The 71,824-nt window shown below is 44.0% G+C and overlaps 4 protein-coding genes and 1 pseudogene across 19 annotated transcripts; 2 read left to right on the forward strand and 3 right to left on the reverse strand.

Moving 5' to 3' along the window:
- Positions 1-10,515: 10,515 nt before the first annotated feature.
- LOC127321166 (23 kDa jasmonate-induced protein) lies at positions 10,516-12,329 on the reverse strand. Its single transcript, XM_051350205.2, has 3 exons — positions 12,098-12,329; positions 11,293-11,566; positions 10,516-10,976 (listed from the first exon to the last, which is right to left on the reverse strand). Exons 1-3 carry the CDS (start codon positions 12,265-12,267, stop codon positions 10,794-10,796), a joined length of 627 nt encoding a protein of 208 aa, XP_051206165.1. The 5' UTR covers positions 12,268-12,329; the 3' UTR covers positions 10,516-10,793.
- An 8,328-nt stretch (positions 12,330-20,657) lies between these two features.
- LOC127321159 (uncharacterized) lies at positions 20,658-26,216 on the forward strand. Its single transcript, XM_051350195.1, has 4 exons — positions 20,658-20,802; positions 23,879-24,423; positions 24,837-24,900; positions 25,534-26,216. The coding sequence occupies exons 1-4, from the start codon at positions 20,722-20,724 to the stop codon at positions 26,005-26,007; spliced, it is 1,164 nt and encodes a 387-aa protein (XP_051206155.1). The 5' UTR covers positions 20,658-20,721; the 3' UTR covers positions 26,008-26,216.
- An 8,950-nt stretch (positions 26,217-35,166) lies between these two features.
- On the reverse strand, positions 35,167-49,574 carry LOC127321156 (disease resistance protein RGA5). Of its 16 annotated transcripts, XM_051350185.2 has the most exons (8): positions 49,425-49,574; positions 43,559-43,685; positions 39,644-40,502; positions 37,474-39,510; positions 37,152-37,377; positions 36,900-37,047; positions 36,679-36,815; positions 35,167-35,748 (listed from the first exon to the last, which is right to left on the reverse strand). In XM_051350185.2, exons 3-8 carry the CDS (start codon positions 40,432-40,434, stop codon positions 35,266-35,268), a joined length of 3,822 nt encoding a protein of 1,273 aa, XP_051206145.1. In that variant the 5' UTR covers positions 40,435-40,502; positions 43,559-43,685; positions 49,425-49,574; the 3' UTR covers positions 35,167-35,265. The 16 variants fall into 16 exon arrangements, 11 of the variants coding, with proteins under 11 accessions (XP_051206145.1, XP_051206144.1, XP_051206142.1 ...); XM_051350184.2 differs by lacking the exons at positions 43,559-43,685; positions 49,425-49,574 and adding an exon at positions 41,490-41,861 and having other exon boundaries at positions 36,997-37,047; positions 37,192-37,370; XM_051350182.1 differs by lacking the exons at positions 43,559-43,685; positions 49,425-49,574 and adding an exon at positions 41,490-41,860 and having other exon boundaries at positions 36,900-37,043; positions 37,192-37,370.
- Positions 42,190-48,715, forward strand: LOC127321158 (disease resistance protein RGA4-like; annotated as a pseudogene).
- A 6,983-nt stretch (positions 49,575-56,557) lies between the features above and the next one.
- On the reverse strand, positions 56,558-58,133 carry LOC127341129 (putative glutamine amidotransferase GAT1_2.1). Its single transcript, XM_051366903.2, has one exon. The coding sequence runs from the start codon at positions 58,069-58,071 to the stop codon at positions 56,734-56,736; it is 1,338 nt and encodes a 445-aa protein (XP_051222863.2). The 5' UTR covers positions 58,072-58,133; the 3' UTR covers positions 56,558-56,733.
- Between the last annotated feature and the right edge of the window lie 13,691 nt (positions 58,134-71,824).

A 71,824-nucleotide genomic window follows, 5' to 3' on the forward strand; every position in this document is an offset into this window, starting at 1 on the left:
TGACTATCCTCCACATTTTCAGTCACAAGATCTTTAATTATTGCAACAGCAGGTTCAACTTTTATTTGTTCTTCAGGTTCTACAGGTTTCTTTTCACTTTTATGAACCGCACTATTTATAACAGAGTACTCCTTCATTTTAGCAGGGAAAGGAGTTTTTTCAATATAAGCTTCAGGAATAACATGATCAGCAGTTCCAACTACAACGCATTTATTAATAGATGAATCAATTTTATCTTTATACGGTTCATGATACTTATCAAAATTCTTCTTAGGCAATTCATAATGAGAGGCAAAAGCTTTATAAAGATTTGCAGCAAATTGAGAATCAAGACCATATGTAGCACTCATATTGCGAAATTTATCGGTATCCATAAAAGCTTCAATGCATTTATAATCATAAATTATACCTGATTCTCTATCCTTGTCGTTCTCCCAACCTTCAGTATTTTCTTGGATCCGATCAAGAAGGTCCCTTTTAAACTCTTCTTTGTTGTGTGTAAATGATCCAGAACAAGAAGTATCCAGCAAGGTCTTGTCTTGAAAAGAAAGTCTTGCATAGAAATTATCAATAATAACATTACCAGGAAGCTCATGAATGGGGCATTTGAGCATTAAAGACTTCAATCTCCCCCAAGCTTGGGCAATACTCTCTCCATCATGAGGCCAAAAATTATATATGCGGTTCCGATCCTTGTGAATTTCACTTGGAGGATAAAACTTAGAATAAACCGGGGCACAATATCATTCCATTCAAGAGAATCCCCATTATCCAGTAATTTATACCAATGCGCCGCCTTACCAGACAGCGATATAGAGAATAGTTTCTTCCTCACTTCATCCATAGCAATACCTGCACACTTGAATAAACCGCATAATTCATGCAAGAACAATAAATGATCTCCAGGGTGGACAGTTCCATCCCCTTCATAGCGGTTATCCATAACACGTTCAATAATTTTCATAGGTATTTTATATGGTATCACTTCCTCACCTGGCGCCTCATCCACTACCGTTGCAGTAGTAGTAGATTTCCCAAATAGAAATTGAAGAGAAGATCTCTCCATAATGACTTATAGCAGCAGGCAGAAATAAAATCAGCACAAAGAGTAAAGGTTTTCCTTACCAATTCCACTTACCAATAGCGCTTCACTCCCCGGCAACGGCGCCAGAAAATAGTCTTGATGACCCACAAGTATAGGGGGTGTATCGTAGTATTTTCGATAAGTAAGAATGTCGATCCCAACGAGGAGCAGAAGGTGTTGACAAGCAGTTTCGATGAAGGATTCACTGTATATGCTCACAAACAAGTATTCAGGGGGTTTTGATGTAACAGATGAATAAAGTACAAGTAAGTAAAATGCGAGAGAAATAATTGCAGCGAGTGGCCCAATCCTTTTTAGCACAAAGGACAAGCCGGTTTGATTACTTATAATGACCAAGCGTTCTCGAGGACACACGGGATTTTAGTCTAGTGCTTTCGCTACATATGGCTAATTAATCTTCATTGTTTTGATAAGTGTTGTGTGGGTGAACCTATGCTAATGTACCGCCCTTCCTAGGACTAATACATACTTGTGATTATACCCCTTGCAAGCATCCGCAACTACAAGAAAGTAATTAAGATAAATCTAACCACAGCCTTAAACTCTGAGATCCTGCGATCCCTCCTGCATCGATATACCAACGGGGGTTTAGGTTTCTGTCACTCCGGCAACCCCGCAATTGGCAAACGAGTACAAGATGCATTCCCCTAGGCCCATAAAGGTGAAGTGTCATGTAGTCGACGTTCACATGACACCACTAGAAGAATAACACCACAACTTAAATATCATACCATTGAATATTACTCAACCATAGTTCACTACTAACAGTTAGACTTCACCCATGTCCTCAAGAACTAAACGAACTACTCACGAGACATCATATGGAACATGATCAGAGGTGATATGATGATGAATAACAATCTGAACATAAATCTTGGTTCAACGGTTTCACTCAATAGCATCAATAACAAGTAGAAATCAACACCGGGAGAGTTTCGCCTATCAAACAATCAAGATCAAACCCAAATTGCTACAGCGGTGACGAGGTGCTGCGGTGGAGATGGCGATGATGATGATGAGGATGATGGTGATGGTGATGGAGATGATGTCCAGCTCGATGGCGGTGACGATGGCGTCGATTTCCCCCTCCGGGAGGGAATTTCCCCGGCGGATTCCTGCCCGCCGGAGAGCTCTTTTCTCTCTGGTGTTCTCCGCCCCGCAGAGGCGGCTGTAACTCTTCGTGAGGTACCCTCTGGAGCTTAGAATTTCGGGACGAAGGGTTTCGCGAAGAAAAGGAGGCGAAAGGGGCTGTGGGGCCCCCACACCACAAGGTGGCGCGGCCAGGCCATGGGCCGCGCCGGCCTGTGGTCTGGCCCCACCTTGGGCCTTCTCAGCTCCTCCTTCTGGCTTCCTTCGTCATCTTGAAAAATAGGATTTTTGGTATAATTTCCTTCCACAGTTGATCTTCCGAAATATTGCGTTCTGACGGTGCTTTTTCCAGCAGGATCCTGGCTTCGGTGCTTGATCCTCCAATAATGATGAAACATGCAAAATAGATCAAATAACATAAGTATTGTGTCCCAATATGAAATATATCAATGAATAACAGCAAATTATGATATAAAATAGTGATGCAAATTGGACGTATCAACCATTTAACCAATTACCAAACATATTAGTAATGTTAGATGGAGGTGGGAGGTCAAAAGCAAAAAACACCATCCGCCAAACTAATTTTGCAAACGGGCATGATATGAATAAGTTTTCAATAGATTCTTGAGCCCCACAAAAACAACACTTCGTACATCCCTTCCAATTCCTTTTCGCAAGATTATCTTTAGTTAGCAACACCTTACTATTTAGAAACCACATAAATATTTTTATCTTTAGGGGGATTTTAAGCTTCCATAAATATTTCCGCAAGAAAGGAGTATGATCATTCATCAAGTCTTCATACATAGATTTGACAGTGAAAAGTCCTGTGGTTGTTAGGTTCCAAACAAAGCTATCCGTTTGATCTTGAAGAGTAACATTCATGAGGCGTCGACATAAGTTCAACCAATCCATCCATTTATTCCCATGCAAACCCCTTCGAAATTGGATATTCAGAGGTACATGGGTTAACACATCGGCAACCAAGACATTTCTATGATGCGCTATATGATATAGAGATGGATATTGTTGTGCCAACGTTTTATCCCCCAACCAAACATCCTCCCAAAATCTAACCGTTGAACCATCACCTACCTTAAAGTGTCCACGTGCAAAGAAATCATCTTTCACTTGCATTAGCCCCTTCCAGAAAGGCGAATCGAATGGTTTAACTTGAACTTGAGAGAGAGTTTTTGGGATAGATATTTATTATGTAATAGCTCCTGCCAAACTCCTTCTTCATTCAACAATTTAAATAGCCATTTACTTAGAAGACATTTATTTTTTTTAATTCCAGTACTTCAATACCAAGGCCACCTTGATCTTTTGGTCTACATATAATATTCCATTTTGTTAATCTATATTTTCGTTTTTCCTCATCCCCTTGCCAAAAAAATCTAGATCGATAAAAATCAAGTCTCTTTAAAACCCCTTTCGGAATTTGAAGGAAAGACAACATAAACATTGGTAAACTTGTCAACACAGAATTGATCAACACAAGTCTATCTCCATAAGATAGGAGCTTGCCTTTCCAGCAACCCAAATTGCCCTCAAATCGAGTTTCTACCGGATACCAATCTGAATTTCGAAGTGTTTTGTAATGAATGTGAACTCCTAAATATTTAAAAGGTAAAGAGCCCATTTCACATCCAAAAATATGTTTATATTGATGTTCCTCTTTCTTGGGTTTTCCGAAGCAAAATAATTCACTCTTATGAAAATTTATTTTCAAACCCGATAATTGTTCAAATATGCAAAGAATAAGTTTCATATTTAGTGCCTTCTGTACGTCATGCTCCATAAACAAAATCGTATCGTCCGCATACTGTAATATGGAGATACCCCCATCAACAAGATGAGGAATTCGGCCTCCTACTTGGCCATCTGCCTTAGCTCGCTCAATCAAAATAGCCAACATATCCACAACTAATGTTGAAAAGAATAGGTGATAAAGGATCACCCTGTCTCAATCCCTTTCTTGTTTGAAAATAATGTCCAATATCATCATTGACCTTGACCGTGACGCTACCATCTTGGACAAAATCTTTGATGAACCGACACCATTCTGGCGCAAAACCTTTCATTCTCAACGTTTGTTGTAAAAATGACCATTTGACCTTGTCATAGGCCTTCTCGAAATCAATCTTAAATAAAACCCCATCCATTTTCTTAGTATGCATTTCGTGAATAGTTTCATGCAAAATAACCACTCCTTCCAAAATATGTCTACCTGGCATAAACGCCGTTTGCGTAGGTCTTATTACTTTGGACGCGATCCCCGTCACACGATTAGTACCAACTTTAGTGAAAACCTTGAAACTTACATTAAGCAAACAAATAGGTCTATATTGTTGGATCTGAACTGCATTTTCCTTTTTAGGTAGCAAAGTAATGATGCCATAGTTTAGTTTAAATAGAGACAATTCTCCATTATGCAACTGACTAAAAAGCGCCATTAGATCTTCTTTAATTACTTCCCAAATTTTTTGATAAAACTCAGCAGGGAACCCATCCGGGCCAGGGGCCTTATTATGCTCCATTTGAGAAATAGCTTCATGCACCTCCTTTTCAGTAAAAGGAGAAGTAAGAATATTATTTTCCAGCAAATTGAGCTTAGGTATATCCTGATTGTTGTCTTCAATTAGATCAACATTGGATGGAATTGGTTCCCCGAAAAGTTTTTTATAAAATTCCGAAATATATAATTTTAGATCTTCATCCCCAATAATAGTTCCTTCATCTTGTTCAAGTTGGTAGATTTTCTTTTTCCTTTTTTTACCATTCGCAATCAGGTGGAAATATTTAGTATTACCCCCCCTTGTTGGATATGTTTGACTTTGGCCCTCTGAGCCCACTTTGTCTCTTCATCCCTCCTTAGCTTAGTAATTTTTTCATTTGCATTTTTCAAAGTATCTCTTTCGGCTTGGGATAGGGGGATGGTTTCGGCCTTTTAATCCAACCTGTCTATAACATCAATTAATCTTTCTTTCTCTTTTCTATAATTTCCACTCATACTTTTAGCCCAACCTTTAAGGAAACGCCTCAAATGTCTAATCTTATTTTGCCATCGCTCAATAAGATTACAACCAGAATTAATAGAATTCCATTCCTTTTGTACCATTTCGTAAAAACCTTCTTGTCTGAACCAAAAAAGCTCAAAAGAGAATCTCGACTGATTCCCATTATGTGCTTTAATTCCAGAATCAATAAGGAGAGGTGTATGATCAGAACCAGACCCTGTTCTAGATAAAGCTCTTACTGATACTAGTGGAAATTTTTGTTCCCAATCAACCGTGGTTAATATTCGATCTAATTTTTCATAGGTTGGATTGTCTCTTCGACTGGCCCATGTGTATTGTCTCCCTGAGAGAGCAATTTCCCTTAAGTTTAGAGATTGAATTATGGAGTTAAAAATAAAAGGCTATCTAGCATTGAAATTATCATTATTCTTTTCCTCTCTTTTCCTAATAATATTAAAATCTCCACCTACCATCATAGGTAAATCTTGATTGTCATACATCCTCACTAATTCGGCCAAAAAATCAGGTTTTTGTGCGTCTTGGGCAGCCCCATAAACCGGCACAAAATTCCACTCAAAACCATCTCTCTTGCATTTCATGTGCATTCATACAGAAAAGTCCCCAGTGGTAACTTTGAGTACATCGATAGTGTCATAATTTACTCCTACTAATATGCCTCCAGACCTCCCTTGAGGAGGAAGACAAAACCAGGAATAATTAAAAGGGCCGGCTAGTTGGTTTAGAAATGGAATTGCAAAATTAGATCTCCCTGTCTCTAATAAAGCAATGAAATCAAGAGTATGTTCCCTAATAGATTCTTTAACAGACAGGTGTTTAGCCGTATCACCAAAGCCACCCACATTCCAAATCATACCTTTAATATTCTGCATTTTAGTATACTTTTTGTACTCTCTTTCTATTACTCCGACGAATATTAGATGAATCATACACCTTTCTATGCCTTATCTTTTTCTCTTTTACAGGTGGTAAAGGGTCTCCTATTAAATCATCTGCTTCACTAAAGTCCTTATTATCATCAATTAAATCTTCACAGAGAGCTGACACATTAGTCAGTACTAGATTAGAGGGACCATTATCCCCTTCGATGTAATAATTAATATTTTTTTGTAGGAATTGGATATTGCGGCTTTCTTCAACTTGTTTAATATTTTCTACCGTTTGCTTTGCCTCATTAAAATCTTTCCCTAAAGAAACCCCTAACCGAGACGCTAAGTCTATTATCTCCGAATTATCTTTATTAATGAAAGAGAGTTTGGAAGACTTATGTGTACCTGTCAACGGAGCAGATTGTTGCTGAAGTAAATTCATAGCCTTGGCCGTAGCTTCATCATCAGCATCATCCTTAGACTGCAGTCGTACACTCGCGCGAGCCGAAGGAGGAGCAATACCACCAAAAGCAATTACCTCCTCCTCGGATGGCAAAGATGATCTCTTCGGCATCTTGTTCAGAGCTTTATTGGCCACTCCATCAAGTGCCTGATCGTTGTTTTTATTAATCTCAATAACATCAGATGAAGAAAAACCAACGGAGTCATAAGCATAATTATAATTATGATCCGAGCGTACCATATCAAACTTTTTAATTTGGGCCGGAATGGATTCAGATATATCATCACGGATCTCCTCACATAACTGTTCATTCAAAATAACGAGATTAACCTCAAGATTTTTAATGGAAACAGAAGATTCATTTAAATTTCTTCTCAGATTTACCTCAGATGCAGCATTGACCACACCATTGTGTGGCTCAGACGATCCATTCGCCTGCGGCTGCAGAGGCTTCACAGATGATCCGGCCTCGATACCCGCCATGTCCCGCCTCGTGTCACCGAGAGACGGGTTCGCGGTCTCTACTGGGACAGCATCGAGCAGGCCATGCTGCATGGGAGACACGAGCGCCGCCGGCACTTGTCCCCCTGTGTCAGTTCCCATTGGCTCCGCACATCAGCCGAGGACGACGCTCTGGGTTTGATTGAGCTGCTCCCAATGATTGGCACAGGAACCGGTACAAAATCTTCCTCAAGATCAGCACCAGTTTTGTCATCTTGTGACTGAGATAAAACTTGATCCAGATTCATAATTTGACCTCTGTTTTGGCTCAAATTTTTTTCTGTCCTCTCTGAATTCATAGGCACACGAGGTGGAACAGCAAAAACACATGGCATGCTAACTTCGATGGGAGATGGAGGAAAAGTTCCAAAAGTCATCATCAAACTACTATGTTTAACATTTGTATTGTGTCTATTTTCTCCAACTCCACCCTGATTTGTCCCTGGATTCATTGTTTGCTCTACCTCCATATGAGTGACCTCATCTCTATTGTTTTCATTCCTTCTATCTTCTTCATTTCCCCCATTTTCATCCTTGTCATTTTCATCATTGTGGGCATCTTCAGCCATATCTATCTCAACATCTGAATTCTTATTTTCCACCTCAAAACCTAAGCGAAAAAAACCTCTAGATATATACACATCAGAGGTCTCTGGAATAAGTGATGCATCCCATACACCCAATCCTCATCCTTAGCACTTTATTCTTCCTTGTGAATGCCATGTCCACCTCCATAGTCTTCCCAAACAGAGATCCTAGAGCCCATAATGCAATGTAGTCATTTCTTACATCAGATGGAATTCCTGTGACTCTCACCCAAACCTCTGGTAGCATAAAAGTGGGCTCCTCCATTGCTGACCATTCATCAAATTCCATGTCTGTTGCACGGTTAGGCACTGGGTGTGTCTTAAATTTCTTCATTCTTTGCACCTCATTCTTGCTAGGGAATCTCACCTTGTAAATATTATTATGAAAGTGCATAACTTCCCACTGAAAATTATCTGAAGGCACTATCCACTTCAATTGCTCTATAATTTTTGAGATTGTCATTGCATCTCCCTGAATAGTCAGCTTAGCAAGTTTGGCATTTTCAACCTTTGGCTTATAAGTACCTCTAAATGGTATCTCAAAGAACATCAAAGCTTCATTGGCATACCCATACATTGCTACAGTCTGTTTTGGAGCATTAAGAAGATGACACGCAGTGGTAGCATGGTTAACAGACTCGCAAATATCACACATAGGTACCGTGCAATCATCAATAAAGTGTCCCGGTTGCTTGCAACGGAAACAGCTCTCCGTCTTCTTCTTCTTTGCCGCTGCGGCACCATCTTCTACCGCACCATTCCCAGCTTGTATTGTAACAGATTGCACCACAGTAGGATTCATCTGAGTCATGGCATTGGCTGTAGTAGCAGCCGGTACGGTCCCCTCCACCACTGGTTTGGATGCTGCTGTAACTGCTGCTACCACAGCCTGAACAGTTTGCTGGAGGAGGTCTTGATCGATTCCCCCCTCCCTACGAACTCCATCTGCCCCTGCTGCAAAATTATTGCGAGATTGCACAGCTCTGTACCCTCCGACATTCGTCTGATTACGTGGCTGATAGGTTCCCTGACGTTGAAAGTGATTGTAGTTCCGCCTGGCATTGAAACTATATCCCGAACCACGATGGAAATTTCCAAAGGCACCATTGCCAAAGCCCCCAGAATTCCCATATCCAGAACCATCAACGTTACCTTCTTGGAAACGGTCATCACCGTGGTTGTCCCACGCCGCCGATCCACTCGATTCCCCTTGCACGAAATTGCGTTGACGAGCAAAGGGGTTTGTTCCCGCAAACCTGCCGCCGCCTCGATTGATGTCGCCTATCTGGTACTGGCGTCCTCGCCCATCTCCCCCTCTGCCTGGCGCCCGACCGGAGCCGCCGGCACCGCGGTTCATCGCTGTCGACGGCACCTATGTGGCGACGGGAGCAACTAGGGTTTTGCGGCGCCAGGTATACCCCAACAAATGCCGAAACTCTCGTCCAGCAACGAGATTGGGCGTAGGGATAATCGTGACCTTCGACGGCTGATGTTTGCTCATGCGATCACGACAAGGTTTTGGGCTTGGCTCAGCAGCCAGGGGCCCACCTGCATTATGCATCTGCGGCCCGTAAGCCCGAACATTTGAAACTGCTGGTCGATCATGGATCTGGGGATCCCCATGTCCGGTGATCTCCGGAGCCTGTCCCCTTCTACGCACCGAAGTCCAGCCTCCCTTCCCATCATCTGGGAAAGAAGATGGTTCTAAGACTGGGCGACGAGAAATTTCTTTGTATGATTTGAGCTTTCTGTCATTTGCACTCAAACGGTCATCGTCTCCCTGAGTAGTCACCGGCGATGCGAAAGCAAGAGCCGCTTCCCGCTGCAAACACTGACGACGAGCACGCCTAGCCGCCCTCTGCGATATCCCATCGGAAACCTGCATGGATCTCCCACTGACCGGTGAAGGAGAACGACATACATACCTGAGAGAACAGCACGAGTTTGCCGACTCCTCGCCGTCCACCTCGCTCTCCGACCCTCCATCAGCAAGATCAGAGATCGCCCAGAACTTGCCCTTGCACAGGGACGCCGGATCTCCGATCTCGCCGACGGTCGCCGGGGCCGTGGGGGCGAGATCGCCGCCCGCGTCGCCTTCGGACGTGTTAACGGTCATTTTTTTCTTGCTAGGGCTCATACACCACCAAGGCAGCGGAGAGGACTTGGTCATCGCCTGCTTTGTGGCTTTGGACGCTTGCTGCAGAGAGCGGTATATGCCAGTTACCTAACCTATAAAAGCTAACAAATCGGTCAAATGTTCTTTTATGTGATTCAACTTAAAAATACTATGTTATTTTCTTATATTTATCTCTATACCATTCTATAGTTGGCTCATTATAAGACATGAATCTATTATTTCCTTATATTCGTATCCGCTCCGAATTGAGAAGATATCCGAGTCAAATTCGTATTCGGCAACATCCGTATCCACATCTATATTCGTTTTGAAAATATGGAAACGGATATGGGAAGGGCACTACCCGATCCGTTTCCACCCCTAGTGATACTACACTGTACTGATTAACAGGTCATACAAATTCTAGATGCTTTGTGTGTTAATGTATTCTCAGCTTCTCATTGGTCAGATCTAAAACAGTGTACCGAACCTTGCATTCATCAATGGAGCCTAATACACCACAACGATAGCAGCAAGAACACACACGCTGCCATGTTCGTAGGAATTAATTAAAAAACATGAATGCTGCCCTGTTTCGTATGAAATCTGAAACCGTTCATCTTTTCATCACATAATAGCGACGCGGCAAAGCGCGCCTAGCCATCTAGTATCCATAATCTACAAACCATTCGACAATTATATTATTGAAACTTCTGTTTCTGTCGAAAATTAATATACCATATATTTTCTAATAATAACTTTATTCATAGCAAGAAGGTCAAAACCTTCACATTAAGATTACATAGATTTAGATACAGGCATTGAAGAACTTCAAATTGGTACAAACTTGTGGGGCGAATCCATCACCCTTTTGTATGGTACTCCATTACCGAAGGTTGATTCCGCATCTAATTGTGATTTTTATTTTCCCAACGATGTTTTATTCTAGCATATATAGCTTTATTTTAGTTTCAGATTTTGTAGGAAAGACACTCAAAAGAGTGCCTTATTTCTGATATTTATTAATAGTAGGGAAGCTGAAAGACACCACGAACGTTTACTGTAGTGCCTTCACCGATCTCAGTCCTGGAAACATATCCATAACGGCCATCAGTGGAGCTGCGACTGGCATTTTCCACCTTCTTATTGTAGATATAATCCCAGTGCTTAGGGAAGTGCCCTTCCTCACGAATTTCAGTGTACACCTACAGACAGAAAATATAAGAATAAGAACTAGTAGAGTTTAAAATAGAGGCCATGTTTTTTAGTTGAAAAATATACAAAGTAAATTCAATTGGCTTTAAATTAGTTGTTTGTATGAGTTTATGTCAAATGAATTGAGATGCCAATACGAACATATACCCTTGTCCCTACATAAGATTCACACTGTAAAGTTCACCTTTCACTTTTTATTATAAAAATACATTTATATATGATTAATAGACTAGTCATTCTATCTCATAGTAATAATTAATAGGATCCTGAACGAAGAGAAATAAGTAACATTTTGAAAGTATTTACCCCGTTGTCACCAACGTACGGGATGCCCCAAGAGAACAACCAATCACACGAGCTGCCACCGGAGGGAACCTTGCTACGATACACAACGGCAGCAGATGAACCAGACGTGAAAGTTGGGTGGACGTGGAGAAATGCCCCCCATTGCCCATTCTGAATCTGTGATGGGTAGGGTGTATCATAGATATGGCCATGCCAATCCTTATAGGTAACGAAGCTCAAAGTGGTACCGGTGGCATTGTAGATGAGGCATTTTGCAGATATTCCATCACCGTACCTAGTTGTGTGTAGCCAAAAATGTTAGTATTTGCCCTTTCTCGAATTCAGTTGGCAATAATTTAAGTATCGTTAATCCCTAAATAAAAAGTCCTTAGGCTAGCACTATGGCTATCGTAAGGAGTATCATGCATGCGATCTTTAGCACAAATTTGATGTGGCACTATAATTAATGAGGAGAGATATGCTAGTGGTATCATAATATGATACTGTATCATAGCTCGTGAAACTAGAAAATTTAATATCAAATACATCATATACACATAATTGCATTGAGATTTTACAAATAATTTATGAGATTATGATACTACTAGATGATACTAACCACTATAGAGGTAGTATCATAGACTTGTATCACATGAATGATACTACTATATGATACTTTGCACTATGGTCAGCCTTATATGAAACAAAAATTATTTTTTGGTGCATATCTACCCACCTATCAAAGAACAAACTAGTCTGTTTTTTTAATTGCAATAGAACCAGAAATAATTAGGTAACACCACTACATAAATGATATAAAACAAACCTTTCCTTCAGTTTGTCGACGAAATTTTGTGCGTCAATATCCTTACCACCGGCGTTGATCATCTTCATGGCATAGTCTGCAACATCGTTTTGGCTAATGGGTTCGTTATACTCTCCTGTGGCTCTCAACGTCTCCACTGAAATGGGGATACCAAACACTCCTGACGCCATTTTGTTTCTTTGCTTTGACAATTTATGGGTTTCTTAGATCGCTCTGAGAAATTATGGGTTGTTTCGCATGTATTTATACACGATGTGGATAAAGTTCTGACAGCGAGGAGGAATAACAAGTGTGTGGAGCAGGTAGGAAGACAAGAACATCCACCAAACAACCAACAGCTGAGGGACAGTGGGGCTTGTATGATACCCCTCCTCACCAAAATATAGTGCATATTAGTTTTTTTCTGAAGTCATGATTCGTAAAGTTTGACCAACTATGTTGAAAGATGTATGAACATCTATAAACATATATAATATAAATGTATATTATACACTTAGTTGGATAATAATTAGCTGGCTAGCTCACAATTAGTTGGATGCATGTTTCAAGGTTGGACTAATAGTGAGCCAAAAGTCTGATGCAAAGCATAACAAAGCCGTGGTATATGCAAAGACATTATTTTGACAAGAAACCGCATCTCCTCTCACTTGCTTTCCTATGGACGCCTCTCATTTGATCATTAATTTTCTTTCTTCCTCGCCGTCCACCTCTTCCCATCTTTATTAACACCAACCATTCTCGGCTTGGCCGCCATGACTCGTCACAAAACCAACGGGTGAGAGAGCACTTATGCTCCGGTGCTCCTCCCCTGAAAAAAAATGGGCACGTAAAATACAATAATGGTGGAGATCTTTCCATAGATGTTCGTAAGAGGGCTCACAATCGTAATTTTGAGTGTAGGTCCACCGTCCGTACTGCCATGTACAGGCCGTATGGTCCGCCGTTGTGTTGTACCTCGTTTTATACGTATCTACGGTCACGTGCGTGTGCCGAAATAAAAAAATGCTATAAAGATCTTGCTTATGTGATCTCTTCTTTTTCCTTGCGCGACGTATACATATCGTATCAATATAGACAAGTATACATGGGCTAGACATGAATTTCGGCGGATCCAACATAGAAAAAATATCAACAATGACCCTTCAACTTAGTTTAGGGGGGAGCACCGGAGTAGCCCTCGTGAGAGAGGTCACAAGAAATCCCGCCCAGGCGCCCCTTGCCTCAACTTACCCTTGCCTTGTGGTATGCCGTGCAAGCTCCTCGTAATCAAGCTCCCCATAATAAAGCTGGCCGATTTGATAAACCGAGAGCTAGCTAGCTTTTTGGCGAGGGCGACCATGCATCGTCACAGCACCAAACTTCACCATCCGGTTAATTATTGCACTAACCTGCAGGTGAACGTAGCCAAAACTTGCTCCATGGACCATGCATGAACGTAGCTATAGTTGGTAATGGATGATTAGCTACGGTTGATTAGTCAAGGAAATATTTAGCTATTCTGATTGCTTTTTGGAGCGACTCTGCACTGCGTTTAGTAGTACGGAGTATGTACTAGCTGTGTAACATCAGCTGATAAGTAAGTCAACTAATAATTAGTCTTTTGTAGTCAAGCACTCCCTACGTATCCATGAAAATGGCGTAAATATTTTTGCAAGTTATTTACACCCTTTCCATGAGAACGGAGAGAGTATATGAATTTTTTGTTTCATTGTAGTCTTCTCTGTAACATTTTGTTTACATATTCTTTTAATTATTTCTGTACTACTACGATCTAAGTGTATATTGTAGTGTTGCCTAAATGATTATCCCACGGTTTGTATACTTCGGAAATTTGGGTCGAATGCAACGTGATAATTTAGTTCAATACTAGAACGCCTGGTTGACTATGCAGGTGTCCAACAATTTAATTTTTTTATTATAATGCAAAATCCCTTTTATATATTTATTTTTCATATTTCATAATCATCATTTCTACTTTTTTTATATGACTAAAAGGTTAACAATAGGCACGCCAAAAGTTTGGTGAGGCATGCTCTTTGCCAAAGTCCTAGGTCCGCCACTGATTGTCCAGTGAGGGAGGCCCGCCTTGTTACAGGAGAGTTTTTGGGGAAAAACTTTGCTTCTTGATTTCGCGAGGCGTCAGTGCTTGGGAATGGTCTGTTTTATGGACCACTGAGGTAACTATGACATGCGGGTGGAAAATCGGAGCTTGATTTGGTGGAGTGGCTATTCCCTCTTGCTCCAATGTGTCGTCTGATGGCCTAATTCAACCCTAAGAAGAATGCATTTTTCTGTCTCAGGAGTGAATCTCAGCGACTAAGGATGTGTCCGTTCATAAGGTTTCTATTCCTGAACTCGTATTGTGTACACTGTGATAATCCTTATAAGTCGTTTGGAAGCCAGGCTTTCATTTCATTTGTAGCATTTTGAAATGAATACATGCATTCATTTCATTTACATTGTAATTCCAGAAATGGACACTTGTTTGGTTGTCACAGGAATTGCAAATGACAACATAATTCAATATTGAATTTGTAAATGGCTTCCACAAGAATTGCAAATGACAGGTTTCAGCTTGGAATCATGTTTACCCATGGAGTCATTTTGCTAGAATTCCTAAATGAAATGACAGCACAATTCTGTGGCAACCAAACAGCCCACCTATGGAATTCTAAAATGAATTCCAGGATTCCAGGCCCAAATGATGGATACCAAACGACCTCTTAGTTTATTGATAAGTAGGAGTAGTATTTTCCTAAAATAGGGGAGGTAGATCTCGGTACATATTTTCTATTTTTGTGTGATTAACCAAATTATTTAATGTCATCCAGTATCTTGGTACTTCCTCCAATCGGGATTATAGGTTCGGCGTGTATGTAACACCCCGACCACCGCTGGCCGGGCCTATTACCCATGGGAGCTCTCTAGAATCTCTAGACTAGCCCCACATACCAACACATGCCTTTCTTGCGCACTTTGCCCTCACTCCTGCGCACCCGGGAACTACTTCCCGGTCGGTCACCCATCCTCAAATTACTGCGGGCCAAGCACGCTTAACCTCGGAGTTCTTTGTTGATGAGCTTCCGGAAAAAAGTTGCAACTTTTTGGTATGAGTATCCTATCAATCCTATTAAGCCTTGGGCCAGGATATCGCATTCATCCCCCCTTAGAAGATCGACGCCCTCGTCGATCAGCCCCAAGCCAGGAACGTCCCCTCTTGGCACATGTATGTGCGTCCAGTACCGGCACATGTGCCATGCCGTATGCCACGACGGGCCACACCAGCCATGAGCCACATGCCCGAACCCTTGACCCGCACACGCCCGTGTAACCGCGAAGGTCGGATCTGATACCAAATGTAACACCCCGACCATCCCTGGCCGGGCCTGTTACCCCTGGCAGCTCTCTAGGATCTCTAGACTAGCCCCACAGACCAACACATGCCTTTCCTGCGCACTTTGTCCTCACTCGTGCTCACCCGGGAACTACTTCCCGGTCGGTCACCCATCCCCAAATTACTCCGGGCCAAGCACGCTTAACCTCGGAGTTCTTTGCTGATTAGCTTCCGGAAAAGAAGTTGCAACTTGTTGGTATGAGTATCCTATCAATCCTATTAAGCCCTGGGCCAGGATATCACAGTGTATTCCTAGGTTGGAAATTTAATTAACGTAATACAAGGTATATATATGTATTATTAGAAAGTTTAGATGTTCTACTTTCTAATGATATAATTTTGATTTTGTACAATTAATGGTAAAATTAACGATCTGGTTATGCGTGCCGATCGACCTTATAATTCTGAACGGAGGTAGTATCCGTTTCTCCCACTAACTTAAATGGGTCGTAGAGTATGGCCATTCATTTGTTCTTACATTATACCTTTTTGTATTCTTTCCTTAGTTAGTTGCTTTAGGACTTGAAAATTTTAATTATTTTATGCCACTCTTCTATTCTCTACTCAACTTGAAACTACTATTCGGAAGTAAAGAGAAAAAACCAAATAAAGGGGTATGGTCATAATTATGTAGCGTAATTGACCGATCAAACAAAATAAAATGTACTGTAATTACCACACAAGATGGAACAGAACAATTTGTGGATTTGACATCTTGATACATAAGTTTGAAACAGTTGACATGAAAATATGTGGATTGTTCCCAGCCATTAGCTAGTGGAGTGATTTCGTTGTCTTTCCAGGCGCAGTTGTTAACATGATTTTCGTCAACTCTCGAGTTTGTAGGTGTTGTGTGGTGGCTTCGGGTTTTATGATGTATGTTCTTTGTCTCATCTTTGTTCACTATCTTAATAAAAATCAATAAAGGTCGTATGCATCTATTCGGTGCTGCATTGGCAAGGATCGCACCTCCATTTCGAAAATAAAAGATGCAACTGATAGTGCTAGCCGCATCTTGCTTGTCCTAGACCACTACCAATGATTCTTACCTAGCCATATGTTCTGCAAAGGAATGTACCATATCATGTGCACCGTAAGGTTCATCTTGATTTGACGGGCCACCATGGATGATAAGGTTCCTCCCTTTCCAGTAAGAAGAAACCCGTCCATAAGTTTAATTTATAAGGTTCATCTTCGTTAGCTCTACTAGAACATGAAAGCGTGTTTTGCTGTGCCCGTCTATTCTTTAGCTAAAGAATAATAGAAAACATTGAAACAATTGAGATTGATTTAGAAAAGAAGTTTATTTTTTCAAGACATAGTGTTAGAATGACATCAAAATGACAACGTGAATCAGGTGCACTTGTTCCGTCCTGTAAAATGACAACGTGAATCAGGAACTGCTACGAGATGAGTTGATTATTTTAGAAATGGTATGTTGAACATATATGTCCATAACCGCGATCTTTTTAGTAAAGTTTCTAAGAGCAGTTAATACCGGCCGGCAGCTGGAGTATCAACCTAGGCTCCAACAAACCTGCCAGGTATTTATGGGCTTATGGCTGAAGTCTCTAGGCAAAGTATAACGTCAGAAAACATTCAGTCGGACATTGTTGGTGACAAGATTAATTGACATGGATAGCTTGTCCGGCCAGGAGCAATTCACAAACGAAATTAATCTCAACATCAAGGTGGTGTCAATCGTGGCGTGGGCGTGGGGGTGCCATCTGGGTTGCCAAACAACTTTATCAACTTATTATATGATCCGATACTTGGTATATAAACTGGATTACATAATATGTATAAGAAACAAACATGCCCTAAATATGATGATACGATTACAAGTAGCAAATCGAGTACTACGTACTACATGGAGCTAATCAAGAGGAACCTTATATATATGTTCTCACTGGATGTATATAGGGCCACACCATGGATATTCCTCTGCAGAATTTATGGCTAGGAAAGAATCGTTGGTAGTGGTCCAGGATAGGGAAGCTGCTGATACCGCTAGCACTATCTGTATCGGACAAGCAATACCAGCAGCAGCAGCAGAGTGAGCCATCTTTTTGCGTAAGAAAAAGTCACTCAGAACGTTAATAATTGTCATTTTTTGGGCTAGATTACTATACATATATATATATATAGAGAGAGAGAGAGAGAGAGCAGAATCTTTTAATTTGGTGGTATCTTCTCCTACATGATACATATATACAGATATATACTTATACCTCCCGATGACATCGACAAGATGAAGTGTCTTTTATCCAGGTAAAACGTCTAAATCTGGGAAGTATATATGGTCATGCAGCTCATGCCAAAGGCCACTTAGTAAAGAGTAAAGACATCTTCAATCGAAAAACCTAAAGATATCTCATCTCCCCCCAACTTTTGTCAGTATATTTCTTGACCAATTCTATGTTTACATGAATTTGGCTACTACTATATGAATGTCTTGTGCTTATACGTTCTTCATATGAACCATTACTGAATATTAGGTCAATGATATATTTGAGTTCGATTTTGTTCAGAATAATAGATAGTCTTCTTAGGTATCAGAATTCAGCTACAAAATATTTTATCAATGCTGAAAATTCAAAGGCATGTTATGTGGGCCTTTCAATTAACCTAGATGCATGTGCAAGATATAATGTAACAATGTAACTATTTTATGCCTTAATTGTGGTGAACTATATGCTTTATATGTGGTATTAATTGCTCTTAAAAACATACCATTTCTACAGTAATCAACTGTTTTCGTACTTGTTCCAACATGCGCCATTCAACAACTGGACTGTGGTCCACTTTTGTTGTAGAGGAAGGAGTAGAAGTTGACACAATGGGAGAAGTGCACCTGATTCGCGTTGTTATTTTCATGTCATTCTAACACTCTGTCTTGAAAAAATAAACTTATTTTATAAATCAGTCTCAATTGTTTCAATGTTTTCTATTATTCTTTAGTCAAATATGGACGGACGCAGCAAAGAGGGCTTTCATGTTCTAGTGGAGCTAATGAAAAGGAACCTTATAAATTAAGCCTATAGAAGGATTTGTTCTCATTGGATAGGGAGGAACCTTATCGTACATGGTGGCCCGTCTAATCAAGAGGAACCTTATAGGTAACCGATATGGTACATTCCTTTGCCGAACTTATGGCTAGGTAAGATTCGTTGGTAGTGGTCTAGGACAAGCAAGCTGCGACTAGCACTATCGGTCATCTCTATATCGGACAAACAATACCACCAACACAGTGGACCATCTTTTTACAAAAGCAAAAGTCATTTAGAACATTAATAATAATTATGTGTAGCACAAACATTGGACTTGATCGATTTTTGGGTAGTTTCTCCTACCGACGAGTACTACGTTGAGAGGGAGGGAGGGAGAGAGAGAGAGAGAGAAAGAGAGAGAGAGAGGGAGGGAGAGAGAGAGAGGAGGGAGGGAGAGAGAGAGGGAGAGATGAGAGGGAGAGGGGGGAGAGAGAGAGGGAGTGAGGGGGAGGGAGCGAGGGAAGGGGAGGGATGGATAGGGAGAGACAGAAGAACAACCGATATGGTACATTCCTTCGACAAACTTATGGCTAGGTAAGAATCGTTGGTAGTGGTCTAGCACAAGCAAGTTGCGACTAGCACTATCGGTCGCCTCTATATTGGACAAACAATACCACCAACACAGTGGCCCATCTTTTTACAAAAGCAAAAGTCATTTAGAAATCTTTTTGAAACATGTTTTTCTATGAAAGGTCACATTATGTCTCATACACAATATGGTTTAAATAATAGAACCTTATGACTAAGGAATAAGGAAATATGGCGCACATACATATCGGTTGTAGATGAAAGAGTTGTTGATGCAACGGTAATGTTGTTGATGACAACGTTTGTGAAGATAGGGTAGAAATAGATGATGTTGAAGATGACGGTAGGAAGCACTACTCGACTTGGACAGAAGACGATCCATGATGAAGAGCTTGAGCAGTCGCGCAGAGCGCTTCCCAAAAATCTAATTCACCTTCTGCCGTACATGATCGCAAAGGCGAGTGATTCTGGAGACCTGCTCTCCCGTTCGCCGGTGCAAGCCGGCGGGAGAGGTCGAGCAGGCTATGATGGCGGTGCAAGCAGGGAGATGTGGCAAAACCCTAAATCGTGTATCATATATGTTTCTACGGCAGCCGGCCAAGAAATTATACAGGCTCAGGAAATCATAGGCAATGCGAGCCACGCTCACGTCGCACGTTTTGAGTCGGTTACTGATTGCCCGTGATTTAGGAGCGACCTGAAAAGACTAACAACGAACGCGTCCGTCTAGGACTTGATTCGTTTTCCCTGCAAAAAAGAAAGGAAACTCTTGACTCGAGGCTCAATCAACTCAACACGAGCGTGACATACGCGTCGTGTCGAGTCGAGACGGGCGAGCAGGACGAGCGCACAAACTTACTAGTTTTGTAACAACACACCTTATAAGTATGTCTAACTTCCTCCCAATTTTTCATGTGAGACTCAAATATGTTTCCACTTTCATGTGAGCTGCCACCAATTTGAGCTTAATTCACATAAGCTGCCACATATGTGGTCTTTGAGATTTAGTCAATTTCTAAAATTTACATGGGCCAAAGGGATATCCCATTATTTCAACAATAATTGATATCTTCGCGATATTAATATACTTCCTCTTTCCTAAAATGTAAGGAGCGTAAGGATGAGTCAAAAGTCAACGTTTTTTAAGTTTGATCATTTACAATACTAAATTAGTATCAATAGATTCACCATAAAGTATATTTTCTAAATATGTCCATTCGATATTGTAAATGTAAAAAAATCCTAATTTTTTATCAAAGTTATTAAAATTTGACTTTTAATCAATCTTTAGACACCTTACATGTTAGGACGAAATAAGTATTCCCTTTATCAAAAAAAAAAAACTTGATAATCTTGTTCGATTTAACCAGTGCATTGATAATACTAAGCAATGATGTTGATTATGAGGGTTGATCGACTTTGAACAAACGTTGGAACAATTTATTGAAAGATTAATTTTTTTAGATCCCGATGCACGGCACGAGCATATTTTCTATAGTGAGCTAAAAGTCTGATCAATGTATAGCAGAGCCATGGTATGTGAAGACTTTTCTTAACTCGCTTTTCCGCTGTCGCCTCTCATTTGATTCTTATTATTCCTTCTTCGTGGCCATCACCTCTTCCTCTCTTTATAAATACCAACCATTCTTGCCATGGCCACCACGACTCGTGAAGAAACAACTGCGCGTGAAAAGCTCAGAAGCAATCCCGCCGTGGAGAAGCTGAACCCCAAGGTGAGACGTCTGTTTCATCCCCTGTATGTCTAGTGAGGGGGCTCGCCTTTTATGGGAGAGTTTTGGTTCAAACGTTTCGCTTCTTGATTTCGCGAGGGGTGAGTGATTGGGAACGGTCTGTTTATGGACCACTGGGGTAACAACAAGATGTGGGTGGAAAATCCGAGCTTGACTTGGTGGAGTGGCTATTGCCTTAATTCAAACCTTACAAGAATGCATTTTTCTTTCTGGGAGTGAATCTGAGGACGTGTTTGCTCCAAGAATCGTAATGGAAACGTAAGTGTAATCGTTTTACACTGTTAACGTAAATGGAATGGGTAAAAAACTGAATTCTGTTTTGGTTACAACCCGGTAACACTACCACAGGACGGGAGTAGCAGCTACTTGCCAGCAGCGCCATGTCCAGCCACCGAGCAGGATGGACGTGTGCGTAGCTTCCTGTTCCTGTTGTGCTGCGGCGGCTTGCAGTGGGAGCGCCAGCGCCAGCGGCAGCGACAGCTAGCGCTCGGCTTGTAGCGGCGGCGGTGACCACCACGGCGGGGATGACCACAGAAGGCGGCAGCAGGGGCGGTGGCGGCGACCACCACAACAGGCGGCTTGTGGCGGCAAGGACGGAAGAAGTCGTCGGCGATGATGACGATTTGCTGTATCGTTATTCGATTACGTAGGTTACCCAGCGGAATCAGATTTCCATAAGACTGCAATCAGATACGGTGTTATCAGATTACAGAGTAACCAAAACAAACAAGATTCAATGGAACCGGTTAACGCTGCCATCTGTTAACGTTACAAAACTGTCGGCCAAACACGGTCCAGTGACCAAGGATGTGTGTGTTCATAAGGTTTTTATTCCTGAGCTCGTATTGTGCACACTGTGATAATCCTTTATTTTTTGATTGTCAAGTATTAGTATTTCTGGCAGATGAGGGAGGTAGATCTCATTATGTATTATGTCTTTTTTTTTCCTGTGTTTAATCGAATAGTGTAATATCATCTGAGTAGTATCCTGGTATATGTTCATCCCTTTGACTTCAGTGTGGGTCGTAGCAATGGCCATTTCATTTGGTCTTCCCTTCTACTTTTTATCTATTTTGTCAGGGGTGTAACTATTTCTCAGTCGACTGATAACAACTTCGTTCTCAGTCAGATGATGTTATCAAATCTCAGTTGCAACTCATGTTGCAACTGATGACTAGCACGAATCACGGAGCAAATTTAACGGTCCAGATTTTTTCACTCAGTTGCAACTCCACTTGTAACTCAAAAAACCCAATTGCAACTTCACTTGCAACTAAAAAAATAGTTACAACTCAAGTTGCAACTTATATGCACGAATCATGATGCAATCAAACGGTGTACGACTTGGCTGAACACAAACTTAGTTCTCAGCTAGCTAGGAAACTAGTAAATCCTATTTTTTAATTAGTTAGCCTCGGAACATGAAAATATTTAATTATTTTATAGAACTCATGTGTTTTCTACTCAAATCGAATCTAATATTCAGGTATAGTCACACTTATGTACGTAATTGTCTGGTCAAACAAAAACAAAAATGTACGGAGTAGCATAATTACACCACAAGATGAACAATCATCTTATACATCATGCTATATTCGGAACAATAAGTTTGTGGATTTGACATCTTGATACATAAACTTGGAACATAACATGAACATATGTGGAAATTGCATATGAATGTGGAAGAATTTATTTTGATGCAACGACTTCCATGAGTTTTGGAAAGGAATTTCTTTATTGAAGAATTGCACTGGCTTTCAAAGATAAACTCACATAGTTGTATAGATCTGGCCTATCTAAATATTACATTTATATAAGTTAAATTAATTTTTATAGTTTATATAAGAGTCTCTCATAACTGTTTAAAAAAGCCTGTTTTGACTATATTAATTGACTCATATTTTCTATATTCCATATCCTATGCTACACTCTACACAAAAGATATTATACAATCTATATCCCTTTGCTTACACAAAAGATATGCTAAGCTTCTTTTCCCTAGTTTATTATATATAAAGCCATATAGATGTATAGGGAGGATAGGTACTCAACTAAATTAAAAGATAGTTACGTTGGTATTTAATAGTAAGGTGTGTAGAAACTTAAAACTATGAATATACTGTTTTGTTTTGTTAGTATAGTTTCGAGTTAATATCATTATAGTATATGAAAGTAGACATTTTTGGGTCGAACAGAAACTTGTTATGTTTTACAAAAAAAAGAAAAATCTTGTTATGGTGTAAACTTATCATATTCTGAAATTGTTATGTTAAGATGTAATGCTCTCGTAGTTTGAAATTTTCATGCTATGGTTTAAAACTGTCACATTTAGATATTTATAATAAGAAAATCTTATATCACAATGGCCTTCTTTGGTAGCTAGCTTTCAAGCTTTATTTGGTCGAAGAAGCAAACAAATGTGTTCGGTAAATGAGAATGGACTTTTGTAGCTCGGGCTACATGTAGGTCACTTTCTGAACTTACAAAAATTTCATTTTATACATGTTAAAAAAATTCGAAACAAATATGTTGTTGTAGAGAATGTTGAAATCTATTGGTGTGTAAATTTTCAGATTAAAATATGTTGTATTTTGGGCTCAGCAAAAATAACAAATCTCGATTTCAGCAAACAGTACACTAAAATTTAGATTTCGTCATTTTGTGAGACTTTTTTATTTTTACTGAGGAAAATATATGATGTATTTCAATCTGAAAATGTACACACCGACATATTTCAACATTCTCTACGTCGACATATTTTCGATTTTTTTTTAACTTTGAAATAACAAAAATTTGAAATTTGAAAAAGGAAAAACAAAACTGGGCTACATGTAGCCCGGGCTACGCTTGATGATTTCGTTTGGTAGGTGGGCTTAATAGCCAGCTGAAAGCCGTTCCACAAGCGAACTACTGTTTACCAAACAGGGTTAATTTGACAATCTTAGCTATTAACATGATAAGTTCCGTTCAAAAGTTAGTTGAAATGTTTACACCCAAAAACCTTTGATATGTTATATGTTGTAAGTAAATATGACTAACTAAAACTACATATTTTCAGGCTTACATCATGTCTCGTGAGCTGGTTGATTTAACTCCAGGCCAGCTACGTAAGCTAGCCGATTTGATCCATCGACAAGAAGTGGAGAAACTTCAAGAGCTTAAGTTCCAGTCATACGCAGAACAACAAAAGTATCTCCATGACGCCAAATATGCCCATGACAAGGTGTGCAACATCCTTGAGAGTACGCAAGAAATGATAACACAAACTGAGGCCGAGAGGGACGTCACAAAGCAAAATATTGCTAAGGATGTCTATGACTACTGCACCAAGGCCATCCAAATATCCCTCCAATTCATCCGTAGTTACAACACACGTCTCGCCTACCTTGAAAAGCTCAAGAGCCACGGTGATTATCTCATCAAGCAGCTAAAGTGGCTCAATCCAGCCACGCAACAGAAGGAAGCTCAGCGCCTTGCTCTTGAGGCCGGCATGTACAAGAAAGCCACGCTTGAGAATGCCAAAAAGTTTCAGCATTTTGTACCAAATCAATTCTCAAAATATCTCAAGGAAAACAAGATCAAGTTTGAGGATCTCGTGCAAAGGTATGTCCCAACATTATTATTATAATAATATTATTATTATGTATCAATATTATTGAGCTGAAAATGATTACAATAATTTTATATTATTATTAACATTAAATTTCTTACGATGGGAATTTGAAACCTCATACGGTAGAAATCAATATTGAAAGTATTAGAAATCACTTGTTTATTTTACTCCAGTGAAATTAGTAATATATTGAACTTTTCTGATTTTTTTATAAATTTTGTTGTACTTGCTTTACATTGATGAAATTTGATTAACTATGCAATGTTGCTGAGAATAGACAAAATAAAATTTGGAATAACTTAGAAAAGATAATCTTTTTCTACTCTTTAAAGTTAACGATAGCACTTTTGCAGTAGTGCATGTACCAAAAATTCCTTTCATGCGTGTTCCACTATACTTGCAGTAATATTGCTAAGCTTGGTTTTACGGGGCCTTTTAAAAAGTTGGATGATATCAAAAAGCTACAGGTATGTACTACCTTACTCTTAACCTCGCCCTTTGTAGGCCTATCATAAATAAATGCTTGATTAATAATGTTTAAGGTAACATATTACACATTTTGTATCAGTATTTAAATATTATGATATCATAAGAATTTCTATAAAAAATAGATTTGTAGTAAAAGTTTTTTAAAAAGGAAACAAGTCTGGATATACAAATTATATTCCAACACATGAAGAGTCAAAAAATAGAAAGGATTTAGGCCATGTTCTTAAGAGCAACAATTTCTTGAGCTGAACTGAAATAAACTGAACTTAAGTTGTTGAATTTGGTGATTTGAAGTCCTTTTTTAACTATCTAAACTATATGTAAATATTAGCAATATATTAATCAAGTGAAATATTGTATAAAAACTTACCAATGGTACCTGAATCATTTTCGAATTTTATTCGAGTTTATAGTTTTCGAGCACAACAAAACTGAAATAAATTATTGCCAAAATGACAGGTCCTTTTCTTCCTTATTTTGGATTGACCTCATTTTTGTTTTACGATATATTATAGTCTTAATATGGCATGTTCCTTGCAAAAGTAGGGGTTATAGTATATTGTATGGTCCAAGTGGTACTGAATATCGCTGAAATGTATCTTGTTCGTCAGGTATATGAAAATATTATTGCCGAAGCGGGACAAGGAAAACCTGTGGTGACTTACTCATTTGAAGCTCTGGGAAAAGTCGGGGTTGCACTTTTGGTTTTTACAGCAGCTGCAATGGTGTGGGACATATACACAGCAGAGGATAAGCTACAAGCAGCGGTTAGGGATTCAGTGAATGCGTTGACTGCTGTAGTTGCCCTTGAGGTCGGAGGTGTTGTTAATGCTGCTGTAGAAGCTGGATTCGTAGCGCTTGACATCGAAATCGCCTCTGCAGTTGTCACTGTAATTGGAGCAGTCGCCGGGTTCGGAGTTGGTGTGCTCATTGGGATTGCTACAAGTGCGCTGCTTGACACTATTTTTAGTAGTGGAACTAGCAAGGTGAAGGTAACAGACGGGCTTACTGTTTGTCGTGTGGCTCCTATGCCCGATGGTCTCCAACTCGCTCGTCTTGTTAAGCATAACTACCCTGACCTGTAAACTGAGTATGCTACTATGGCAGTACTACCCGGCCGTTGCTATCTGCTGCTGCTGCTGCCTACTACTACTATATTGCTGTACTGAAGGGATATATTTACCCTCCTGAAATAATGCCCCTGCGTGGCTCCTATGCCCGAAGGGATGTTCATGTAATAAGTACATAAAGTGCATGTTGTGCCCTCCGAGAATAATACCCCCGCGTTGTTGTATTCCGTGATGCCATTATCTTATTATTATAAATTAAATAAACTTAATAAACTATATCAAAGCCAAACCCCTTTACCTTAATCTCATCGATTTAGGTACTATTCATGGTTTACTCCTCTCCAATCAGGGCTTACCACGTTGGAACTTTTCCCTGTAGATGTAGTGGAAAACATGCCTTATGTCGCGGCTCGTGAGACCCTTTTGTCGCGGGCGGCCAGCCACGACAACAAAAGTGGGATAAAAGGCCCAACCTTTTGTCGCGGGTCGCTTACCACCCGTGACATAAGGTCCACCATGTGGCAGCTGCGGGGCGCGCATGGACACCCCTTTTATCGGTAGTAATACAACCCGCGACAAAAGGCCCTCTACGTGGCGCGTGCAGAACGCTGCTGCTTTAGGATTCAAGGGATGCACCACCCACCCACCCCCCGCCACCGCCCCCTTCTATTTCATTTTTTCATTTTAAAATAAAAGTTGCATATATTTGTACGCTACTACAAATTGTACACGTTCATTCATTATATATATACCGAGCAAACAAATATTGGAAGCAAAGTCTATTCGTAGATTCCCCTTACGTATACATGGAGCTCACGACTACCAGGACTAAAGCCCGTTGTCTATTCTAACTATATGAAATTTCTTCCAATTAATAGTTAGAATAGACGACGGGTTTTAGTCCCGGTAGTCGTGAGCTCCATGTATATGTAAGGGGAATCTACGAATAGACTTTTGTTTCCAATATTTGTTTGCTCGATCTATATATAATGAATGAACGTGTACATCGTACAAATATATGTAACTTTTATTTTAAAATGAAAAAATGAAATAGAAGGGGGGCGATGGCTGGGGGTGCTGCACCCCTCAAACCCTAAAACAGCAGCGTTCTGCGCGCGCCACGTAGAGGGCCTTTTGTCGCGGGTGGTAATAGGGGGTGTCCCCTGCGCGCCCTGTGGCTGCCACGTGGTGGACCTTATGTCGCGGGTGGTAAGCGACCCGCGACAAAAAGGTGGGCCTTTTATCGCGCCTCCGTTGTGGCGGTTGGCCGCCCGCGACAAAAGGGGCTTACGACCCGCGGCATAAGGCCTGTTTTCCACCAGTGGTCGGTCACGGCGTCTTTTCCGACGTCGAGGGATCGCGCTGATCGCGGAGGCGTTGCGGACGGGCCGGATCAGAGGTGGGCCCTTTTGGGCAGGGCAATTATGTCTTTCCAAGAAACGGTGTACGTTCCAAAACGTGACATACTTTTTTTTGAACAGGGATAGGGCCCGGAGGCCCTAGAAGCTTCATTTATAGCGGTGGGACAGAGTTACATCAAGGAACAGACAGAAAACTAAAATTACAACATAGTCCTTGCTTTTTGCTAAGAGGACCTCGAAGAGAAAAGCAAAACGCGATCCGGTCCTCCTCCACCGACGGTGCTTAACCTCGATGCCGCTGCCGTCGACCATGCCGCCGGGGACTACACCACTTGGGGCAAGGTCGTCGATGAACGCCGCGGTGAGGTTGATGAAGATCCTCCGTGGCTCTCTGGCCTGGAGGAAGAAGAGCCGCAGGAGCCAGAAGCTCCGCGGTGCGAAGGGGCCCCTTTGGCCAGTTGGAGCAGCGGCGCCAAGAAGCCGGTGCTTAGTTCCTTCGCTAGAAGAAGCCTCAACGATCCCCGGAGCTCGAGATGTAGCCATCGCCGAGCTCTGGCCTCCACCATAGCGGCCAGATCCGGCAAGATTGGATCGAAGTCGAGCTCCACCGAGCTTATTGGATGGAGGCGTAGAAGAGATCTCCCCCGCTGCTATTTCCTCCGACCACCGGAGCAGCACAGAGAGGAGAAACTCTGCCACTGGCCAGCCCGAGCTGCTCACTAGCTCCGACCACCAGATCCTCCCGATACACGGCATGACGCCAGACCGGCAAACTGCCATACCAACACGACGAAAACCTAAACTACTATCTACAGAAGGCCGGCCTCCTCTCCCCCAACGCCTCCGGCCGGCAGAGCCGCCGGAGAGGAGAGGTAGAGGAGCAGGTGAGGTCTCAGAGACTCTCAAGGTACTGTAGAGGTGTGAGAGGGGAGAAGGGGGGAATGAGCGCTTCCCCAACAAACATGACATACTTGATCCTCTGATCCTCCTTCGATCGCCCTCGCACGCCGCCAGTTCTACGTCCATCTTCGCTGCACCGCCTGGTCCCTCTACGCCATCGCCTTCGCCAACGCACACTGCATCTTCATCAACATCTGCGCCATCGTCTTCATCGACCTTCGCTTCCTTGGGGCAGCGCCGGTCCTTTGCTGCTATCGTCCGCGGGCTTTCTTCTCCATCTCTCGCGCCGATGGCGGGTTTTCCGCCTCGCCCGCCCCCGTGCCTCGCCCGCCTCGACGGGCGCTGCGGCAGCTGCGCCTCGCCCACCTATGCAGCAGCAGGTCAACGGCCCAGCGGCTGCTGCGCCTCGCCCACCTATGGAGCAGTATGCCGCCGGCCCCCCAGCTTCCAAGGTTGGCCGCAGGGGGCCCTCATGCCGTCTGTGCAGCCGCAGGGTTTCCAGCCTCCTGTGCAGTTCCGGCCTCCGCAACAACAGCAGTTTGCATTCCCTGGGCAGTTTGTGCCGCCGGCGAGCTCCGTGCAGTATCAACATGGGCAGGGATAGTTCTACAACTACCCGGTGCAGCCGGTCACTACAGCTCTTCCTCAGAACCTGCAACCAAGACCTCAAGCTGCGGCAAAGAAGAGAAAGAAGAAGAAGACACCGGCTTCATATGTTCAGCCGGCGGGGGATGTTACGGCGGTGGTGCAGCCTATAGTGCCGCAGCCCGTGGCGCCCCATCCGGAGACACCCCTCGGTGGTTTGGAGGATCCCCCGCCGTCCGCGACTGTTGCTCAGACCACTAAGGCGAAGAAGGGGGGTCGATGCTGGAAGTATGCTGTCAACACTCACGCCACCAAGGACTATAAGTGGTTCATTATTGTCTGGTTTGTGATAATGTTGCTCATCCTACTGTACAGTGTCCTATTCTGAAGCTCCCTGAGCCGGTCGGCTATCTAGTGGGGTGCCGCAATGATGCAACCCTCAATTTGCACCTTCCTGACTCGGTTCATAAGCCACACTTGTTACCTTCGGGGGCGACGACAACACTGGTTCGTGTTTCTAGGGAGATGGTACAACCTGTAGGTGTTCAGAATCTGATAGCACGTATGTGTCCTGGTCATGTTAATTGGAAGTGGGAAGCGGTTGCGCATGGGGCTGACTCATATCTTATTGTTATTCCTTCCGCTGATAATTTGGCAAGGATCAATGGTATGCAGATGGGGGTCCCGAATGCTAAATCGCAGGTGGCGGTTTCTTCTTGGAGGAGAGAGGATATTGCCCCTATGTTTGTTATGGAGCTAGCTTGCATTCATGTTGATGGTGTCCCTCATATAGTTCGTCATTTCCATGGTTTGTGGGCAGTCGGTTCTCTTATTGGCTCTCCTTTGGACGTGGACCTTATCTCCCTTAGAAGCCAAGGGATCGTGCGCATCTTGATTACTATGCGTGACCTATCGACTCTTCAGAAGGATTTTGATGAAGATAATGTTCCTTGTCTGGAGGTAGTGGCATCACTCAAGCTTAATGGGTATCGGTTGAGGTTCCGGAGACAGTCACCTCAGTATATTCCAGATCCTGGGTTTTGACCATTTTTCTGGAGGGGGGTTAGAGATGGTGATGGTTCTGATGGTCTTGGAGATGATATGGGGAATGATCAGTCGTCGGGAGTTCCACGTGATGGAGCCATGGATGTGGATGCCGCGCCGCAGGCTACTGGGAGCACGAGCCATAATGCGGCTCCGGTTTTACAGAGGGTGGTGACTCCATATAATCACTCTCCTTCCACTCCGAGGGGAAATGATATCGTTTCGAGGGTGCGTGGTACGTCTCCCTCACTGACTGCTTTGTTTCCTTCGACGAAGGGTCCTCGTCCCGCTTCACCATCTCGGGTTTGGAGTTCCATGCAGGGACGTACGCGTCCTTCTTCGGCGGTTACAATGGGTTCTTCACCGCCCACCTCACCGGCCACCACTTCACCTTTGATGGACTCAGCGCTGGGATATTCAGAGCCCGATGCTAATGTTTCTGTCGAGCTCGAGGAGGAGACTATGGCGGCTGTAGTGTCCGGGCGTGCGGAGGAAGGTGCGGTTGTACTGTTTGCTGCGCAAGAGGCTGAGGTCGTGGTTGCAGCTGCGCGGGAGGCTGTTGCTACTGCCGCCGCCGCTGCCTGCTGCTGTAGCGCGGGAGGCTACCGCTGCTGCTGCGGCGGTGCGAGAAGCTGCTGCTGCGCGGGAGTCTGCTGCTACCTCCATCACGCCGGCAGGGGAGGCTGCTGCTGCTGCTGCGCGGGAGTCGCCTGCTGCTGCTAGCGTCACGTCGGCGTCGGTTCGGGAGGTGAAGGAGACTACATATGCTACTTCCGCTGTGTCGGCGGAGTTGGCCGCAGCGTCCACGGCTGCGGTGATGCGGGAGCGGCCTTCCTCGGGCCCTGCATCTGCCGCGGTACCACCGACTGCTGACCCGACGCAGGTTCAGGGTGGTGGGTCAGCAGCCCCTATGACGGCAGGGTCTTCCTCACCATTTTCGTCGTCACCCATATCGTCGTTGGGGGCATCCCACCCAGCTTCTTCAGCCCGAGTTCGAGAGGGGTCTACGTCGCGTTCTACCCCCCTCGCATCGCTCGTCGACACTTTCCATTTCTTTGGTGGAGTTGTCTCACCCTGGTCCCCTGCCTACACAGCACCCTCCTTCTCCTCGGCATGAGCTTAGGAGGAGTGGGCGGTATGCGACAGCAGAGGATGTGGCTGGGGCTACGGACAAGGATATGATGCAGAGGGCGATGCGCCGTAAGGCGGCGAAGAACTTGGATGCGTCAGGTACTAAAAGTTCCTCCACGTCTTTCACCAGGTTTTCAGATTCACAAATTTCTTCTACTTTGGGTAGTGTAGGCGTTTCTTTGGGTCGCACTTCGGAGGAGATTTCAGTTTCAACCAATGTCTTGAGGCATTTGGAATATGACCGTATTACGGTAATTCCGACAGCTTCGGCGGGTGCTGACTTATCTTCTCTAGAGGAGGAGGAAAAAGATGTCATCTCAGATGGTCGTCTTCTTTCTACTCTAGTAGATGGTATTTCGGAGGTGGACTTAGAACAGTCGGGGTTAGAGTCATTTTATGACCTAAAAGCCTCTAGACGATCTTCTAAGTCCTCTGCCGAAAAGAAGAAGAAGCATAGGTTAGGTTTAACTACAAAATCTAAGAAAGTTTACAAATGAATGGCATGTTTAGGAATAGCAGAGATCTTCGTGACTTGGCTAAGCATTCTCATATTGCCGATTGTTGTAAGGACTATAATTTAGATTTTGTTTCTATTTCGGAGACGGGTAAGCGCGATTACTCTCAAAGTTTCTTAAACCGGCTATCCGGTGGTATAGACTTTGATTGAGTTTTCACGCCCACCTAGAGGTAGGTCTAGCAGCTTGCTCATTGGAGTCTGGACAGATTCTATGGAAGTGTTGGCTCATTCTGATGGTGAGTACTACATCAAACTCGCTATTCGGAATAGAGCTGATAATTTCATTTGGAGTCTGGTCTCCGTTTATGGGGCGGCTCAGGACAACTTTAAGGCTGACTTTTTACGTGAGCTTGTGAATCTCGCAAAGGATGATCCACACCCTATTCTCATAGGGGGTGATTTCAATTTGTTGAGATTCCTCCATGACAAAAGTAAAGGCCCTTTTCTTGGTCACTGGTCTTTCTTGTTTAATGCCATCATAGATAGCTTAGACTTGAGAGAGGTGGAGATGGCAGGCCGACAGTTTACATGGGCTAACAGTTTACCCAACCCAACATACGAAAAATTAGACCGCGTGTTGATGGACACTAGATGGAAGGATAAATACCCAATGGTGTCCGTCCGCGCCCTCGAACGTATTGAAAAACTGTCGGATCATGCTCCCATACTCCTAACTACTGGGGTAACAAGACCGTTGTCTAAGAAACCATTTATGTTTGAACTTGGATGGTTACAGCGGGAAGGTTTTCATGAGATGGTTAAAAATGTATGGGAAAGACCAATGTATGCCAACAATCCGGTTATAAGGTGGAATAAAAAGGTATTCTTAAAAAGGAGAAGTTTCGCTTATCGACAATCATTGATGAGTTAGAAGGGCTTGCTGAAGTGAGACCGCTATCGATCATGGAATTGGAAATGAAAAATCAATCTAATGCTCAAATAGCTGGTCTTCTTCAGGAAGAAGAGTTGAAATGGTACCAGCGTTCAAAAGCCCAATTCATTCTGGAAGGAGATTCAAATACGAGATATTTCTATGGGATTGCCAACGGCCGTCAGAGGAAGAAGTGTATTCATTCTCTTGTACAAGATGAGGGTTTAATTGAGGGCCATGAGCAACTGAAATCCTATATTACTAATTATTACAAGGGTCTATTTGATCCGCCAGATGAGAGTTCCTTCTCTCTAGATGAGACCCAAATAGCAGATATACCCCAGGTGTCTCATGAGGAGAATGCTGTTTAAACGGCCCCCTACTCGGAGGATGAAGTTAATAAGGCTATTTTTCAAATGGAACACAATAAAGCCCCGGGTCCAGATGGTTTCCCTTCTGAATTCTATCAGAATTTTTGGGATACCATTAACGATGACCTTCTAGAAATGTTTAGTGTTTTACACGCTGGACAACTAGAATTATTCCGTCTAAATGTTGGTGAGGTTATCTTGTTACCCAAAGTTAAGGAGGTAGAAAGGATGTAACAATATAGACCTATTTGCCTCTTAAATGTAAGTTTTAAGATATTCACGAAAGTGGCCACCATTAGACTGAATACAGTGGCAGATCATGTGGTCAGGCCGTCACAAACCGCTTTCATGCAAGGACGCAATATCCTAGATGCAGTTGTCGTTCGACATGAGGCGGTTCATGAACTGCATACCAAAAAGATGAATGGGGTAATTCTGAAACTTGATTTTGAGAAAGCTTATGATAAAGTCAATTGGTCTTTCCTCAATCAGACACTCGGAATGAAAGGTTTTTCACCAGAGTGGAGAGCGTCGATCAATAATGTTGTGCATGGAGGAAGTGTAGCGATTCGTGTCAATGATGATACATGACGCTTTTTCCAGACACGAAAAGGTTTACGCCAAGGAGTGATCCCACATCTTGTATATGGGGGTTTATCAATCCTTCAATATGCTGATGATACAATTTTATTTATGGAACATGATCTCGTTAAAGCTCGAAACCTAAAGCTAATTTTGGCAGATTTTGAGCATTTATCGGGACTCAAAATAAAATTCCATAAAAGCGAATTGTTTTGTTTTGGCGACGCTCAGAAATCCGTTGCCGAGTATTCAGAACTGTTTGGCTGCGGGCAAGGACAGTTTCCTATCAACTATTTGGGTATCCCGATTCATTATCGGAGATTAACGATGGCTAAGTGGAAACTAGTCGAGGAGAGACTTCAGAAAATACTTAGTAGTTGGAAAGGTAAAATGCTATCCCTATGAGGAAGATTGGTTCTCATTAATGCAGTTCTCACCAATATAGTGTTGTATATGATATCCTTCTTCATCCTACCAAAAGGTGTATTACACAAGCTCGATTATTATAGATCGAGATTCTTTTGGCAAGGGGTTAGTGAGAAAAAGAAATATCGACTGGTCAAGTGGTCTGTCGTATGCCGACCCAAGGATATGAGTGGGCTAGGAGTTCACGATCTCGAAGTCAAGAACTCAGCCTTACTAGGTATGTGGCTTTATAAGCTACTAACCGAAGATGGCGTATGGCAGACTATGGTTAGAAGGAAGTACATAGGCACCAAAGCGTTATCCCAGATCCTATGAAAACCGGGAGACTCGCATTTTTGGGCTGGCCTAATGGCAACGAAGAAATTCTTCTTCAGATATGGTACTTTCAATATTAAGGATGGATCGCAGATAAGGTTCTAGGAAGATACTTGGCTAGGTAATAGGCCCCTCTCTGAACAAAATCCCGCGTTATATAGCATTATTCGTCGCAAAAGTGATACCATTGCATTAGTAATGGCAACCTCACCCCCGACTGTGACGTTTAGAAGGGATTTAATCGGTCCGAGACTTCGCGCATGGAATGCCTTACTATTACGTTTGGAATCCATTCAGTTGTCTGAGGGGCATGATGAATTTCGTTGGAACTTACATCCCAATGGGAAATTCTATGTAAGTTCTTTATACAATGCCATTATCCAATCGAAAATACCAGTTGACAAAAATAAGAAGATTTAGAAGATCAAAACACCACTCGAAGTTAAGATTTTTGCCTGATATTTAGGTTCGAGGAGTAATCCTAACCAAAGATAATCTTGCGAAACGGAATTGGCATGGGAGTACGCAGTGCGTTTTTTTGTCAACACAACGAGACAACTAAACACTTGTTCTTCCAATGCCGCTTTGTTAGGTCTATATGGTCGTGCATCCAAGTAGCTTCTGATCTGTATCATCCAACTAGTGTCACCAATATCTTTGGTAATCATGGTATACATCACAGATTTAGAACGTTTATTAGGGTGGCGGCGCTATGGCTGTGTAGAAATAACAAAGTTTTTAATGACAAGAATTGTTCTCTCTTGCATTATCTACAGAGGTACTGCTACTCTCTGGTCGTGGTCTGCACAAGGTGGAGAACCGCGACCTGTTTATGGAGGTTTGTACACAGTTGGAGCACACTGTGAGGGATACTTTTTCCCTATATGGGTGGCAGCATAATCTACGGAATGGGCCTCCGCCTTCACCTTAGGCGCTTTACATCTGCTCAAGTTTGATATGTAATTCGCCTTTTTTAGCACTCCAGAATTTTTAAACTTTTAAAACGGTTGTGTGCATTTTACCTATGCAGAGGTCGGGTGTTATCAAAAAAAAAAAAAGGAAGATGGAACATTTTTGGATATGTATGTGTGTTATGTCTCTGTTACCATCCGCAGGCAATCCGGAACCACCGTGGTCCGTGGAAATGTTAGAGAAGATACGTACAAGCAGTCACCGAAGGCATGCAATTGTGCTTACTGCTTTTGCTCTTTTGACGAAAACGTGTGACCATTTAGTTGTCTTTGACTGTTGCTCCATGCCACTTGCCAGCGTCCTCGGAGGGTAGCCGTCCTTGAGCGCGAGCAGCGGCTCAAGGGCATCCACCACATCGCGCATGCATGGCCGCTCCTTGGGCACTCTTTTCAAGCACCGGTGCGCGATGGTTGCAGCACCCCAGGCTGCACGCGCTGAGTATTGCCCTTTCAATCCAGGGTCCATGATACGGTACAGCTTGTCCTCACGGCGCAGGTAGGGACGCGACCACTTCAGCAGATATCTTTTCCGACTGAGATACCGTGTGTCGATGGGCGGCCGCCCAGCTAGCAGCGCCAGGAGCACCACACCGAAGTTGTACACATCCTTCATCATGGCCTTCTCGTACCTCCGCTTACTCTCCTTCACCAGGCGAAAGCCCAACAGCTTTGCTAAGTAGTTCTATTAAAAAAAACAAGGTCAGACAACATATTACTCTAATCTGATTCAATTCAATTTGCTATCTTACGGAAATGAAGCAGTGGCTCGTCAACCTGCCTTGCGGAAGGGTGAGACCTCGCCCACAGTGCTTTCAGAAATATTAGGTTCTAATCTATTGTGGTGGGCGACTTATGCGGCTTTTTGCATCCACGGCTTGCAAAAAAGTTGAGTTGCAAAACGATGGACCTAGAGGCAACGACTTCAAAGAAGCTTTGATGACTTCTTTGTTTTCTCACAAATCTTTGTTGTTTGTATGTGTTTCAGTTTATTCAATACAATGTACTATTGAAATATTTTTGTTTGATGAGTAATTTAATTAATTAATTAAAAAAATCAAGTCCCTTTAGAAAAAAGTATACATTCACATTTTTTACTTCATCCATGTTGCACTGTTTGATGTTCTGCTACTAGTTTGACAGAAATTGCAGTACAACGTCAGATTTGATAGACAAAAGAAATTCTTTAGATGTAATATGCTAAAAAAGGGCAATAGTCTTTTCAGTCTATATATGTATGTGCCACTTGACATTAGTACACTGATGTTCCAATCTAAAACAGACGATTGTGAATACCTAAACTACTACTGAAAATAAAGCGTTTCTCCTCAAAAAGAATTGGACAAGTAGCTGAAAATGTTTAACTTTCAAATCATGGCGAGCCAATTAAATATTTATTTTTTCTCTGATACTTTACTCAGGCCGTCTGGGCAATTTCCACATCTATTTAGGATGACAACTATTATCTTCAACCGCATGGGCAATATCTAAACAACATTTCCTTCACAAGGTAGAAGTTCGATCAGGTTTTCGTATTGTACTGAGCGTTTCTCAAAAAAAAAATTCTTTTAGAGACAACAAGAGTATTATATTTTACCAGTAATTTGAAACTCACCGGGTAAATAAGAACACAGGAAGCTCTAAAATGACCGTGGACCAATGGCTTATCCGCCTCGTGCAGGAAAGCCAGCCCCTTAGCTGCACCAACAGCGATCTCGAGCCGTGGTAACAATGGTATCGAGAGAATGTAATCTGCAGCCACATAATCATGCATACGCTGTTAGCAAATTAAACAACTGATCAAAATATAAAGCCATTCAAATAAATCAAAATCACCATATGAATCTTTGCCAATCAAGAACTTGTTTAGGCTGATAGAGGCCGTGTACTCGTAGATGAGCATCATGCAATTTCCTTTAACACAGAAACCCACCAGCTTCGCCAGATGAGGATGATGCACGGTCCTGAGATACTCCAGCTCTGACTGAGTAATCACAGATGAAATTAATTAATCAACCAACCTCTGTGGTGATTGAAATTTGCAGCAGAAGGAAGGCAGGGATTGGACAGTGACACAAAAAACCGTACCAGACACCTGCAGTCATTCCTGTTGGAATGGTTGGGGTACCTGATGACAGCAACCTCCTGTGGCCCAAGGCCTGGGCGGAAGTTGCCGCCGAAGGAACCTTTGTAGACGCCAAGGCGGTTAATGTCACGGTTTCCATGGAGGAAGTTTTCCTTGGAGAAGTTGCTGGTTGCGGACCCGAGCTCCTCCATGGTGAAGACATGCAGGCGCGAAGAGGACTCCTGTGACCTTGAAATCCAGATTATAACAAACCAATTAGCTTCGCTCGAACATGAATTAAATCAAGCTAATCAAATAACCGGAGTCTAAGTCGAAATAAAGAACCTTTTATCAGCTGCTCTCTCCAATGCATTGTCGTATTCATCTGGTTCTTCCAGAATCTCACTCACAGGTTGTTTTTTCTGTTTTTTGCTTTCATCTCCATAAGAATTATAACCAACAATTTGCATATTGATTTTAGGATTTCTCTGATGATTACTAACAAAGGTCCTCGAGGCATACTCTACATTAGCATCTGCGCCCCCAAATTCTACCGTGATCTCTTTAAGGCCTGGCATATGCTCTATGCCGATAACTGCAGTACCACGTTGATGTCGTTTGAATGTGCCTTGGTTACAATAATAAAGAAGATGTTGGTCCATTGGGGGAATGGCATTGAAAACTAGTTTGAGCTTCCAGAGATTAGGCATTGCAAACGCCTCAAATGCTAGCCAAGCTACGCCAGTCATGAACCTCAACTTGAAGTACTTGAGAACAGAGAACCCGGCCTTGTCAAAGATGATTCGTTGAATGGGTGCCCTCTGCACATACAGAGACAGAGCAGTGAGGGCAGGCAATCCTCTGAGAATATCGACACAATTTATCGTCAGTTCCCTCACTGAAATCTTCAAAATGCATAGGTTGCCATGTTCTGTAAACCATTTAGGAATCCGGTAAAATACAATGCAGCTGTGCAGCGAGCATTCAAACTTCTGGAGAAGGGGTGGAGGTGGCATGCAATCCCATAAAATGGTTACTTTTGAAGTGCCGCGAACCCCAGAGCCATGAGCCACCACTTGTATAGTTTTCAGGCTGGCATGTCCTTCGATTAAAGAACCTATAGCTTCCATGCTTCTCTCTACAACATAAGAAGGTGTAGAGGGGCCAAGACTAAGATCCTCCAGGAAGTTCAGCTTCCCAAGGCTCCCCTTACTGACAGACCAATCCAGCAGATTTCCCTCGATAGGAAGACTGAGGTGCAACAAGTGTGGGAGATGGATATCCCATGGAACAGAAGTGACTCTTGCATCCATAATATCCAGTGTTTCCAACAATTGTAGTCCATGATTCGGCAGTTTTATGCAGACATGACATGCAATCTTCAAATATCTCAGCTGAAACAGTTCTGAAATCCCAGTGAGGTCAACAGGGTCATTGTTGCCATGAAGACTCAATAGTTGAAGGTTTAGAACACGAAGAAGCTTGAAATCTGTAAGACAGGGCAAACACTCGAATGATCCAAAATATCTAAGAGACCGAACTTGTGACATTGTGATGTTTGGTGGTGTCTTGGCATATCTTGCATCACCAAAGAGGAGAGATAGTCGACGGACCTTATGAGAAAGTGATACATTTTTTCGACTGTAGTCTACTGCCAAAATGAATTTTTTTTCTTCAGACTTGTGCACAATAAGATCATGTACTATGTCATGAACCGCATAGGACAACACCTCATTGTTGTAGTTGATATGTATAGGCTGAATGAATCTTCTACAAATAAGTTCATCGAGATAGCTTTCTGCAACTTTCTTGATGTCTGGCCCTCCTGTGGTATCAATAAAACCTTCAACCACCCATTGTTTTACCAAATCATCCTTGCAGAATTTGTAGCCCTCTTGATACATACTAAGATAGAGTAGGCATGTTTTCAAATAATGAGGAAGGTAACTGAAACTCACATTCAGTACTTGTCTCGTTCTTTCTAAAGTAGAATTTGGCGATAAAAAGCATAGAGAATGATGTATGCATGCCAATAGATCAACTAATACGAAAGGCTGGCTTGCTAAAAGACTAGCTATACTGATTATTGCTAGAGGCAAACCACCACACATTTCAATAATTTCGTTTGAAACCTCTTTGAACTGTTCAGGGCAATAACTTTCAGAGCCAAAGAGTCTGTTAAAGAATAGCTTTCTAGAGTGATCATCATCTAGGGGTTTCATCTCAAAAACATGTTCTGCCTGATAACAGCAACATGCTAATGCAACCTCTTCTATCTGTGTAGTTGTTATTATTCTGCTGCCATGACTACCATTTGGAAAAGCATGACTAATAATGTCCCATAATGATGCAGCCCATACATCGTCAAGAATAATTAAGTACCTGCATACAAATAATTAGCTGATATGAGTGTTTAGGGAACAAGCGAGTTCTAGTTCAATTTTTATGAAGAAAATAGCACTCCCCGGAATTTGAACTAAAACCACGACACTTATTATGGATTGGAGGGAGCTACCTTTTATTTTGTAGATATTTCTTGATATTTTCAATGAAGTCAATTTCCTCGGAATCCTGTGCGAGATTATGACGCTGCAGTTGTGACAGTATGTCATGGAAAGTTCTCTTTATATCCATTTTCTTGGACACCCGAATGAAAGCTCGACAATGGTATTGTTTCCCAAATCTGTTATACAAAACTCTAGCAAGTGTAGTTTTACCAAGACAAGCAGATCCAAGAACAGACAGCACCTTGAGCTGCTGGTCCCCGTCGTTAGCCAGTGAGTTAATAAAGTCACTCATCCGGCTATCAATTACTATGTCGGCAGTTTCTTCATACGGTGTTGGAAGGAGCATAGGGCCAAGGGGCACAAACCTACGCCTCAAGGTGCTGCACGAATGGAGGTCGTACCTCTGGTGCCGTGCAATCGCCTCCTGGACATACATCCTGAATTCTGATAGCGCCGCTGCAATATTAACCATAGTATTCGGAGTCTTGACATGACTGGACAGTTTGCAGAGGGATCCGGTGCTCTTGATGTTGTTGGCAACAAAGGAGGGATTAGGCCACACAAATAGTAAGTTGTCCATGTAATCGTCCATGTCATAAGACATGTCGCGTGCCTCATTCATCCAGCAATTGGCCGTTGCAGGGAGGTCCTCCACCTCTGACAGGTCACCAAGGTAGGAGCTTATCTTTTCAACGTCATGTTTGAGAAGGCACATCCCATCCTTGACCCGCTCAGAGGACAATTCCTGAGCAGCATCCATGAGGAGCAGCATGTTCAGCTTTGCAACAAGAGGTCTCATGGCACCTAATAAAGCACTAAACGGGGGCCCAATTTCCCTAACTTCACCTCTGCCTTGGATCGGAACATCTGAACACACACAAACAAATTTACAATTAATTAATCAATACTTCTGCCTATACACGTGTGCCCTGTAGTGAAAGGCAACCGTCAACTGTCTGACAAAATCAAATGCAGTAAACAATGTTGAAATCGGACATCCATGAGACTTTAACGAGTGATATTCAATCAAACAATCTTGTGGTCACAACGCAGATGTATAGTTTGAAGTGAAAGAAAATATTGACGTAGCACACAAACAGAACGAGTGTATTAATAAAAACACATCCTATCTAGTTATTTGTTTCAGCATCACCAATTGGCCATTTTTCTTCCCATCGAAAAGGAATCAGTTAAGCACTCACTGCACCACTAAGTGAGAGAGAAGTTTCGGTGGAAAACTGAAGCCTCTATTTTGCGGTGGAAAACTGAAGTCCCCTTGAAAATCAGGACTGTGGTTGGTCAGAACAAAGAGCATAGTAATTAAAGATAACTTGATCAAAAGAGGATGGCAGGGGGATAAACAATGCCAACTTTGTGGGAGAGATGAGACTATTGACCTGATAATATACAGCATACTAATGCCAATCAGGATCTCACTGGGATGTTCAGCTGCTAAACTTGTCTGGAGCATATTTCAGTGTGTTTTTTGTTTGCCTACAATACCTGATAATATACACACACTTCTCTACTCCTGGATTGCTAAGCTCAGGACATTAGAAAAGAGACTGACACACAGTGGGGATTGCTGTTGTGTTCTAGACTTTGTGGCGATTGAGAAAGGATGCATGCTTTGACAACAAAAGGATCTCCCGCCCTTTGGGGGAAGTTGCTGCTTGATGACCGAAGGCGACGATTCTGTGATGCTATGCCAGATCATGCAAGCTTAAGCCTGTCAGACAAATGTTTTTTCTTTCTTTCATTTTGGAACTTGTATGAACTGCTGGTTTCTCATAACAGAAATCAGAGGGCTCACCCCTCATTTTGAAGAAAAAAAAGCAAGTGAGAGGGTTTCACCTCTGGTAGGAGGATTTAGATCAGAGACGACGATGTTCCTGTGCACCTCAGGAGATTCCTCCTCTACTATTACCTCTCCCTCCTCCTTGATGTTCTTGTGCTCCATCAATCAGAACCAGATGTCCCTGCTCTCTAATCTCTAGGTCCTCTCACCACCAAGAAAACTATGTTTTGAAACGGGGTACCTAGATCTGTCCTTGATCCCTCTTTGATAGGCACCATGCATCAGATGAGGACATGCCGAGCTCCCAAAGAAGATGTGATCCCATGGCACCCAGCGATATGTCTATAGGGACCTCCAAATATTTGGCTTCTTCCTATGACAGTAACGTCCCAAAGGAAAAGATGCAAAGGGGACACTATGCAAACAACACTGTTGCACAAGGTGTGGTCGGCAATATAAAGTGAAAATGAGCTCAGTGACCATGATGATAAGCAATTAAAAGCCACCAGTTTTGGTTGGGTGGGAGTTGTTGAAACTTGACTCAGGGAGGATGATCTTTCTTGTACTAATCTATGTGGCTGATCTCTTCCCAACAAAAAAAAATCAATGTGGCTGCTATTGCCCCTCAGAAAAATCTATGTGACTGATATCCTCCCTCAGAAAATATTCATGTGGCTGATATCCTACCTAAGAAAATCTATGTGTCTGATGTGATGTGACAGGTTAACATTATCGCAAATAAAATAGTAGCTAGTCTCCTGCTCTTATACGGCCATGGCTGCTGTTGAGTTGCTGAACCCTCCCTTTTCTCTGTATCCACAAAGTTCCATTCAGACAAGAGAGGGAAGGTATGAATCAATAGAAGTAATGGTCTAATCAATCAAAAGGCTGAGGGAGGTGTGGAGATGGAATTAGCTGCAGCTGCAACCGTGGCCAGCAGTGTGGCCAGCAAGATCGCGCCGAAGCTCTTGGATTTCTTCAAAAAAAATCACAAGCTGCAAGCGGACCTGGAGCATGAGATCAATTACATCACAAGAGAGTCTGAGATGATTTCTGCCGCCATTCGAGAAGATGGCCAACGTCCCCAGATGAGCGGCGAAGAGGTGCATAAGGAGTGGATCAAAATGGTACGTGACTTGGCCTACGCCATTGATGACTGCACTGACCGCTTCATACACCGTGTAATGATGCCCACGGATGCGTCATGGGTCCATCGGAAACTCCATCGATTGAAGACGGTGCAGGCATGTAACGAGTTTGCAGCGGCAATACTTCGTCTCAGAAAGAGATCCGAAGATGCATGCATGCTCAGAACAAGATACATCACCAGTGGTGAGTGCAGACGTGGCGGTGGCAAATCCAATATCTTGGATTCATCTGATGAGGAAACAGACACTTTCGTCACCGCTGTAGGTATGGAGGCAGCCCGGGATGAGCTCATGGAGCTGATAATGGTAAGAACGACCAAGGATGAGCTCAAGGTGATCTCCATTGTCGGATTCGGTGGTATAGGGAAGACTCTCCTTGCCAAGTATGTGTACAACAGTCCCGCCGTTGTTGGCAAATACCCAGCACGGGCTTGGGTCCGTGCTGCGGAGAAAGATGCAGGGGATGTTCTCCAGGAGATACTCCAGCAACTTGGAGTGCATTCCATTAGTGAAGGAATTGTAGGTAGCTCCTGCCGTCAGAGCAACAGAAAGCTTTGTTCAACCTTAAAAACATGCCTTCACACCATCAGGTATGAAATTTTTACAACCCTAGCTAAGCACTTTATGTTTCCATTGGTTTTGTCGACTCATTTTTCTCTCTAATTCTACAGTACACACTATGCTATAGCTAATGAAACATTTCTTATACGATTTGATCCCACCAGCAAATTGCATACAGCCCTACATTTATGCATGCATACAATTAGGATATTAGAACAATTTTCAGACAATGCAAAGTCTATTTTATTAATGGCATCAAGATGATACAGGCGCAGGGGCTTAAACCCTGAAACTCTGCAAGCTGAGATGCACACAATCAACAAGCACAAGCTTCTCTATTTAAAACCAACAGATCTGAAACAAAATAGTAATAAAAAACTACGATGGGTGGGCATCACTCTGAAGCCTAGACTTACATTCACGCTTGGTAAACACCACTCGCGTCACATACTGTAAGTACAAACATGCTGCCACCAACTCTTGACCTCAAGTCGCTAAAGCATAGGCCAAGTAAAGAGCCAGTCTTGTGCAAAAATACCATACCTGCAAAGAAGAATAAACTGTGTCGTTTCTTGTTTGGGATACTATGGGGTGGATACAAATTATGACATGAACAATTGACAATAAAGAACAGGTGAAACAATTTTTATTCGCGGGGAAACACATATTCATACGGAAAAAGAACTTGTAGCAAGATTACATCCAAATTATTTCTGGATCTCATCTCAAAATCTACCCCCATACCAACCTGTTTCAGGAAAATGATATTCCAGATTAGCTACAGTAGCTCTGAAACTAAGCGGGGCACCTAAGCCTAAGAATATGCCAATATTTTATTTACAAATCAGTGCAATTCATATAAATAATAATTATCATAAGCCCTACATCTTTTACAGGCTTGGCACTTTTCTAAGTAAAATTTTTCTTTGGAAGAGCAAGTAGCATGTTTGCGAGAAGGAAACTGAAGTGCCAGCTACCTTAATCTCAAATAGACTACACTAAAGTTCCTTCTTATAAATGGAGCTTGGTAATAAATAATATGGTGATATGTGTTGACAAATGGGTAGAAAACGTTATTTCTGAAGCATCTTGCAGATTGAAAATAATGACTTCACACAAGCCACAAATATATCACACCACAAAAACATATGAAAGACTGCACAAGTTAGCTGAGCAGACCATCAGGACTAAGAACATCAGGACTCAGATGGTCGTGAAGTTTAGAATTTATATAGGAAAATACTTGGTGTTGTACATAGCTGTTAGTCTCCTGATCAACTTTTTTCTCCATTGACCATGTTCTCGAACTAGCTCTTTGCAATGTTAACAAAGTTTTAGAGTGTTAGAAGAGTGAGAATTCCATGTGCGGTCAATTTCCTTTATACACGAGGTGCTCTGTGAGACTTGCTATGCCTGAAGAGTAAATGTCTTCTAACTCGTTTTTATCTTGTTCTAGGTTCTTCATTGTAATCGATGACATGCGGACCGAATTTTGGCATCATATAAAAGATGCTTTCCCTGTGATTCCTGGAGTCAGCAACAGAGTTATCGTTACGACGGCCACCCAGTCCATAGCAAATGCATGTGCCTCTAATGATGGTGATGTCTATGTAATGAGAACTCTAGATGCGGAACACTCGAAAGAATTATTCTGCAAGGAAGCTTCTTTGGAGTATCCACCACCACCCGGTGATACGCAGCTCGGTTCAGAGGCACTAAGGAAATGCAATGGTCTACCCCTTGCTGTTGTTACCACTGCCCAGTTCTTACAAAGTAGAGGTAATCCGGAAAGGTGGGCATACCTATGCGAAAACCTTGGAAAACATCTGGAAACAAATGAGAACTTAGCACGTATGAATCGTGTGCTTGTCCGTAGCTACACAAACCTTGATAGCCAAGATGTCAAGACCTGTTTGCTATATCTAGGTATTTACCCAAATGGACATCCAATTAGGAGGGCAAGCCTGGTAAGAAGATGGTTAGCTGAAGGGCTCATCACAGAAGACCCTAAATGCCGTACCCTCGATACTGCTATTGAGAATTTCGATATGCTTGTCAACCAGAGTATAATCCAACCTATTGATGCCAGCAGCGGCAACAGAGCAGAGGTGAAGATATACAGAACTCACGGAATTATGCTCGAGTTCATCCTGCACAAGTCCATGTGAGAGAACTTTGTTACCTTGTTATACGATAATGTTTCCCTACCCAGTAATGTCCGATGGCTTTCAGTGCATAATAAAAGTGCTGCAAGGTCCAAAATGAATTCAAAGGACTTGCGTCTTGTCCGGTCTCTCACAATCTTTGGTGACGTGCACAAATCTGTTTTGGACTTTTCCAAGTATAAACTGATGCGAGTTTTAGATCTAGAAGGATGCTGTAACCACTTGGAGGACACGCATCTTAGGGAGATGTGCACCAACTTATTGCTTCTCAGGTACCTAAGCCTTGGGGCTGCTGTTACAGTTACGGTGCTTCCCAAAGAAATCAAGAAGCTTCAACATTTGGAGACACTAGATGTAAGAAGAACCAGTATAGAGATGCTGCCGAGAGAAGTCATGGAGCTCCCATGTCTAGTTCATCTGTTTGGAAAGTTCAAGTTCCAACACAAAGTAGGAGGCTGGAGAATGCGTAAGCTACAGAATTGGTTGTCAGAGAATAGCAAATTGGAAACGGTAGCAGGGTTTGTTGTGGACAACAACAGCCAGGGATTCACACAGCTCATGGAGCATATGAAGCACCTGACAAAGGTGAAAATATGGTGTGAGTTCACCGCCGATACCAACAACAACTTAAGTTATCTCTCAAAGGCCATCCAGGGGTTCATCGAGAGAGGCGCCCATCTGAAAGAAGCTCGCTCACTCTCACTGAACACAAATGACAAATGGTCTGAATACTTGCTGAATTTCTCCCTGGAAAAGGATTACTCCTACTACCTTAGGTCACTGAAGCTACAAGGGAACAGCATGTGCAGCCAGCTGCCTCCGTTTGTTACCATGCTAGGTGGTCTCACTAAGTTATGTCTGTCATTCACTGGCGATCATAGGCTGAGCGGTGACACTCTTGCTGCCCTGAGCAGAGTGCGCAGCTTGGAGTACCTGAAACTGACTGCAACTCAACTGGACAAGCTTGTCATCAAACCAGGTGCACTCAGGAGCATGCGACGTCTATGCGTCATGGTGGAAGTCATGACTGGGCTGGAAATCTAAGATGGTGCTATACCGCGCCTCGAGTCGTTCCGGCTGCTATGTAAGGATCTAAATGGCTTTAGCAGCACAACCATCCAGTCCCTGCCACGTCTTAAGGAGGTCACCCTTCATGATGGAGTGAGTGACAAAACAAAACACGAGTGGAAAAAAGCAGCAAAGAACCACCCCAAACGTCCAAAGCTCTTGTTTGTCGAGACGAAACTGATGGGAGGTGAGCCTGCTGTGGAAAAAACCCCTGCGGTAACAGCTAGTGATATGACGACCGACGAGGTTGATGTGGGAAGTGAGCCTGCCGTGCAAATTAGCTCTGTGGCACCACTTACTGGTACAAAGGCCAAAGAGGCTGCTGTGGAAAGTGAGCCTGTGTCGGAAATTAGCCCTGTGGCACCAACTCCTGATATGACAACTTAAGAGGTTGCTGTGGAGAGAGAGCCATCAATGGATATTAACCCTGCAGCACCATCTCCTGATATGACGGCCAGAGAGGTTGCAGTGAATAGTGAGCCTGTGGTGGAAATTAGTCCTGTGGCAGCTACCGATACGACGACCGAAGAGGTTGATGTGGATAGTGAACCTGCTGCGAAAATTATAACTGCAGCACCACCTACTGCTGCGATGTTATCAGTGACAACGCAACCTGCCATTTATACTGGAGAATCTGGTAATTAAGTGAAGTGCGTCTTATTTTGCAGTTTTGCTTTATTCCCAGTCTTTTGGTTGAGTATTGTTATTTAGATATATATACTCTCTATTCACACACTGACACACATGTGTGAATTTTCTTATTGTGCAGTACAAGTTGATGGTGATGGTCTACATGATGATGATGGTGATGATTATGAGAAAGAAGAAATGGATGGCACTGAGGACCCAATGGATTTTTTTGACAAAAAATGTCTGAGCACTCAGGCGATAAAACAGATGAACAATGAAATTTCTACAGAGGAGACGGAAGGAGTAGATGGTTTACAGGATTATCAAATGGATGATGGCAACCAGGTACTTCACATGTTCTATCCGTCTTACACTATTCCAATGCTTAGTGATGTAGCTAGTGAACTGGGGTGAAGTTATGAAGTAATATTCTTGAGGTAAATAAATCTGTTCAAGTGATTAGAGATATGGAAGCTGCTACAGATATAGTGTTTTCATAGCTAGCAGGGAGAAGTCTAACAGTGTACTTCTAAGTGAGGAATCAAAGCTGGGATGTTTGACTGTAAGTGTATTGACACACTGCTCTCAGATGAGGATGGGGTTCATTTAGTAAATGAGGATGAAGTTAGTTGTGTAAGAGGTTTAGCTTCTTCAGGTAGACCTGTTTCCCCTGGTAGAGGTAGAAGAGGTTATGCTCAATTTGTAAGGTAGCTTTAGTACTGGGGAACATGAAAGATAGTGGCTGATTAATAAATTAGGAGCCTTTTGTGTACATTGGTTTATATTGCTCAAATCTCACAAGGTTAGGTGACCCCTTAAAAACAACTTTGGTTTGTCAAGTCACCTCTTACCATCAAGGTTTTTATGTGGCTTGCTTGTGGGGATAGTATTTTAAATAAGGTAAAACCAAATGTATGTTTTGTAGTGCTACAGAAACTATGGAGCACTTATTCTTTGTATTCCTTGCTTCTAAATATTTGTAGGGTGTAGTTAAATGCACATTTATTCATTTTTCTTTTAGTAATCTGTTTAAATATTGGATGGTTGTTGAAGAAGTTGCTTTAGTTTCGACTAGATAAAAAAGTAGAAATGTGGTTGTTTTGAAAATATATTCCCTACTGATCATACTAGTATGGTTTTTCGTTTGTCACATCACATTGGTTATCGCCTGGACTGATTTGCAGAAACGAGGATTACAAAACAAACAGTGCCTGCGCGCGAGGTTGTCGTCGCTGATGGCAATCAGGGTATTTCGCCAAAGAACTAAAGAGGGGAGGTTGGTTCCTCGTCTGGGTTAATCTTTCCCAGGACAGTACTGAGGATTTCTTTGAGTGCCAGGTTGGAAGAACGAACCGGACCCCATGGATATCTTTGCTGTTTTGACAGCTGGTCTATCTTTATAGCCATTAGCATGTTCAGCCAGGGCTCCATGTATGGTCTGTAATAAAGGCCCAACATTGTGTTATCAGTTTCTCAGGCTCTAATGGTGGACTCTCAGGTGTTGGGTATACCAGACTGCTATAACTATGGACTCGTCTCCTCAAGATGATGAAGTCGCTCCAATAAGTTTCTCCAGAATGCACATGGTTTATTTTTCATTCATGCCTATTCTGTGGCCTTTGTTCTGTCCTGAAAAAATGTTCACCATGTATGTTGTTGGTATATATTGGCCCCATTCGACTTTGGCATCTATTAGCTTTATCGACATCATTCAATTGCTGAAGCTACTATACGATCATTGGCATTCAGACCATCATCAGTTACATGCCTATTATCCTCATTCTATTCCTGAATGTTGTGTATATGTAGTAATCAGCAAAACACCCTTTCCTTAATAATTTTATATATAATAATGTTCCTTCTAAATTATCCATGCTAATTTTATTTACATTCGACACTATTGACAACTAGATATATCAAAAATTATATTTTGCATATGATATATAGCGACAGGACACAGCTCCAAGACTTTTGGCATACAAATGAGAGTTTAGAGGTAGGAGGGTAGTTAGTACAAGGGCTGACACAGAGTGCTGCATTTGGGTCCCAATCCTTTGTTTGGTAAATAGTGAGGGTTGGACGTGTGGATTTGAGATGGGGGTTTCTTGCGCAGTTGGCTAATGGTAACTCATGGTCATGGACGATTAGTTTATTTAGAAGAACACTAAAAAGCAATTATCCCCAATTTATCCCCATCTGCTTTGCTATTGGGGCCACGCCAAGGAAAGGAACAACTCCTCTGTCTCCCTCTTCTCTGCTCTGTCCCTCGTGTTAATGGGTTGCTATCGCTAACACGGCGGATAAGCTGCACCTCGCATCACGTTAATGGTGGCCACTCACCCGCCTTCCTTCCCGCCCCAATCCCCAATGAGAAACATTACAGACCCAGAGATCCTAGCTTGACAAAGAGCGCACTTACAAATCAAGCCGCCATGACTCGACCACCGCGATAGGACGATGACGATGCCGCGTCGGCGAGGAGACTCGAGGGCACGACGGCGCCGGCAGAACCATTCGCCCCTCCCGCATCGTTTTCTGGCTTGAGAATCTCTCGGCTCAAGAACTGAATGGAACGAAAAAGAGTGAAAACAGAGTACCTGGCTAGGCTGGCCCACCAATCGGCTACAGCCTCCCACCGCCTAACCAGCATTTACTAGCACGAATTGTCGGACAGATCCTACGGCCGGGGATATTCGTCTTTTTTTCTGAACAGGGGAGGTCTCGAAGGACCTAGAGCATTTTTCCATTATAAGCGGTGGAGGTACAAATTACAGGAAGGATCATAAAGAAGTAGAAAATTACAAACCGACCCATACATTTTGCACTAAGGACCTTTGACTGAGAACTGAAAACGCGATCAAGTCCAGCTCCGAATCCACCACCGTCGAGCTCGTCGGAGCCAACCTCCATGCCACCGGGGACAAAACCACTTGGGGCATGGAGGCGGGAGCTAACTCCGACGAAGCTGAAGGGCCTCCGCTGTGGCATCATGGCCTGGAGGTTGCTGTAGACCTGCAGTCGCCGGCCGGAATACACCATCGCCGACGAAGGAGGAGGGAGTGGTTGCCCTACGACCATATCAGACGGCTGCCTACCGAGGACAGCCGTGGAGGGACTCCCGGGGGCTACTTCAATACTCCCCTGGCACAGATCCAGGAGCCGACGGTGAATATTAAGGAAAGGAGAGCGAGGGGAAGAGGGGGCAGCCCTCGGCCCGATCATCCAATTCGCTCCGACGATCCAGGCATGGTTCAGTAGTCAAAGCAACTTCGTCACTAAGCAGATGGAGATTTGGGGCATCAAGCCGTTCTCGCCACCACGGCGAGTACCGAACCGGATGCACCAACCATGAGCCGCCATGGATCTGCACATAGCTGCAGCCATGACCCCGAATCCTAGATCCGGAGCCCTAACCACATCTTCAAGCTTATTCTCGGGCAGGGAAAGGAAGATCTTGAGTGGCGGCCACCAGCACCACGCCGTTAGCACCATCAGGATCTTCATCACCGGCCACCCAACGCCGCTTGGAAGCGCGAGGAGCTCTCCATCCGCCGGCATATCGCCAAACTCCACTAGGGGAACAGAAACTACACCTAAACTACTATATACAGCGGGGGGCCGGCCTCCCCTCTCCCAGTCACTCCGGCCGGCGAGGCCGCCGGAGGAGAGGGAGAGGGGAGCCGGCGGAGAGCAAGTGACTCTCAAAGTACTGTTCACTCACGAGAGAGGGGGAGGGGGGAAATGAGCGCCAACCTGCATCGATCGGTCAGGGATATTCGTCTGGGTCGGCGTTTTTCTTCTCAGCTAACTCTTACATAGGCGTGGGCCTAGGCATCTTTAACGCCCGACTTAAACGGATCAAACGTCTCTATTTCAGCGGCACAGATAGCAACAATTTGCGCCCCTCCTTCCACTTTACAACCCTAGAGCAACCACATCGCCTGCCTCGCCGCTCGCCATTGCCGGCATCTTTTGTTTGGCCTGCCGAAGGACACTATTGGTGACGGCGTTGTGAAATGCCCATGTTGGCCTCGTTGCAACCCCTGCCCCGCCGTTTTTCTCTTCTTGACATCCTGCGGGCATCGATGCCCAGGACCTGTTCGTTCAATTGCTCGGTACAAAATCCTGGATCATTTTCGCCCATTTTCAGCAAGTATGAAGTCCATTGATCCATTATTATCGTTGCCCCACAAATGGACCTCAGGCAGTCGATCGGCTTCTTCGTCAAGGAAGTCCTCGACAGCTCGTTGGACAAGGAGCCGGCGGCTCTTTGGAGCTCATGGTTGTCGCGGCCTCCCCCATTCACGAGCACACTGAGAGGCAGAGGCTGGTGCACATGGGGTCGGTGAGGCCTCGCATGGGCAACCTGAAGCACGATCGAGAGGGTGGCCACTACCGACTGTATCGGGACTACTTCCACCCCACTAAGTTGGACTTCATGGAGGCCATGTTCCTGTGGCGCTATTGAATGTCAAGATACTTGTTCTTGATTATTCTACGAGGCGTGAGAGACTGCGCCCCCTACTTAGGATGCAGGCCCGATGCCACTGGTAAGCTAGGATTTACCTCTTATCAGAAGTTTTTGTAGCTATTCGTATTCTTGCATATGGAGTGGTTGGTGATCTCCTTGAAGAGTACCTGCGAATGAGAGAGATCACCTGTCTTGATGTGATGTACAAGTTCTGCCAAGCTGTGATTGCGGTGTTCGGCGATCTTTACTTGACAGAGCCAACTATTGCAGACACTTTCTGACTGTTATCGATCAACAAGACAAGACAGTTTCCAGAGATGATCGGAATCATAGATTGCATGCATTAAGAGTAAAAGAATTATCCATTTGCATGGCATGAGCATTATATCGGGCATGCGAGGTATGCATTGTCATTCTTGAAGCAGTGGACTCACATGATATGTTGATTTGGTACTCATTGTTTGGCATGGCCAGCTCCCATAATGACATCAACGTGCTCTAGCGCTCTAGTGAATTTTTTAGGCTTGTGGAAGGCACACTACTAGGAAAAGGCCTATAGCCGCAAATATTATTGCCGGCGCACCAAAAAAGGTGCCCACCGATGCTAAATACTACCGGGGCAACATGATTCGGGCGCGCCGGTGATGACCCAATACCGCCGGCGCACAAAAAAAAATTAGTGCGCTGGGGATAAGGGTGAACTAGGTTCCAGGCCAAGTTGAAAATCGGAAGCACCTTATTGCCGGCTAATATTTTTCCTCCCCACACCCCCCCGGACCGTCTTTTCAGTTTTCAAAAAATTAAAAGAAAATGATAGAAAATTCAAAAAAAATCCTTTGAAATGCACATGTATTATGTAATCTAGTTTTAGTGAAAAAAAATTAAAAAATTGATATGTTATGCAAAACGCGTCATTTTTCGGTAAAACGGGATTTATGGTTGCATACGACATCCGATGAAAAACTTTTTTATATCAAAATCTATCTACGCGAAATTTTCTATCCGAATTAAATCACCTACGGTCGTTTAGCCAAAAATTGGATTCGTCAAATACAAAACAGAAACAAGACTTTTTCAGCTTTTAGATTTTGATGAAAAAAATAAAAAAATTACCCCCGGCGCACCACCATACTAGGTGCGCCGCGCCGGTAACCTTAGGTATATAAGTTGAAACCGGGGTCCTCCTCTTCCTCTTCCTCATTTCCCCCCTCTCCTCCTATTCCTCTCTTCCTCTTTCTACTCTTCATCTTCCCATTCCTCTTCCTACTCTTTTCTCCTCCTCCTCATCTCCTCCTCTCCTCTTCCTCTAACACCGCCTCCTCCTTGGACACACCGACCAAGATCTGCCGCCTCCTCCCCCTCGGCCTCAAGCTCCTCCTCGACCTCAAGCTCCGACCGCCACGCCGCCTCGAGGTCCTCCACGGCCTCGAGCTCCGATGAATACACCGCATGGAGGTCCTCCTCAACCTCGAGCTCCGACGAGGCTGCAACCATGCTGCCGACATGCTGCCTCGAGCTCCGACGAGGCCTCAAGATCTAGATCTATGCAAAAATGAACTAGGACTTGATTGCTTTCATGTTTTGAACGTAGGGGGCTGCTTGTAAAAGTGCTCCCGTGAGGCTTTTTTTTGTTTCCTAGAAAACTTACTGCCGGCGCACTAGGTAGGTGCGCCGGGGATAATTCGTGTTACCACCGGCGCACTAGCTGGTGCGCCGGCAGTAGCCCGTTATCAACGGCTCGTTCCCACTGGTGGGCGCTGGTGCGCTGGCAATAGCCAAATTTGGTGCGCCGACAATAGGCGTTTTCCTAGTAGTGGCAATGCTCTTGTGGTTATCTATGAGATCAATGGCAATGCATACAACACAAGCCATATTATATTGTTGATGGCATCTATCCAGATCGGGTCACACTATAGTGAAGACGGTCTGTAATCCTGCAATAGAGAAAACGAAGAGGTTTTCCCATAGACAAGAGGCTTGCACGAAAGATGTGGAGTGGGCATTTTGTGTGTTGCAAGCTCGGTGGGCTATTGTTCGTCACCCTGCTAGAAAATGAAATGTTCAGACCATGCATGAGGTGGTGAGTTCTTTTGTGATCATGCTTTTGTGACCATGCATGTGGTTGTCAAGCACAAGGTTTCGGATAAGTAAAAGTAAAATAAAGTAGTAACTGGAGTAAAGTAAACTAAACAAGTAAAGTAAACTAAGTAAAAGCGGTAAGGGTTTGTTTGTTTTGGGATTTTATGTGCAAATAAGAAAGATAAATATTTTTGTATTTTCATATTAAAATAGTGTTGCAAATAACTTCAACATGTGTAAGATACGCATTCATATGGGCATCACGTCCTAACATAGAGATGATGCAACACATCTCTCTTATACTCCACAAGACAGGAAAAACTTCATGCAATCTTGCATTAAGAATTAACAGAGTATAGTCATAAGTACTTTGACATGATGTTTGAATATCAAATATGCTATCTTGAACAAGATCATCACTTTTGTCACGTGACAAACATAGCACATGCATTCACTTTATCCCTAGTGAGATAGCAAAAGTCCATAATAGATCATAAATTTGTTGTCACTATTCAATCACTAAAACCATGCTATTCCATCAATACATAAAAAAGGGGTACATAATATGCATCTATCAATACAACTTACGCAAAGTATAATTAAATCTCATAGCATCATATCAGTTCGGTTGCCATTGTTGTGATGGTGTTGTAACTCTACCCAAAACAAATACTCCTACTACACACTTTGCATCCAAGTATAGTCTCATAAAAGGCATAAGCAGATAAATGTACACACTTTGCATCCAAGTAGTATCATATTGGAACAGAAAGTTGCTGCCCTGCTGAGTGGTAGTAGCATAGAGGAACGGTGATACGTGCGTCGTCCGCAGCTAGAACGCCTACACGCCGATGATGAAGACAGCGATGGAGGCGGTCTTTGAAGGCGATGGCCAGGACGTCGCTTTGGTGAAATCTGATGCAGTTTTGGTGAATTGCACGAACCTGGGTACTGCTAGCAGTTACCTTTCCTCCAAGTTCTTATGTCTGAAACTCTGAATAACGTTTTCTCTATGTGGAGTTGCGGGGCTGTTACGATGCAGTGAAGTTCTCGTTCAGATCTACGTTACTGTTGCACACTCATTACTCAATGGTGATATAAATGTTGTATCTGAGGGCTGGACAAGTGTTGAGGCAGAGTTGCAACCTGTACACCAATACACCATGCATGCAGCATGCGTGACATGTCTCGAGGCTCCGGGACACCTGGGTAGTGCTAGCAGTTACCTTTCCTCAAAGTTCCAACTAATTTGAATCTCCTAGTCCGTGTCGGTCAGCCCGCTCTGACTTCGACACCTCCACAGCTTCACGTGATGATCATGAACTGTGCTGTTATGCACTTATGCTCGGCTCTTCTAGTTGCCATGCATGAACAAAGTCTCCAACGAGTAAGGAACATTTTTTGTTGGAGTCTACTAAGAGCATCTTCAGTCAGACAGTCACGGTTCAATAGGTTGTCCGACAATCTCAGTTCACTTGAATAGTTGGGGGTAAATGGACAAATACTACTGATTTTAGGGGTAAATGGGCCAAATACTACTGATTTTTGGCTAAACTTTTCATGGGCTGGGGGCGGTGGCCCCCTGAACTACATATAGCTCCGTCTCTGCACTTGGGCTTAACCTTTTGCCTACCTCCGGTCAACCGGCGCTAATGAACACACAGCTTTCCCAGGAGCGGCGCAGTTTTCCCAGGCGCGCATGCATGCGTCTCGTTGGCGTTAATGCGAGCCACCGCCTGTCGACTGCCTCCGGCGCATAAAAGGTTCCCTGCATATCGGTCATCTTCATAATCGCCGCTCCTTCCGCCGACGCTCTCTCCCTCGCAAACACAAGCACCCGCCCACCTAAAAGATCCATGCCGCCATGTCGAGAACCGCCGTCCCACACGTGCCGCCACCAACGGCTTTGGGAGAGGAAGCCTCACTGTCACCGAAGCTTGGGCATTGTATGACGCGCGGTACCTAGTATCACCCAACATGAGGCTACCCAGCGGCGGCGGCAGGAGGAAGGCCTCCAATGGCGGTGGTTCAAGGAGATCCGCGACCAGCGCCGCCGCCTGTCATCGGAAGTGTACGCCGATCCAACCTAGGCGACGCCAGGTGGTCAGACTTCTTCGATGCACATCGGCGGGGGGACATGCAGCTGCTCGACGACCTCATTGGCCCACCAACCTTGAAGAACACGGAGGGGTGCCACGTCTTCTTGGAGTGTCTGGCCACACGCTAGCGGCTGTCGCTGAGGGGATCCGACGCGGCGATCCGCATCTAGAATACCCTCCATCACCGCCGTTGGCGCCACCACTAGCTGCGCAGTGGGCCTGGAGAGGTGCGTCGTCCCACAACTCATGGTCGCAGGCCGGCCCTAGTGGCGACGTGACGGAGGAGCCCACCGATGACGTTGACCGCGGGAAGAACGAAGTCACTGACAACGACTGTCGGTAACTCGGGTACTACTATCGCGGTGGCTGCCGCGGTCGCTATAAGATTTAGGTTTAGATAAATTTCATTCAAACTTTATAAATATAATCAAATGTGAATGAAATTTTCAATTACCATTAAGATTTAATTTTCAACTATCTGGTTGGGGATGCGACTGGAGAAGCTGTAATAACTGCAGAATGGAGCATGAGAATCAAACATGTACTTTTACTTCAGTATCCCTCTCTCGAAACTTCGGCATCTGTGGACAACCAGGGTCTATAGAACCACAAATAGAAGGACACCTTGGATATATAGTAATATCTCGTACCTAATCCTTGAATCTACAATTTATGACTAGCACAAATCAGAAGTAATCCAACGCTTATGCAACTCATGTTGCAATCACGAAAGAATCCAACGATTCCTCTACTCAGTAGAAAATATGAGTTGCAACCAATGCTATAACTCATATTAGCACAAATCATGGTACAAACATATGGTCTAGAAGTCAACTGAAAATTAAGTCGATTGAGAATTAGCGAAACTATACTACAGAGTAGTAATAAGTTTTCTTCTCCATCTTTCGTGAGATCATCGAGAACACCGTGGAGATCATCGAAGTCAACGAGCCGGAAGAACGAGCAGATACATTGTACGGGCAAGGTAACAAAGTCAAATAAACACTTGTCGTCCAGCTACTTCACCATCACAAACTAATTCAGTACCATGCCACTGCAAACCGTTTGGTTTTCAGTCATCACTCCTGCAAAGTCGGAGACGTTGGCTGGAGCTTGGCGTCGAGCACGTCGGAGCAGATGTTTCCCATGGTACGGTAGAATGCGGCGAGGCTGGAGAGCTGCGCGGCGGACATCTTGCCCATGAGCGCCCGCGCCGCAGCCTCCCGGTCCTCGCTCACCTTCAGCCTGCTGTTGAGGTACCCGGACGCGTTCCTCACCGTCGCGCCCATCTGCTTCAGCCGCTTCTCCTGCTGCGAGCTCAGCGCCGCCGCCGCGGTCTCGAGGAACTCGGCCCCCGCGTCGAGGTCGCGCCGCTCAGCCTCTGCCGGCTTTGTATCTCCGGCGCCCAAGTACATGTTCTTGGCCAGTGAGAAGCTCCGAACGAGAACGTTCCGCTGCTTCTCCAAGTCGTGGCTAAGCTTTGGCACCGCCGCTGCGGTGACCGCGCTCCGGCCGCGCGTGACCACGTCCTGGAAACGTCTCACCACGGCGAGCTTAGCCTGGTACGCGACCACGGCGCGGACGAACTCCCGGTATGCCTTGGCGCAGCCGGGGTAGTCGAACTCGTCGGAGCCCGCCTTGCGCATGCGCTCCGGGTGGAACTGCAGCCCCATGATGAACCTGCCCTCGCCGGGGCTGTACGCGTCGGGGTCGTAGAACCCCTCCACCAGTCCGTCCGGCGCGAACGCCATCGGCACGAACCGCTCGGCCAGCCGTCGCACGCCCTGGTGGTGGTAGCTGTTCACCATCATCTCGTTGTCGCCGTCGAGTGAGTCCGCGAACCACTCGTGCAGCGGCGTGCCGGGGAGGACGCGCACCCGGTGCCTGTGGCCGTCGTAGTCGGCATAGTCCATGTGGCACACGGCGGTGTTGGAGGCATGGGAAGGGAGCTCCTGGTCCACGTCCTGGTACAGCGAGCCGCCGCAGGCGACGTTGAGCACCTGCGAGCCGCGGCAGATGCCGAGGAACGGGATGCCGCGCTCTAGGCAGCGGCGAGCGAGGAGGAGCTCGATGGAGTCCTTCTCGTGGTCCACGGCGGCGTCGCTCGGGTGGAGCCGCCGCACGGCATCCAGCTGGTCCGGCGTGAGGCTGTTGTCATTGGCGTCGCCGGCGTCGTAGAGGGAGGGGTCGATGTCCTCGCCCTCGCAGAGCAGCACGCCGTGGATGGGCTCGAAGGAGTCGAGCATGGTGTGCACGCCGTCCACCCGCGGCACGATCACCGGCACCGCGCCGTAGCCCACGATGAGGTCCAGGTGGTACTCGCCGACGAAGTCGACGAACTTGTTCTTGCGGACGGTGCGGCGGGAGACGATGAGCACGCGGGGCAGGACGCGGGAGAGATCAGGGGAGGGAGACATGGCCGGCGAGCTAGCTGTTGCCTCGTAGCTCTTGGGATTTGACTTGGAGATCAATGGCGTTGGGTGTGCTTGGACTTGTGGGGAGGTTGTATCTGGATCGACGTATTTATAGAAGGACATCGGAAGTGGTATGGTAGTACTACTCTGGATCTCTGGATGGTGTGTCGATCTTATCACGAAATCAAATGCGAATAAGTAATTGCCAAAACCGAAGCGTATTATACCATGCGCGGCAAGAGGAAACTTAGGCCGACGTCATTAACTACGACGTGTGTGTTTGGTCTCTGGTGTGTACAACTCAGTCTGGGCGCCGCGTGCAAGCGCATGAAGGGAAAGAGGCCAAGTGCAATATTGCTATATGCCCCCAATTTAAATTCTTCCTCTCGGATCTAAATTATTTATCGCTAACCAATTAAAATACTCACTTCGATCCAAAATTGTTTGTCACAGATTTGTGTGCCAAGATTTTTTTTTTTTTAGGGAGTGTGTGCCAAGTAATTTAGATCAGTGGGAGTACTGAATTTGGTGTATTTGATTAAATGATGTGACTCCCCATTGTGTGATGTGCCATCTCCAGCGGGCCGTTTCGGACGTCCGAAATGTCCGTTTGCGTCGGCTCGCGGACGCGATGTGGCCCAGGGCGACCGTTTGCGTCTTGGGTACCTCCGGCGGTGCCGACGCATTTTTTGACCGGGGATCGCGTCAAGCTCGCTAATGGTGTTTTACGTCCCGTCGAGGACTGCCGCCGGCGATTAACTGTTCCCGCGCGACGACGATCGTTCCCGCGCTTGCCCAATACATTGGCAAGTTTCACCGGCGTTTCGCGCGCGGGGGAAACTGTTGGAGATATGCCCAAGAGGCAATAATAAAATGGTTATTATAGTATATCTTTGTGTTTATGATAATGTTTGCATACCATGCTATAATTGTATTAACCGAAACATTGATACATGTGTGTTATGTAAACAACAAGGAGTCCCTAGTAAGCCTCTTGTATAACTAGCTTGTTGATTAATGGATGATCATGGTTTCGTGATCATGAACATTGGATGTTATTAATAACAAGGTTATGTCATTAGGTGAATGATATAATGGACACACACCCAAATAAGCATAGCATAAGATCAAGTCATTAAGTTCAATTTGCTATAAGCTTTCGATACATAGTTGCCTAAGTCCTTCGACCATGAGATCATGTAAATCACTTACACCGGAAGGGTACTTTGATTACATCAAACGCCATTGCGTAAATGGGTGGTTATAAAGATGGGATTAAGTATTTGGAAAGTGTGAGTTGAGGCATATGGATCAATAGTGGGATTTGTCCATCCTGATGACGGATAGATATACTCTGGGCCCTCTCGGTGGAATGTCATCTGATTAGCTTGCAAGCATATGATTGGATCATAAGAGATGACATACCACGGTACGAGTAAAGAGTACTTGTCAGTAACGAGGTTGAACAAGGTATGGAGATACCGATGATCGAACCTCGGACAAGTAAAATATCGCGTGACAAAGGGAATTGGCATCGTATGTAAATGGTTCAATCGATCACTAAGTCATCGTTGAATATGTGGGAGCCATTATGGATCTCCAGATCCCGCTATTGGTTATTGCTCGGAGAGGAGTCTCGACCATGTCTGCATAGTTCACGAACCGTAGGGTGACGCGCTTAAGGTTCGATGTCGCATGAGTAGATTTGAATATGGTATGGAGACGAAGTTTGTTCGGAGTCTCGGATGGGATCCAGGACGTCACGAGGAGCTCCGGAATGGTCCGGAGAATAAGATTCATATAAGGGAAGTTGATTTCTAGGTTTCGGAAAAGTTCGGGATTTTTCCGGTGGATGACCGGGAAGGTTCTAGAAGGTTCCGAGGGTCCCACCAGTGGGCCCACGACCCTAGGAGGCCTAGCATGGGCCAAGGGGGTGCTCCCTAGCCTAATGGACCAGGGGCACATGCCCCTCAAGGCCCAGCCGGCCAAACCCCTAGGGTTTCCCCAAAACCCTAGGGGGGATCAACTTGGGGGGGAAGAAATCCCTCTTCCCCCCACTTGGCCGCCGCCCCCCCTAACCCTAGATGGGAAAGGGGGCCACCCCAGCCGACCTGGCCCCCTATATAAAGAGGGGAGGGGGTGGCCGGCCAACCTATCCCCCCTTGCCTCCTCCTCTGGCCGCCCCTCTCCTCCTCCATACGCTGCGCAGGCTTAGGCGAAGCCCTGCAGCTTTTCTTCCTCCACCACCACCACCACGCCGTCGTGCTGCTGGAACTTGGAGGAGATCTACCACACCTCCGCTGCCCGCTGGAATGGGGAGAGGACGGGCTTCATCGACACCGTACGCGCGACCGAGTACGGAAGTGCTGCCGGATTGCAGCACTGGGGATGATCGTCTACACCAACAACGAGATCTAATCTCGTAGGCTTTGGAAATCTTCGAGGGTTAGTCTCATATCAATCTCGTTGCTTCGATCTTGTAGATTAGATCTTGGGTGTTCCATAGATTAGATCTTGGATTTATTCGTCTTGCGGTAGGAAAAAATTTGTTTTCTATGCTACGAACCCCATCAGTGGTATCAGAGCCATGTCTATGCATAGATCTGTTGCACGAGTAGAACACAATGGTTTTGTGGGCGGTGATGCTCTTGTTGCTTTAGTTTGTGTACTTTGCATCTTGCGGGATGGTGGGATGAAGCGGCCCGGGCTAACTTTACATGACCGCGTCTCATGAGACTTGCTCCACGCTTGACATGCAACTTGTATTGCATAAGTGGCTTTGCGGGTGTCTGTCTCTCCCACCATAGTGAAGATTCCAATTTGCACTTTCTATTGTCAACACTAGTGTCACCGTTGTGGTTCATGTTCGTAGGTAGATTGGATCTTACTCGAAAACCCTAAACCACGTAAAATATGCAAACCAAATTAGAGGCGTCTAACTTGTTTTTGCAGGGTTTGGTGATGTGATATGGCCATGATGTGATGATGATTATATTTGATGTATGAGATGTTCATTATTGTATTATGGCAACCGGCAGGAGCCTAATGGTTGTCTTTAAATTTGTTAAGACCTGCGTGTCTATTCTTCATGTAATAGCTTTATTTCAAGTAGTTGTTATAGTAGCTATAAGTGATGGACAACCATGAAGCGGTGCCATGGACCTTGGTGCAATGCTGGTGATGATGGAGATCATGCTCGTGTGCTTTGGAGATGGAGATCAAAAGCACAAGAAGAAAGGCCATATCATATCACATATTATGAATTGCATGTGATGTTAATCCTTTATGCATCTTATCTTGCTTAGATCGCGACGGTAGCATTATAAGATGATCCCTCACATTAATATCAAGATAATAAAGTATTCTCCCCTCGTATGCACCGTTGCTACAGTTCGTCGTTTTGAAGCATCTCGTGATGATCGGATGTGATAGATTCTACGTTCACATACAACGGGTGTAAGCCATGTTTGCACACGCGGAATACTTGGGTTTGCTTGGCGAGCCTAGCATGTACGAGACATGGCCTCGGGACACAGAAACCGAAAGGTTGAACACGAGTCATATGGATGATATGATCAACATGTTGATGTTCACCATTGAAGCTACATCATCTCACGTGATGATCGGTTTTGGTGTAGTGGATATGGATCGTGTGCCACTTAACAACCATGAGGGATGTTGTATTAAGTGGGAGTTCATTAGTAATTAGATTAAAACATGAACTAATTATCATGAACATAGTCTGAATAGTATTTTGAATTAAAGTTTGTAGAATTGGCATCCGTTTTCTACCATGCGCTAGTCTTGTAATTGAGATAGAAATACTGTTAAGTCTGACAAGTAACTTTACGGACTGGTACCGTATTGTTAAAGAATCAAGATATGATTAAGTCCTAATGCAAACTTTTAGTAAACCTCACATTGATGATTCAAAGAGCAATGGTTTCAATTAGTACAAAATCATCTTGTCTCCGTGAAACTTGAAGTTCAAATCCGTTTGAAAAGTAAGGAGCTGAAAATTTTGTTTTCAGAAATAAGCGAGGTATGAGATATATGTGATATCTAAGACCTTATTGCAAGATGATAGAATATAATCTAGTGAGACTACATAAACTCATAAGTTTTATGGGAATGTACGAAGGTTGAAGACGCCAGGCGTCCCAATCCTCCAACTAAGTTGGGCACTAACGATATTCGCATATCCATGAAGTGATCGTCCTCAGTATGCACCGTTGCTAAGACTCGTCGTTTCGAAGCATCACGTGATGATCGGGTGTGATAGATTCTACGTGTGCATACAACGGGTGCAAGCCAGATTTGCACATGCGAATACTGAGGTTAAACTTTACGAGCCTAGCATGTAAAGACATGGTCTCGGAAAGTCGTCATGATATGATGGATAAAATGATGAGTGAAATTGTTCATCATATTACAAAGTTGCTAATAGTGAAGTCTGGAACACTTGTCATATGATGATCAACTTCAAGGTAAGAACCTCAAGGTTATTGGTATTTGACCAGTGGACCTAGAAGTTATTGAAGGTGAAGTGTTTTCTGAGAATAGGGAAAGCTAAAAGAGAAACCACAAAGATATTTTGGCAGAAAGAAAAAGACTAGAAAGTCTAGCTCAGTTGTATATAGATGATATACATGTTATGGATGTATTCCTTGTTTGGTCACATAATAAAATTCTTGGGTATTTGTACCAGATTGGTTGGTATGAGATGTCATACAATACAACGCAATACAAGAATACGATGGCCTAAGTGACTGATAAGGAATATGGTAATAATGCACGTCTGGAACATAATAAAGTGTTATTATGTCTGTCGTTGGCATTCTACCTAGCCCTTAGAGTTTATAATAAAGAACTTAATAAATTGTTATTTTGCTCTGGTCAAATGAAAACAATGAGTTGTTCAAATTATGACATTGCTCCATGTACGATGGATAAGTTATTATAAATCTTAATGGTGAAACACACATACATAACACTGATGCTAAAATGCCATAAGGCAAATGATTTGAATTCCACTCATTAGTGGAACCGCCATTTAGGTCATGTTAGAAAGGAACGCATGAAGGAACTCCATTTGAATGGAATTTTGTAGTCATATGATTTTTGAATCATTTGGCGCTTGCAAATCTCTTCTAAAAGGAAATGACTTAAATACCGTTCATAGGCCAAGAGTTGAACGGGCAACTAACTTAGTGGAAACATACATGATGATATATGTGGTTCACTGGGCATAGTTGTGTGCGGGAGATTCTTCTACTTCATGAAAACTTCCAACAATGAATTGAGTATATATATGTGGATATATTCGATAAGGAAGAGGTTTGAAACATTTGAATGGATTCAAATAAATTTCAGCATGAAGTGGAAATCATCGTAATAGAAAAGTCAAATATCTATGATTGGATCATAGTGGAAATATTTGAATTACGAGTTTTAGCGAACATCTAAGAGAGTTATGAAGTTGTTCTACAACTCACGTTTCTTGGAGTATCATAGTGATGATAAAGTGTCCGAGAGACGTATCCAAACCTTGTTGGATCAATGATGAGATAAAATGAAGCCATTATATTTTTGTGGATTATGCTTTAGAGACTACCGCTTTTACACTGAATAGAGCATCATCGTGATCCGTTGAAATAACACCATACAAGTTATGGCATGGGTATAAACCCTAATAGTCCTTTCTTAAAATTTTGGTATAAGTAAATGAGTTTACAACCAAAACCGGATGAATATCTTTGTTGGTTATCCCAAGAGAATGGATTGGAAATTCTTCCCACTATGAAGTAAAAGACAAAAGTGCTTGTTAATGTTACTTGCTTATTTCCAAGAAATTGTTTTCTAGCGAAGTATTTGAGTGGGAGGACAATAGAACTTGATAAGGTTTATGAACCTGAGCATAATGATCAGAGTAGCGCAGCATCGGAAATGGTTCCGGAAGCAGCTACGACAATCATGGCTCCCATGACTACAAAGTGTTTTAGCCATGGAGATCGAAGTACATATTGAACCTTGTAGGTATGGTTTACTTTGTGATCAAATAAATGATTTGTGGACAAAGGATTGATTTTGAACAATGATAAACCAACTGCAAACAAAGAAGTTATGATGGGCCACGACTCGTTAAAATGGCTATGCGCCATGAAATCCAAGATAGATGAATACTTTTTGAAAGTAAATGGATCTATAAAATAGATGGACTTGGATGGAATATCCTTAAAGAAGCTTGACTTATCGAAAAGTTGTTTACGACAAAGTTCAAAGAGTTGACTACGATAAGATTAGATCTTCCGTGGCAATGCTTGTAGTCTATGTGGATTATTCTAGTAATCGCTACATATTTCTTTTATGAGATATGATAGAAGGATGGCAGAAATACATTCCTTACCAGAAGTGTGTATGAAGGATGTATACTAGATACAACCAAGAGTTTTTGCTAGTCCGTGGAATACTAGATAGGTATACGAACTTCAATTGGATGAAGTGAGTATCGCGGAGTTGGAATCTTTACCGGATGAAATAGTCAAAGAGTTTTTGATTTCACAAGAAACGATGAAGATGCTTGCATTTGCAAGAAATTAAGTGGGAGCGCTGAGACATATTTGTAACACTTTATGTAGATGACATATCGTTGATTATAAATAGTGTAATTATATAATTGATTAAAAAGGTTTCATTGAGAATTAACTTCAATGAAAAGATATGGACTGAAACATATTTAGTGTCAAGATCTATGAAGATAGATTGAAACACATAATAAGTTTAAGTCAAAGTACATAGAATGAATATTGAAGTGGTTCAATATTAAGAAGGTGTTCTTTTCATGTAAAGGTTTAACAAAACTTGAGTGTATTTGACACTCAATGAGTAAAAACACATGAGTGACTTTCGATCACGAACAATATGTACAAAGTCAGATGTCCTGTGCTCTAAATTGTTACGAGCATATACCAGAATGATTCATGTGATGTTTATTGGACAACAGTAAGAATATCCTTGAGTACTTTAGAAGAACCAAGGATATATATAGTTTTGTATAGGGTAATGACAAACAAATCGCTGTAAGGTGTTACACCGATATTAGTTTGGTCACATATGAAAATGAAATTTCAATCTCAATTAGGATAAGTGTTGAGGTAGCACAATGAGCTAGAAGTTGTCTATGCTAGATTTAAATGAGTTCTAAATATTGTGACGGATTCTACAAACGAAGGCAGAGTATGTCGTTGTTTTGACAATGACTAAGGATGTTAAGTCGAGGAGTTCTTGAGAACTTGGTGTAGTTCCGATAGTGTCAGAACTTTGAAGCTATATTGTGTATGACAATATTAGTGACTTATTTCAGACCGCGGGATTAAGGTTCCACCAGAGGACTAAGCATATACAATTAATGCCGACTCATTTGGAAAATGAGTGATGCGTTGAGACGCAAATGAATTGCAAAATACATACGTTTCTGAGTGTGTCAGAACCGTTGACTAAAACCTCTCCCGTGAGCAAAACATGATAAAGCACCAGAAGGCCAAGGTGTTATATCTTTACAAAAGTAAACTAGATTATTGACTCTAGTGCAAGTGGGAGACTGTTGGAGATATGCACAAGAGGCAATAATAAAATGGTTATTATAGTATATCTTTGTGTTTATGATAATGTTTGCATACTATGCTATAATTGTATTAACCGAAACATTGATACATGTGTGTTATGTAAACAACAAGGAGTCCCTAGTAAGCCTCTTGTATAACTAGCTTGTTGATTAATGGATGATCATGGTTTCGTGATCATGAACATTGGATGTTATTAATAACAAGGTTATGTCATTAGGTGAATGATATAATGGACACACACCCAAATAAGCATAGCATAAGATCAAGTCATTAAGTTCAATTTGCTATAAGCTTTTGATACATAGTTGCCTAAGTCCTTCGACCATGAGATCATGTAAATCACTTACACCGGAAGGGTACTTTGATTACATCAAACGCCATTGCGTAAATGGGTGGTTATAAAGATGGGATTAAGTATTTGGAAAGTGTGAGTTGAGGCATATGGATCAATAGTGGGATTTGTCCATCCTGATGACGGATAGATATACTCTGGGCCCTCTCGGTGGAATGTCATCTGATTAGCTTGCAAGCATATGATTGGATCATAAGAGATGACATACCACGGTACGAGTAAAGAGTACTTGTCAGTAACGAGGTTGAACAAGGTATGGAGATACCGATGATCGAACCTCGGACAAGTAAAATATCGCGTGACAAAGGGAATTGGTATCGTATGTAAATGGTTCAATCGATCACTAAGTCATCGTTGAATATGTGGGAGCCATTATGGATCTCCAGATCCCGCTATTGGTTATTGCTCGGAGAGGAGTCTCGACCATGTCTGCATAGTTCACGAACCGTAGGGTGACGCGCTTAAGGTTCGATGTCGCATGAGTAGATTTGAATATGGTATGGAGACGAAGTTTGTTCGGAGTCTCGGATGGGATCCAGGACGTCACGAGGAGCTCCGGAATGGTCCGGAGAATAAGATTCATATAAGGGAAGTTGATTTCTAGGTTTCGGAAAAGTTCGGGATTTTTCCGGTGGATGACCGGGAAGGTTCTAGAAGGTTCCGAGGGTCCCACCAGTGGGCCCACGACCCTAGGAGGCCTAGCATGGGCCAAGGGGGTGCTCCCTAGCCTAATGGGCCAGGGGCACATGCCCCTCAAGGCCCAGCCGGCCAAACCCCTAGGGTTTCCCCAAAACCCTAGGGGGGATCAACTTGGGGGGGAAGAAATCCCTCTTCCCCCCACTTGGCCGCCGCCCCCCCTAACCCTAGATGGGAAAGGGGGCCACCCCAGCCGACCTGGCCCCCTATATAAAGAGGGGAGGGGGTGGCCGGCCAACCTATCCCCCCTTGCCTCCTCCTCTGGCCGCCCCTCTCCTCCTCCATACGCTGCGCAGGCTTAGGCGAAGCCCTGCAGCTTTTCTTCCTCCACCACCACCACCACGCCGTCGTGCTGCTGGAACTTGGAGGAGATCTACCACACCTCCGCTGCCCGCTGGAACGGGGAGAGGACGGGCTTCATCGACACCGTACGCGCGACCGAGTACGGAAGTGCTGCCGGATTGCAGCACTGGGGATGATCGTCTACACCAACAACGAGATCTAATCTCGTAGGCTTTGGAAATCTTCGAGGGTTAGTCTCATATCAATCTCGTTGCTTCGATCTTGTAGATTAGATCTTGGGTGTTCCATAGATTAGATCTTGGATTTATTCGTCTTGCGGTAGGAAAATTTTTGTTTTCTATGCTACGAACCCCATCAGAAACGCCCTGCGCGCCAACGCCGTTTCCCGCCCCGCCGTGGCTATATATGGTGGACACCGGCGGGGGCGACGGGCACACCTCAAGCTACCATCCATCCATGGCCGACCACATGAATTGGGAGCACGTTGTTCACATGTGCCGCCAGCTCCACCCGGAGGAGGAGGAGGAGGAGCAGGTAGCCGCCGCCGGCGTTGAGGCCCAGCAGCTGGACCTGGAGGTGGCGGAGGCGGAGGTCGCGGAGGTGGAGGCGGAGGCGGCAGAGCGCGCGGAAGGGCGCCTCGCGGTGACCAGGACGGAGATCGCCAACGCCATGGCCGAGCTCGCCGACGCCAGGGCCGAGCTCGCGGAGGCGCGGACGGCCATCACGGCCCCTCCGGCCGATGCAGTCATCCACAACATCACGGACGACGACGTCCCCGTGCCCATGCGCTTCGACTGCGCTGGCGACCAGCGGATTCTGCTCGCATCCTTCGAGTTCCTGGCTGGGGATGCCCAGCGCCGTCAGGCTTGGGTGGCGGAGGAGGAAGCCCACAGCTATGCGATGGCCATGGCTCGGGTGTTAATGTGCTCCGACCTGGACTCGCTCCAGCGTAGGGGCCGTTCTCCCGCACGGGTCGAGCAGGAGAACCGCGAGCTGGAGGCCGCCATCGCCGCTAGGGACGAAGCAGTGGCGGCGGCTAGGGACAGGGCCCGCTTCGTCGCCGACATGGTGGCGATCCAGGAGGACGAGGACGCGGCGGCGGAGGAGGAGGGGGCCCGGGCGGCGGCGGAGGAGGAGGAGGAGGCCCGGGCGGCGGCGGAGGCGGCGGCTACCAAGGTGGTCATTGCCCAGGCAACGGCCCTGTGGGACAGCTCCCTGGCCGAGGCCCTCGAACGCCGCAGGCGGCAGGACGAGATGTCCAATCGCCGAAGTGTGCGACGTGCGGAGTGCGCTCCCGCTCCCGCTTCGAAGACGCCGCCGGCCCTTCCGGCGGCTAGTAGTAGGGCGCGCGACTGCGAGTAACCGAGGCCGATGTAGGCCGCGCGACGGCGAGTAGGTACGGCCGTTGTAGTTTTAGGTTAACTCGACTAACCATCTCCGTAAAGATGGTCCTTTTGGCCAATCAATAGTAATGAAAAAATCTTTTGCTTACCTAGTCACTGCCGACCGGGCCCGGATGTACCCAACGCGGACAGATTCCGCGACCGCCGAGCGTCCGCGGGGACGCAAACCTGGCGCATATTTGGGCCAGGTTTGCGTCTCCGCAGACGGCCCGATCACTTTGCATCGCCCCGCTGGAGCAGGCCCCAGACGCATTTCCGGTCACGGCGGACGAAAACGGTCGCTCAGCGTCCGTTTGCGTCGCGCCCATGGAGATGCCTAACTCAACCCAGACCGCCACGGCGTAGAGCAGTCTGACATGAAGGCAGCGACATGGGTTCATTGTTCAAGGTTAGGGTATATGGTGTAGGGTTCATTGTGCAAAGATGGGGCGCCATCATCAGAGAACTAATCTGTGGTAGGGAGAGGGTTAGAAAGATAGCGGGAGTGGCGGTCGGAACTGTTGAAATGTGCATTGTGGATTTCCTAGTCCTTTTTCATCGGTTCAAAATTGTGTTGGCTTAGGTTGACATGGTACCTAAGGTCTTGAGCAGGGATTTGGTTACCGGTTGGAATACCGCGGTTACCGGCCGGTAACCGGAATTCTCAGCCCCCTCCGGTAAATGAATTTTTCTTGAGTTCTAGTCCCGTCTTTCGCAACTTATCAAAAAATAAAAAAAACTATTGCTGAGCTCTCTATGTCCACGTGTAGTTCTTAACATGACCAACATGTCGATTGAGCGATGACATGCATGCACTGGAGGGGGGCCAAAACTTGCTCATTTATATTGTCAGCCAGTGTTTTGAATTGTCTGATCTAAATTTAACTACCAAATAATCCATTTCTTCCTCCTACTACCAATAATGTCGTTCGTTGGGTCCTAATCCTGCTCGTTTCGGTCTGCATCGTCGGATCAACAATCAATTTGTACCTCTCCTATGATAGCTGCTTAAATTGCCATGGCACTAGCGTGCAAATCCTATATAACAACTTTGGCGAGGTCGCCTCCTCACGCTCTGTTCTGTTTCAATGGCTTTTCCACCTTGCACCACCTTCATCATCACGTACATTTGCGTCGACTATGGCTCTGGGTCGCTGAAAACATGAACTAGATGCCTAGATATGGTTAACCCTCGGTTCATTTCTACTTGATGAAATCTTAGCCGACTGGGAAATAATAAACTTGTAAAAAATAAAAGTTCAGTTTGACCTATTCAAAGTTGTATTCCCACAAAGAACGAGATTTATTCAATAATTGCTTGATAAACAGATTTTGGCATAATATTTTAACGACAGCACAGACATTGTTTCCTTGACTTGAAGCATCTATTTTGTATGGAAATGATTCCCTGACAAATATAAACTCGCAACATACTAAAAACATGTTTATACTCATGTGCTCGGAACTTAGTCGAGATGAAGCATATGCTTATTTGGCAATAAGCATGTACCGTACCTCTTCCGTCACTTGATTTTGACAGATTATTAGGATAATTTAACTGAGCTTTGATCAATTTCGTGAGTAGTGAGAGTAGTGGTTTTCTCTTTCCTGCGTAGTGCCGACACGTACATTTGATCGTTATCCTGGGGAGGCCAGTGACAAGCGTACGTCATGCGTGCTCGTTTTTTCATGTGCAAAGTAAGAAAACAATTTACTGAAAGCATGTTTAATACTAGTATAGCCAGGCTGTAAGACATTAACATGTCATCTATAGATAGCCTTACAGCCAGCATGTACAATAGCTAGGTAGAAAGATGTACTACTTTAATAATACATGACCCCGACCCGCACGATTGGAACCTGGCAACGCGCGAGGTTGATATCCCGATCATTGAAGTCTGCTTTGTGATTTGGACCTAATATAGCACCTAATTAATACCTTCACATTACCTTTTCTATACTAGTTGAATACAAAAGGAAATACAAAGTATAGACGCTGTCCATCGTCAGTGCTTTAATTGTTATACGAGTCTGCAGAATTTAATAGTTGTACGTTTGCAGGGAGCTTACTACTGATCCAACAACAACATGGTCATGAATAGTAAGATTGCTCTTTCGTAAGAACGTAGGATTATTTTTTTGAACCAATATGAAAAGAACAAATGCAGTTTTAATGCATGGATTAACATAAATTAACAGGTTGATGCTTCTAATTTTAGAGCTTATCGAACAAATTTTTTTCTTAGACTATGAACATAACAGTCCACTTTTCGTACATATGCTTCTCCATATTGATGGGTCCAGTTCAGAGATTATGAAACAGTAAGAAGGTCATGGACACTAAGAATACTTTCATGTTAAGAATTTGTATATGTTTTCTTAGACCATATAAATAGAGCAATAAATTTTGCAGGCATGCACTAAACATCGACTAATAACCTTATCGAATAGTAAGATGGTCATGATAATTCTCTTATGAAGAAAATAACATTATTTTTTCTTGGACCATGTGAACAGAACAGTACATTTTCCATGGATTAACATCAGTTAACAATTTGGTGCTTCAACAAATTGCTGCTTCTGATTTAGAGTGTATGGAATTCATGCACATTGGCAAAATCTCTGTCAAATCTTCTCCATACGATGAATACGAAATAAACATGCTTAGTTCACCAATTAATCGGTGAGATCTGGACAATTTCAAGAACACAATAAAAAAGCATGTACATATGTTATGGCTGAACCATTTGGATTGGAAGAAAAGGTTACCCATCATTTGTACCGTATCTGAATAAGATGAAGGACAATGTGCACAAATCAACAGGTAATACAGAGAGATCAAAAAAATATCCAATCAGGAGAAGTGGTTCAGATCAAACACACACAAAATAGAGACCCAGATCCTACATAGAGGAAATTCAACACTTCATGCATCCACTTGACCTATGAGGCTATGACTCAGTGAACAAGATCCAACCTGTTCATGCGCACCTGGTTCATGAGCACTGCCTACTACTTGCTCGAGGAAATGCTCACAGGAGGCAGGCCAAACACTGTGGAGGTGCTGGTCTGCTCCATATGATTCTCAGGATGGCAGCGACGTTGAGGGCCGCGCCACCAACGAATCGGCTGCTGGAGCTCTTGGAGGCGCCTCGCCACAGTACGCGGCCGTGGCACCACTCCCCGGCGGGATCTTGATTGGGAAATCTTGGCTACCACTCTCTGATGAACCACAGGTACGCCGCCACCCTCGCCGCCGCGGTCCCCGCTGTCGTCGTCTTCGTGGACTGTCGCCTCGCCACGGAGCACCCCATCCCGGCGGCCTACGACAACGCCTTCGCAGCCCTCAAGGCGGCCGTCGGGGTCGTCGGTGACCTCGAGCACTGCCGGGTTGGCGC

The sequence above is a fragment of the Lolium perenne genome, chromosome 3, assembly GCF_019359855.2.
Source record: "Lolium perenne isolate Kyuss_39 chromosome 3, Kyuss_2.0, whole genome shotgun sequence".
In the NCBI taxonomy this organism is placed as follows: Eukaryota; Viridiplantae; Streptophyta; class Magnoliopsida; order Poales; family Poaceae; genus Lolium; species Lolium perenne.

Coding starts and splice junctions, on each gene's coding strand:
- LOC127341129 (XM_051366903.2), bottom strand. CDS start 58,071: ATGTCTCCCTCCCCTGATCTCTCCCGCGTCCTGCCCCGCGTGCTCATC.
- LOC127321156 (XM_051350180.2), bottom strand. CDS start 41,595: ATGGAGCACAAGAACATCAAGGAGGAGGGAGAGGTAATAGTAGAGGAG. Junction 39,511..39,643: donor AAATATCTACAAAATAAAAG/GTAGCTCCCTCC, acceptor ATTTGTATGCAG/GTACTTAATTATTCTTGACG. Junction 35,749..36,678: donor CCTGTGTTCTTATTTACCCG/GTGAGTTTCAAA, acceptor TTTTTTTAATAG/AACTACTTAGCAAAGCTGTT.
- LOC127321166 (XM_051350205.2), bottom strand. CDS start 12,267: ATGGCGTCAGGAGTGTTTGGTATCCCCATTTCAGTGGAGACGTTGAGA. Junction 11,567..12,097: donor GTCGACAAACTGAAGGAAAG/GTTTGTTTTATA, acceptor ACACACAACTAG/GTACGGTGATGGAATATCTG. Junction 10,977..11,292: donor CGTACGTTGGTGACAACGGG/GTAAATACTTTC, acceptor TTCTGTCTGTAG/GTGTACACTGAAATTCGTGA.
- LOC127321159 (XM_051350195.1), top strand. CDS start 20,722: ATGGCCACCACGACTCGTGAAGAAACAACTGCGCGTGAAAAGCTCAGA. Junction 20,803..23,878: donor TGGAGAAGCTGAACCCCAAG/GTGAGACGTCTG, acceptor ACATATTTTCAG/GCTTACATCATGTCTCGTGA. Junction 24,901..25,533: donor ATGATATCAAAAAGCTACAG/GTATGTACTACC, acceptor CTTGTTCGTCAG/GTATATGAAAATATTATTGC.